At 43.8% G+C, this 72089-nt stretch overlaps 3 protein-coding genes across 8 annotated transcripts; 1 reads left to right on the forward strand and 2 right to left on the reverse strand.

The window, feature by feature from the left end:
• Positions 1–2943: 2943 nt before the first annotated feature.
• Positions 2944–35288, reverse strand: deaf1 (DEAF1 transcription factor). 4 transcript variants are annotated; one of them, XM_064989933.1, is made up of 14 exons: positions 35244–35288; positions 34849–35066; positions 33839–33927; positions 32953–33079; positions 32152–32298; positions 31618–31757; positions 31013–31078; positions 30726–30770; positions 27497–27626; positions 26033–26170; positions 12336–12604; positions 8090–8188; positions 7524–7613; positions 2944–7172 (listed from the first exon to the last, which is right to left on the reverse strand). In XM_064989933.1, the coding sequence occupies exons 2-14, from the start codon at positions 35054–35056 to the stop codon at positions 7068–7070; spliced, it is 1653 nt and encodes a 550-aa protein (XP_064846005.1). In that variant the 5' UTR covers positions 35057–35066; positions 35244–35288; the 3' UTR covers positions 2944–7067. The 4 variants fall into 4 exon arrangements, with proteins under 4 accessions (XP_064846005.1, XP_064846006.1, XP_064846007.1 ...); XM_064989934.1 differs by having other exon boundaries at positions 2944–3676; positions 7065–7172; positions 34849–35270; XM_064989935.1 differs by having other exon boundaries at positions 26042–26170; positions 34849–35270.
• Positions 35289–42015: 6727 nt separating this feature from the next.
• On the reverse strand, positions 42016–43754 carry bet1l (Bet1 golgi vesicular membrane trafficking protein-like). Its single transcript, XM_064989940.1, has 4 exons — positions 43628–43754; positions 43294–43379; positions 43074–43130; positions 42016–42931 (listed from the first exon to the last, which is right to left on the reverse strand). The coding sequence occupies exons 1-4, from the start codon at positions 43752–43754 to the stop codon at positions 42764–42766; spliced, it is 438 nt and encodes a 145-aa protein (XP_064846012.1). The 3' UTR covers positions 42016–42763.
• Positions 43664–48178, forward strand: ticam1 (TIR domain containing adaptor molecule 1). Of its 3 annotated transcripts, none has more exons than XM_064989938.1 (2): positions 43664–43748; positions 45573–48178. In XM_064989938.1, exon 2 carries the CDS (start codon positions 45714–45716, stop codon positions 47712–47714), a length of 2001 nt encoding a protein of 666 aa, XP_064846010.1. In that variant the 5' UTR covers positions 43664–43748; positions 45573–45713; the 3' UTR covers positions 47715–48178. The 3 variants fall into 3 exon arrangements, with proteins under 3 accessions (XP_064846010.1, XP_064846011.1, XP_064846009.1); XM_064989939.1 differs by having other exon boundaries at positions 43706–43792; XM_064989937.1 differs by lacking the exon at positions 43664–43748 and adding an exon at positions 44672–45100.
• The last annotated feature ends 23911 nt before the right edge of the window (positions 48179–72089 follow it).

The raw sequence follows: 72089 nt of genomic DNA on the forward strand, positions 1-72089 counted from the left end.
GCTGGAGTGTTCCTACAAGAGGAAGGCATTGATGCTATGTACTGGCCCACCCGTTCCCTAGACCTGAATCCAATTGAGCACATCTGGGACATCATGTCTCGCTCCATCCACCAACGCCACATTGCACCACAGACTGTCCAGGAGTTAGCGGATGCTTTAGTCCAGGTCTGGGAGGAGATCACTCAGGAGACCATCCGCCACCTCATCAGGAGCATGCCCAGGCGTTGTAGGGAGGTCATACATGTACGTGGAGGCCACACACACTACGGAGCCTCATTTTGACTTGTTTTAAGGACATTACATCAAAGTTGGATCAGCCTGTAGTGTGGTTTTCCACTTTAAATTTTGAGTGACTCCAAATCCAGACCTCAATGGGTTGATAAATTTAATTTCCATTGATAATTTGTGTGATTTTGTTGTCAGCACATTCAACTATGTAAAGAAAAAAAGTATTTAACAAGAATATTTCATTCATTCAGATCTAGGATGTGTTATTTTAGTGTTCCCTTTATTTTTTGGAGCAGTGTATAAACTCCAGTCATACTTTATCAAAAGCCTTTTCAAAATCAGCTATGAAAACCAGGCCTGGTGTCCCCGATATTTCATACTATTCTATTGTTTCCAGTACTTGTCTTATATTATCTCCAATGTATCATCCATGTAAAAAACCTGATTAGGATGAATAATATCTGACAATACTTCTTAAATTCTATGTGCCAAGCATTTTGCTAGGATTTTTGCATCACAACACTGAAGTGTAAGAGGTCTCCAATTTTTTTAATGGACTGGATCTTTATATACACCACTTGAGTCCTGTTTCAGTAATAATGAGATCAGACCTTCTTGTTGCGTGTAATCTACTATTTATATAGTAGTGGTTAATGGTCCTTTGAGTATATCAAATACGTTTTGTATACTTCCACTGGTATGCCATCCAGCCCTGGAGTTTTCCCATCCTCAAAAGCCCCAATTGCCTCAAGCAGTTCCTCTGTAATTTGGCCTTCACATGAGTCTTTCTGTACAGATGTTAATTTTACATTATTATTAGGGGAAAATCCATACAATTAGCTTCAGTTAGTGGAGATGGAGGAGACAAACAAAAACATTCTTAAAGTACTTTACTTTCTCTTTCAAAATATAATTTGGTAAATCATGCGTGACTCCATTTGCAACAAGTTTTAATACATTTTATTTGGTAGCATTTCTATATTGAAGATTGAAAAAGAATTTGGTACATTTTTCCCCATATTCCATCCAGTTAGCTTTATTTTTTACAATATATTACACGGAGGAACTTATTCAAGAAAGATCCTATTTCTTTTTGTTTTTCCTCTAACTTATTCTGTGCCTCTATGGTACCATTTTTATTGCTATCTAACTGTACTGTTAGTCCTTCAATTTCCTTTATTAATATGGACTCTTGATCTAAATTGCTTTTGTTATATAGAGTAGTGCTGAATTGCATGGCCTCTAAAAGGCACACTTAAGTGTCCCATACAATATGGGGATCTGTTGTACCTATGTTATGTCTGGAAAAAGTCAGTTATAAATTCTTGTTTAGTTCTAAACAATTTATCATCTAGTAGGCTTTGATAAAATGTCCAATATCTTCGCCCACGTGGAAATTCTGTAAGAGTAATATATATGCCAATTATGTCCGACCGCATTCTGTCCCCTATCAACACTTTTTAAACGTTTGGTGCCAGAGAGAATGGCATAAGAAAGTAGTCAAGACGACTAGCTTGATTAAGCCTCCGCCATGTATATCTCACTAGGTCAGGATATTTAAATCTCCATATATCCACTAATTCAAATATATCCATGACATTCATGATTTCCTTAAGTGCCTGAGGGTGATAGTTTGTAGTGTGATTTCCTTTCCGGTCCATAGAGGTATTTAAAACTGTATTAAAATCTCCCACCATAAAAATAGAGTCTAGTGTTGCTTGTAGAGTTAATAAATTATTATATATATTTTCAAAGAAGCTTGGATCATTATTCGGACCATATAGGTTAATAAGCCATATCTGTTTATTGTCCAATAACATATTTAAAATAATCCATCTACCTTGAGGATCTGTTTGAACAATTTGCACATTTGGACCAAAAGTATTGTTAATTAAAACCATCACCCCTTTTGAATCTCTTTGCCCCTGGGAGAAATATATCACCCCCCCCCCCCCACCCCAGTTATTTTTCCACAAAACCTCATCTAAAATTGTTGAATGGGTTTCCTGTAAACAATAGAGATTATATTCCTTTAGCCAGGTAAATACTGATCGTCTTTTCTTATTATCTGCTAGGCCATTACAATTGTAACTGGCTATACTTATTTCACCACTTACCATAATGAGACAACTTTCAATTATTTTTTATCAAAATCTGTTTGTAAACGTACCATTAAAAAGTAACATGATGATTGAGTGTCTATATAGCTGTACCATGATATTTGCATTGCTACTAAGTAAACCTCCAATTGGTCCCTACTATTCCACCCGCTAAAAGCCCTCCTCATCCCGAGTTGGGTTGTCATCCCAATGCCCGGCAGACCACCCTCGACCCCCTGTATCCCATAGTCCTGAACCGACTGGGATCCATCCTTTGAAAAGAGCAGTGCCATTTACCAAATTGAAGTAGATCAACTGCCAAATGCATTTCCATTGCCCTCACCTCGATTTGTATTATATATAGCTGTGGATCATCCTCTACTGTCCCTAACATCTTTTACTCCTACGCAACAGTTGTGGGATACACACATACAACTCTTTCCTCCCACACAACCATAAGCTCACATTCTCAACAAATGCACCATCCCAGAGCCCACCTCAAGAAAGGTCTCGATTTACAAATGCACTTGATTTACAAATGCACAGTTGCACGAGAAGGCCTGCAAGACCACGCAAAAAAAGGGCAGAAATTGAGATTTTATTAACCATTGTCACATTCTAGATGGAGGTCAAATGTACACCTTTTCCCTGAAACACCCACAATACGGTCCCCCGTATTGACCATATTCCCAAGCATCTCCATGCAGTCAGACTTCGATTTTGTGCCACCAAGGTCACAATAATATACCCCCTCTCTGAATGTCTGAGTGTGACCCCCTCCCCATGGGTTACTGCAGCTAGTGTTGCCAGCACTGCCACATTCAGATTTGACCTGTAACCCCCATCCACCCAACCCCAAGAAATTGACAAATGCAAATAAACAATGATTTTTTTTCTTCTTTTAAAGATAGGTGTTGATCAGAGGCATACAAGAGAATCATTACATGACAGAGGGAATTCATAGGAGCTCCTAGATCTAGAAAATTGACAAATAACCCCCAACCAGAACCTGGAAAAAAGGGAAAACATTGTAGAGGGCTTACACATCCTCCATGGAGGTGGAAAGTAGAGAGGGGTAGAGGGAATTTGTCTCACCACATCCATATGGGCCCATCTGCAAATTTCCTCCCCCTTTCTCCTCCACCTTCACCCTCTCCCCTTCCTTGCAGCTGAAGTACTTGTCAAATATACCAAATGGGACAAACTCAACAGAGTGGCTCTCAGTCCAGGGCATCAGATTAGAACCACAGTTAATTTCCTTCCACTCTCCCTCCCTGTGCGGTGGACACAGGCTCAGCCCAGTGGTGGTTGGGCAGCCACGGTGCGGTACAGCAGCAGTCATTTCATGCCTGATACAGAGAGTGACGCGTTAGTTTGACAGATGCAGGGGATTACAACACCAGACAAGACAAGGCTGTGTGCTCAGTGTTGGAGAGTTGAGGCCGGGGTCATTGTGCAGTGCTCCATTGCATAAGGAACATTTTTCTTCCATGAGTCATTCTATTTGGTTAGTTCTCTAATCTAACTAAACAAGGAACAGAAGGGGAGAGTGAGAGAACTCATTGGTGACAACAGCATGTCGAGGTGACCTCACAAGAGAACATGACTGACCTCTGTATCTGAAACATTGAAACGGACATACCTGTCAAATTAATATACTGGATAAGGTTAACCTTTCATTCCCAAAATCTGGTTGTTGGGCTTACTGTGATTACTGCCTCCAGAGGCCACAGGAAGTCAGGAGGCCTCCTGCAGAACGTTGGGTAGGTCATTGTGGGTCTCAACTCTTCCAATCCTTGAACAGCAGTCTTAATTTATCAATGTAATGCACCCTCTTTTGGACGGGTAGCTGTTGCTCAAATTGACCCTCGTTTTTCATACTAGTTCTCCGGTGAGTAGTGATGTTGTTGGTCTTCACAGAAAGATAGCGGGTCGTACTGTATGCAGCACACACATCCTCCCCTCCTCCAGTCACCTGACAGCTTTAATCCATTGGATTAATCCACATCAGTGCAGCTGTGTGGCAGTTGACAGCTATCACTGAGAAAAACGCAGATAATCTCAATCATGTCCACCATCCATTAAATAATAACCATGGCAGTAACACACTTAACGATGATGTCCACAGAGACAGTGGGTGGGTGGATGGCAGTTGCCTATGTGTCAGACAACTCTTGCCCTGCATGAACTCCTGACTCAGGGCAAAGTTCAATCACCATCTCAAGTCAATATCCTTGTGGAAATGTACAAATGAAAAATGTGTTGAAAATGCATTGACTGTATTGCTGTGTTGCAATGTAATCAAAACATATTTTCACCCAGTCAAACTCAAAGCAAGCTGGTTTGAAAAGCAGTTTGCAGGTTTGTTGCAAGTTACATAGAAAATATGTTAAAATGACAAGCCGTGTGAAATTCTCAGTAGAGTCATTACATATCAATGTGACTTTGCAGAATTATTTAGGTCATTACATCCCATAATCTCTCACAGCAGGCAGTCATTGGGAACAAGCAAAAGGACAATCAACAAGGTCATTTATTTGTCATTGTGTGTTTTATATACACGCCTCAAAAAAAATAAAGGGAACACTAAAATAACACATCCTAGATCTGAATGAATTAAATATTCTTATTAAATACTTTTTTCTTTACATTGTTGAATGTGCTGACAATAAAATCACAAAAAATTATCAATGGAAATCAAATTTATCAACCCATGGAGGTCTGGATTTGGAGTCACACTCAAAATTAAAGTGGAAAACCACACTACAGGCTGATCCAACTTTGATGTCATGTCCTTAAAACAAGTCAAAATGAGGCTCAGTATTGTGTGTGGCCTCCACGTGCCTGTATGACCCTCCAACAACGCCTGGGCATGCTCCTGATGAGGTGGCGGATGGTCTCCTGAGGGATCTCCTCCCAGACCCGGACTAAAGCATCCGCTAACTCCTGGACAGTCTGTGGTGCAACGTGGCGTTGGTGGATGGAGCGAGACATGATGTCCCAGATGTGCTCAATTGGATTCAGGTCTGGGGAACGGGCGGGCCAGTCCATAGCATCAATGCCTTCCTCTTGCAGGAACTGCTGACACACTCCAGCCACATGAGGTCTAGCATGGTCCTGCGGAGGAACCCAGGGCCAACCGCACCAGCATATGGTCTCATAAGGGTTCTGAGGATCTCATCTCGGTACCTAATGGCAGTCAGGCTACCTCTGGCGAGCACATGGAGGGCTGTGCGGTTCCCCAAAGAAATGCCACCCCACACCATGACTGACCCACCGCCAAACCGGTCATGCTGGAGGATGTTGCAGGCAGCAGAACGTTCTCCACGGCGTCTCCAGACTGTCACATGTGCTCAGTGTGAACCTGCTTTCATCTGTGAAGGGCACAGGGCACCAGTGGCCAATGCTAATCTTGGTGTTCTCTGGCAAATGCCAAACGTCCTGCATGGTGTTGGGCTGTAAGCACAACCCCCAACTGTGGACGTCGGGCCCTCATACCACCTTCATGGAGTCTGTTTCTGACCGTTTGAGCAGACACATGCACATTTGTGGCCTGCTGGAGGTCATTTTGCAGGGCTCTGGCAGTGCTCCTCCTGCTCCTCCTTGCACAAAGGCGGAGGTAGCGGTCCTACTGCTGGGTTGTTGCCCTCCTACGGCCTCCTCCACATCTCCTGATGTACTGGCCTGTCTCCTGGTAGTACCTCCATGCTCTGGAAACTACGCTGACAGACACAGCAAACCTTCTTTCCACAGCTCGCATTGATGTGCCATCCTGAATGAGCTACACTACTTGAGCCAGTTGTGTGGGTTGTAGACTCATGCTACCACTAGAGTGAAAGCACCGCCAGCATTCAAAAGTGACCAAAACATCAGCCAGGAAGCATAGGAACTGAGAAGTGGTCTGTGGTCTCCACCTGCAGAACCACTCCTTTATTGGGGGTGTCTTGCTAATTGCCTATAATCTCCACCTGTTGTCTATTCCATTTGCACAACAGCATGTGAAATGTATTATCAATCAGTGTTGCTTCCTAAGTGGACAGTTTGATTTCACAGAAGTGTGATTGACTTGGAGTTACATTGTGTTGTTTAAGTGTTCCCTTTATTTTTTTGAGCAGTGTATAACCTACTGTTGTTTACCAGCCTGTCCTGCTCCATTCAACGTAGGACAGAGCCAATGTAATACATAAAACATGTTAAATAAAATAAATGTATTGTTAGAGCAAGTCTTTTTTCGGCAACAGACATTCTGGGTTTTTAAACCCTGGTAGTGGACTACATTTGAAACGTACAGTCATTCAGTAATTGATACATTTACAAATCTAACTAGACACCAGTGTGGGTTGAGGGAAGCAATCACTGCTCTTCAAATACTTGATAATCTGAAGCACACAGGCCTCGGAGCTGCATTTGTTAGAGGAAACACATTGACAGAGGTCCCGGGGTGTAATGTTGTGTTTTCAGGAGTCAAAATCTTCACATTTATTTTTTCAGACAGGAGACAATGTAATAGCATACTGCAAAACCTCTGTTTGGTGTAAAATAAATCCCAGCTATTATCAAATGCATGCTCTAGGGACATGACAAAGTCTAGCAACTATCTTTGATGTATTCAAAAGAGCAGCAGCAGCACTTAAATTCCAGCTGGCTGAGTTCTGAATGAGAGGCCATGCTCGAGTCTCCAAGGTATTGAAAGGAGGACTTTGCTGTTTTTACAGAATCTGTTTTCAGTGTCTATACCTGCTAGACCTTGACTTTGTCCATGTCTATGGTTGACATGGGCACCTCCTCCTGGACAGCCACAGCCCCACTGGTCTGGCAGCAGTTGTGCTGGTGCTCCTTCCAGTCCTGCAATAAGAATAAGGCAGACAAAAGGAGTGAGACAAGTGTTCAGTGGTGGGTGAGTTGAGGGGGCGATTCAATCTCGACACAATTTCAGGAAGTAATGTTTTTCCCTTATTTTGCCTGTTTTTGGTTCCTAAGAGTAGGCTGTTTGATTGAATCACACCCCCACCACTGACAAGGGATCAGTAGTGGGGAGGGTGGTGGGCTGTGATCCAATCAACAGACTTGATGACATGTTCATGGGTCCTAAGAGACCTTTTATGCCCTGCAGAACGCTTAGCGAAATGAAGCCGAGCTGACACGACCCCTGACAACTTAGTTCAGTGACACGGTCTGTAGAGGGTTAAGTCTTACCTTTCTCTGACAGAAGGTGGAGCAGTAGTTGACCTTGTGGCATCCCGTGCATTGGCTCATGGCCTCCCGTCCACAGTTCACGCACATTTGCTGTGGGAGAGAAAGTCACAGAATGGAATCGAATTAGAATCTAAAAAAAGGGATAGAATTGATTTGAAAATGAACTGGAAATCAGATAACGCAGGTCATACTCAGCATGATAGAAGAGGTTTGCTTCTCCAGGGGAACCAAGAGGCACAAAATGTCACCGCTGGCTATTTTGTTGATATGATACCAGGGTTACATTTCCCTTTCCCCAATTCTATCTAACAAATGCTCTCAGGTGGGATAAGTCATGTGGCTTCAAGGTTCTTTGTTTCTCTCGTATCTATATTGTTTATGTGTGTGAAGTAGCACGCATGATATTTCAACCAGCTCTGACAGTTTTATCCTCCAAGGGGAGACCTGGATAAGAGTATTTTTCTCTTTAATGGACTGAATGGAATACAGCCAAGAGAAAAAGAAAGAGAGAAAGAGAGAGAGAAAGGGAAAATGAGAGAAAGAGAGTAAGAGGTCTCTCCATGTACCTTGATGATGATCTCTGTAATTTCTGAGCCTCTCTTCCCCTCTGGGTCGTCTGGGTGCTGGAATGATATCTGACTCTGGAAGGGCTGGGTGAGTGTACACTGCAGGAGGGAAGACCGCAAATAGAAGTCAAACTAAAATTATTATTATTATTATTTTTTTTAAACACCTCAAGACACCCAGCATTTCCCCATGGTCATGTTCACTTCCGGTTCTGGGTTGGAGCGAGCGGTCGCATCTACACTTCGGGCCGCAGGTAGTATAACTTTTCTTTACATTTTCATTATAGTACAACGGTTTGATTTGTCTAATCTTAGCAATTTCTTCTTAGCTAGCTACATAGCCGTCTTTGTATCAAAGATAATTGCGTAATTATCGTATGTCGTCGTCCTAACGTAGTCTACACTGCTATCTGCCCAGCAGCTAGCTAACGTCCACCGTCTACCAGCACTGTAGAAACTATTACACTCAACTGAACGACTCGATTAGTGTAGTGTTAGCTAGCTACATAGTTGTCTTTGCTGTCTTCGTATCCAAGATAATTGTGTAGTTTAGAGTGTGTAGACTTAGAGTGATTATCTTAATTTACCGAGGTTAGCTAGAAAGCTATTTGTCGTCCTTAACGTAGGAGATACTGCTAGCTAGCTAGCCAACAGCTAGCCAACGTCTACCGAATAGAACTTCAACAACCCGGTCAACATTCCGCTTCGCTCCACAGGTAGTATCACATTTTCATTTCACTTCATTACAGTACAACTGTTTGATTTGTTTGATCGTAGCTAGCTAGCTAGCTACATAGCCGTCTTTGTATCTAAGACAATTGTGTAGTCTAGAGCGATTTTCTAGGTTAGCTAGCCAGCTATTGTCGTTCTTTTAACGTAACGTAACGTAATCAACACTGCTAGCTAGCCAGCTAGCCCCCGAATAGCAGCACTGTAGAAACTATTACACTCGACGGAACGACTTGATTAGTGTAGTGTCAACAACGCAGCCACTGCCAGCTAGCCTACAAAGTCAACAACGCAGCCACTGCCAGCTAGCCTACTCCAGCAGTACTGTATCATTTCAATCATTTTAGTCAATAAGATTCTTGCTACGTAAGCTTAACTTTCTGAACATTCGAGACGTGTAGTCCACTTGTCATTCCAATCTCCTTTGCATTAGCGTAGCCTCTTCTGTAGCCTGTCAACTATGTGTCTATCTATCCCTGTTCTCTCCTCTCTGCACAGACCATACAAACGCTCCACACCGCGTGGCCCGCGGCCACCCTAATCTGGTGGTCCCAGCGCGCACGACCCACGTGGAGTTCCAGGTCTCCGGTAGCCTCTGGAACTGCCGATCTGCGGCCAACAAGGCAGAGTTCATCTCAGCCTATGCCTCCCTCCAGTCCCTCGACTTCTTGGCACTGACGGAAACATGGATCACCACAGATAACACTGCTACTCCTACTGCTCTCTCTTCGTCCGCCCACGTGTTCTCGCACACCCCGAGAGCTTCTGGTCAGCGGGGTGGTGGCACCGGGATCCTCATCTCTCCCAAGTGGTCATTCTCTCTTTCTCCCCTTACCCATCTGTCTATCGCCTCCTTTGAATTCCATGCTGTCACAGTTACCAGCCCTTTCAAGCTTAACATCCTTATCATTTATCGCCCTCCAGGTTCCCTCGGAGAGTTCATCAATGAGCTTGATGCCTTGATAAGCTCCTTTCCTGAGGACGGCTCACCTCTCACAGTCCTGGGCGACTTTAACCTCGCCACGTCTACCTTTGACTCATTCCTCTCTGCCTCCTTCTTTCCACTCCTCTCCTCTTTTGACCTCACCCTCTCACCTTCCCCCTACTCACAAGGCAGGCAATACGCTCGACCTCATCTTTACTAGATGCTGTTCTTCCACTAACCTCATTGCAACTCCCCTCCAAGTCTCCGACCACTACCTTGTATCCTTTTCCCTCTCGCTCTCATCCAACACTTCCCACACTGCCCCTACTCGGATGGTATCGCGCCGTCCCAACCTTCGCTCTCTCTCCCCCGCTACTCTCTCCTCTTCCATCCTATCATCTCTTCCCTCTGCTCAAACCTTCTCCAACCTATCTCCTGATTCTGCCTCCTCAACCCTCCTCTCTTCCCTTTCTGCATCCTTTGACTCTCTATGTCCCCTATCCTCCAGGCCGGCTCGGTCCTCCCCTCCCGCTCCGTGGCTCGACGACTCATTGCGAGCTCACAGAACAGGGCTCCGGGCAGCCGAGCGGAAATGGAGGAAAACTCGCCTCCCTGCGGACCTGGCATCCTTTCACTCCCTCCTCTCTACATTTTCCTCCTCTGTCTCTGCTGCTAAAGCCACTTTCTACCACTCTAAATTCCAAGCATCTGCCTCTAACCCTAGGAAGCTCTTTGCCACCTTCTCCTCCCTCCTGAACCCTCCTCCCCCTCCCCCCCCTGCAGATGACTTCGTCAACCATTTTGAAAAGAAGGTCGACGACATCCGATCCTCGTTTTGCTAAGTCAAACGACACCGCTGGTTCTGCTCACACTGCCCTACCCTGTGCTCTGACCTCTTTCTCCCCTCTCTCTCCAGATGAAATCTCGCTTCTTGTTGACGGCCGGCCGCCCAACAACCTGCCCGCTTGACCCTATCCCCTCCTCTCTTCTCCAGACCATTTCCGGAGACCTTCTCCCTTACCTCACCTCGCTCATCAACTCATCCCTGACCGCTGGCTACGCCCCTTCCGTCTTCAAGAGAGCGAGAGTTGCACCCCTTCTGAAAAAACCTACACTCGATCCCTCCGATGTCAACAACTACAGACCAGTATCCCTTCTTTCTTTTCTCTCCAAAACTCTTGAACGTGCCGTCCTTGGCCAGCTCTCCCGCTATCTCTCTCAGAATGACCTTCTTGATCCAAATCAGTCAGGTTTCAAGACTAGTCATTCAACTGAGACTGCTCTTCTCTGTATCACGGAGGCGCTCCGCACTGCTAAAGCTAACTCTCTCTCCTCTGCTCTCATCCTTCTAGACCTATCGGCTGCCTTCGATACTGTGAACCATCAGATCCTCCTCTCCACCCTCTCCGAGTTGGGCATCTCCGGCGCGGCCCACGCTTGGATTGCGTCCTACCTGACAGGTCGCTCCTACCAGGTGGCATGGCGAGAATCTGTCTCCTCGCCACGCGCTCTCACCACTGGTGTCCCCCAGGGCTCTGTTCTAGGCCCTCTCCTATTCTCGCTATACACCAAGTCACTTGGCTCTGTCATAACCTCACATGGTCTCTCCTATCATTGCTATGCAGACGACACACAATTAATCTTCTCCTTTCCCCCTTCTGATGACCAGGTGGCGAATCGCATCTCTGCATGTCTGGCAGACATATCAGTGTGGATGACGGATCACCACCTCAAGCTGAACCTCGGCAAGACGGAGCTGCTCTTCCTCCCGGGGAAGGACTGCCCGTTCCATGATCTCGCCATCACGGTTGACAACTCCATTGTGTCCTCCTCCCAGAGCTCTAAGAACCTTGGCGTGATCCTGGACAACACCCTGTCGTTCTCAACTAACATCAAGGCGGTGGCCCGTTCCTGTAGGTTCATGCTCTACAACATCCGCAGAGTACGACCCTGCCTCACACAGGAAGCGGCGCAGGTCCTAATCCAGGCACGTCACCCCGCTCCTCCGCTCTCTCCACTGGCTTCCAGTTGAAGCTCGCATCCGCTACAAGACCATGGTGCTTGCCTACGGAGCTGTGAGGGGAACGGCACCGCAGTACCTCCAGGCTCTGATCAGGCCCTACACCCAAACAAGGGCACTGCGTTCATCCACCTCTGGCCTGCTCGCCTCCCTACCACTGAGGAAGTACAGTTCCCGCTCAGCCCAGTCAAAACTGTTCGCTGCTCTGGCCCCCCAATGGTGGAACAAACTCCCTCATGACGCCAGGACAGCGGAGTCAATCACCACCTTCCGGAGACACCTGAAACCCCACCTCTTTAAGGAATACCTAGGATAGGATAAAGTAATCCTTCTCACCCCCTTAAATGATTTAGATGCACTATTGTAAAGTGGCTGTTCCACTGGATGTCATAAGGTGAATTCACCAATTTGTAAGTCGCTCTGGATAAGAGCGTCTGCCAAATGACTTAAATGTAAATGTTCAATAGGCACAAAACAGAAGAAAATGCTACAGTGCGAAAACTTTTCACTACATTGTGCCATAATGACCATGACCTTGGACTGACCACCAGGGTCTCCTCCAGTCCCCTCACCTCCTTCCTGCTGCCGTGGATCTTGTCCTGGCTGAAGGCATCATGGCCTGCCTGGCAGTGGCAGGCCTGCTTGGCCTGGTCGATCAGTGCCTTGAGCTGCTGCACCGTGCTCAGCAGGCTGTTGGCCGTCTCCTCCAGGTAAAGCCATGTCCTCTGGCCCTCCCTGACCCCAGACACCTCCAGTCCCCCGTTCACCAGCCCCGGGGATGAGGATGGAGACTCCACCTTGGCCTGGGGGGCCATGGCCAGTGCCGGTAGCGCTGTCAACACTGCAGGGAGGGAGGGAGGGGTTAGATTAAACCTTTCCATTCCAAACATACAATGAGAGTATTCAATAATCATTTCTTACTTATTTGAGGCAAGGAATGTAGAATATGGATTATGAACCAATATACTTTGGTATGCATACAAACAATCAATACATTGTTTGACAGAAAACAAATATATGCATTTAAATGTGTATTTACTGATAATAGCGATTGATAAGAATGTTAGGCCCGTCCAATTAATATGTAAGCCAGATCTGTCTGTGGCAGTGGCGGTCAGTGTCTTATAAGATGAGGACAAAAAAAATATTCATGAGCATGTCCTTATTTCTATTACAGCATATTGGTTGACTGTCATTCATATTCCATTCACCCAGTTCAATGTAACAGCGACAGGTTTAGACTACTTCATGAAACTCAAATTTACCCTATACTCATCATGAGGTTGCTACAACCTAGCATATGAATGAACATTTACAACGTAGGTGCAGACAGGTCGGGAGACAAGTACAACAGTGGCAAAGTTTCTGTTGGATAAATTCAGGTACGTTCATCCCTGTTTTGATCCCTTTGCTTCCGTTTAACAAAAGTTTTTCAACAGAATTGGCAGAATGATTACATCCCTGTTCACACTTAAACACAGTTCACTTTCATAGCAGCCACGTTGAATTCCTTCTCGCATCTATGCGCTTTCCTCCTCTCACCTCTTCCCTTCTGGACTTAAGTGCACAACACATCAGCTGTATGTGACCAGGCGAAAAAACCTTTCCAAGAAAACCGCTAACAATAGCCTACATCGTTCCCACCATATTAGCTAAAGTAACATCATAGTTAGCATAGCTAATAGAACTAACGCTGAGCCACTCGGGGCTCCCAAGTGCTTGAGGTATCACTTCAGACACCCTGGTTTGAATCCAGGCTGTATCACATCCGGCCGTGATTGGGATTCCCATAGGTCGGCGCACAATTGGCCCAGCGTCATCCGGGTTTGGTCGGTGTAGGCTGTCAATGTAAATAAGAATTTGTTCTTAACTGACTTACCTAGTTAAATAAAGGATACATTTAAAAAAAAACATGTTAGTAAACCCAATAGAATCAAGCAGTAAGGTTACAGTGAAGAGTCAGTAAGAGTTACACCGGCAGGCCCCGGTGGCAATACATTTGTAAAACCAAAAGCTTACCTTGACTGTTCCAGTGTTGTGTTGGAAAAATATAGCCAGCTAGCTAACATAGCATCCCTCTCTTTGAGCAGGGTGTTTCAGTAGGCTAAACTAGCTAGCTGCTTTTACTAGCTAAGTAAGTGACCCTGAAAAAAACAAACTATTGAGTCTCTTTCATTTTGGAATAAATTAATCTGTTAAAAACTATTGTCTCTCTCTTTGAGTCAACTACTGACCACATTTTATGCAATGCAGTGCTATCTAGCTGTAGTTTATGCTTTTAGTACTCAATTAATTATCTGATCCTGTGATTGGGTGGACAAAATGTCAGTTCATGCTGCAAGAGCTCTGATAGGTTTGAGGACGTCCTCCAGAAGTTGTCATAATTACTATGGAAGGTGGCGAGAACCATGAGCCTCCTAGGTTTTGAATTGAAGTCAATGTACCCAGAGGAGAATGGAAGCTAGATGTCCTCCGGCTACACCATGTGCTACCCTAAAGAGTGCTTTTGAGGCAACTGTAGACCTTCTTTGCAAAATAACAAGTATTTGGTGACATGATTATATTTAGTTTAGTTTTATCTAAAAAATGTTAACTTGAATGTTACCATTTTTAATGAAATTCACTGAGGAGGATAGCCCTCCCCTTCCTCCTCTGAGGAGCCTCCACTGGTCTGTGGCTGTGGCTCAGGGAAAGGTTTAATAATCATAGGGTTCCACCAAGCAGCACACCGTTGGAGAGATAAATCACTAGTTGGCTTTCATCTTCCTCCAACTGTACCAGAGAGCACAGCAGAACAGACAAAGAGCAACAACAGTCTAAACAAAGAAGCCCCATCTACTCCGGTGGGAGAGAGGGAGATGGAAGGACAGAGTGCGACAAGCGTCATCACATACATCACAGGAGCCCTAACACACACACACACACAGCATGAGATGAGGCTCAAGACACAAACACGCACCCTGCATGCAGTCATACGCTCCCCATCCAACCTGAAAGAGCTCAAGAGGATCTGCAGAGAAGAATGAGAGAAACTCCCTAAATACAGGTGTGCGAAGCTTGTAGCGTTATACCCAAGAAGACTCAAGGCTGTAATCCCTGTCAAAGATGCTTCAACAAAGTACTGAGTAAAGTCTGAATACTTATGTAAATGTGATTTTTTATTTTATTTATACATTTGCAAAATGTCTAAAACCCTGTTGTTCCTTTGTCATTTTGGAGTATTGTGTGTAGATTGATGAGGGGGGAAAACTATTTAATCCATTTTACAATACGGCTGTAATGTAACAAAATGTGGAAAAAGTCAAGGGGTCTGAATTCTTTCTGAATGCACTTTGTGCGTCACTATGCAGTGTAGTCTCCCAGTCCCTGCCGCTGAAAAACATCCCCACCGCATGATGCTGCCACCACCATGCTTCACCGTAGGAATAGTGCCAGGTTTCCTCCAGATGTGACGCTTGGCATTCAGGCCAAATAGTTCAATCTTGGTTTCATCAGACTCGATAATCTTGTTTGTCTGAGAGTCTTTCAACTCCAAGCAGGCAGTCATGCCTTTTACTGAGGAGTGGCTTCCATTTGGCCACTCTACAATAAAGGCCTGATTGGTGGAGTGCTGCAGAGATGGCTGACCTTCTAGAGCTCTGTCATAGTGACCATCGGGTTCTAGGTCACCTCCCTGACCAAGGCCCTTCTCCTCAGATTGCTCAATTTGGCGGGGCGGCCAGCTATAGGAAGAGTCTTGGTGGATCCAAACTACTTCCATTCAAGAACAACTGTGTTCTTGGAGATCGTCAACGCTGCAGACATTTTTTGGTACCCTTCCCCAGATCTGTGCCTCAACACAATCCTGTCTCTGAGATCTACGGACAATTCCTTCAACCTCATGGCTTGGTTTTTGCTCTGACATGCACTGTCAACTGTTGGACCTTATATAGACAGGTGTGTGCCTTTCCAAATTATGTCCAATCAATTGAATTTATCACAGGTGGACTCCAAGTTGTAGAAAATCAAGGATGATCAATGGAAACAGGATGCACCGGAGCTCAATTTCGAGTCTCAAAGCAAAGGGTCTGAATTCATCTGTAAATAAGGTATCCGTTTAATAAACGTGCAAACATTTCTAAAAAACTTTTCGCTTTGTCATTATGAGGTATTGTGTGTTGATTGATGAGGAAAACATTTAATTTAAACCATTTTAGAATAAGGCTGTAATGTAACAAAATGTGGGAAAAGTCAAGGGGTCTGAATACTTGCCGAATACACTCTATATACAATGCATGGGGTGGAAAAGAGGACATTCATTTGAGCAAGGAAATATAATCAACAATGACCAGTCCCATCATATCACATCACCAGGTGTGATGCAAGCTTGTGATTGTTCATTCAAAACAAGGTTTTCCCCCTTCAAACAGCTAACATCTTCCACCTATCAAACAAGGTGTGTGTGTGTGTCAGTGGAGGCTCCTAAGAGGAGGAAGGGGAGGACCATCCTCCTCAGTGAATTTCATTTATTTTTCAAAGCCAAACATTTAAAAAGTTATCATTTTTAGATAAAACTATACTAAATATATTCACTTCTACAAATAATTCAAACAAATTGTTTAGCCATGAAGGTCTACAGTAGACTCAGCAGCACTCTGTAGAGTAGCACCATGGTGTTGCTGGAGGACAGCTAACTTCCGTTCTCCTCCGAGTACATTGACTTCAATATAAAGCCTAGGAGGCTCCGTTTTCAACCCTTTCCATAGACTTAAACAGTAATTATGACTACTTCCAGAGGACATCCTCCAATCTATTAGAGCTCTTGCAGCATGAACTGACATGTACCTAGTACTGAAAGCATATGCTACAGCTAACAAATTAATTTCTTCAAAAATGAAGGTGGAGAAAGAGATATTTCAGAATCGTTTCTCTTCTCACTTATCTAGCAAATGCAGCTATCTAGTTTAGCCTACTCAAACATCTGGCTCAAACAGAGGGATGCTATGGTAGCTAGCTGGCTATGATTATCAAAACACTGGAACTCTTTCAAGTCAAGGTAAGCTTTTGGTTTTACTAAATTATTGCCACCAGAGCCGCAGGTGTATCTGTTAAACTGCTTACTGACTGTACTGCATGATTGTAACAGGTTTACTAACGTGTTAGTTCTATTAGCTATGTTGACTATGATGTTACTTTAGCTAATATGGTGACAACGATGTAGGGTGTGTGTAGCAGTTATGATATGAAGGTATGGATTGGAAAGATCTGGGCCTGGTCACAAAAAGCTGATGTGTTGTGCAGGAAAAGGTGAGAGGAGGAGAGCGTGTAGATGCGAGAAGGAATACAACGAGCTGTTTGTATGTTTCTATATAAGTGTACTGCTTGCATATGATTAGGGGTGTATTCATTCCGCCAACTCTGTTGAAAAACTTTTCTTAAGCAGAAGCAAACAGAACAAAGCGGGTATAAACATACCTGAATTTGTTCAATAGAAACGCTTGCAACTGTTGGACTAATGATTACACCCTAGATCAGCTAGATGCAGGCAAGAGTGTGCAAGGCGATATTGAATGTGTCACTGTCTGTCCATGTGTCACTGTCACCTCAAATTTTTATCTTGACCTGTGTGCACCTACTGTGTAAACTTTCATTTATAGGCTGTAGCAACCTCATGATGAGTATTGGGAAAATTAAATAGCCTTAACCTGTCACATTGAACTGGGTGAATGGAAAATGAATGAAAGTAATCCAATATGCTGCAATAGAAATAAGACCTTGCTCATATTACTTTAAAAAAAATATATACACACACACACACACACACACACATGCACACATAAATAAATAGACCGCATCTTAAAAGGCACCGACCGCCACTGGTGTGTGTAGACATGCATGCGGGTGTGTGTGTACGCTTGAGTAAAAGAGATCTGCAGGGAGTACATCAATGCACTTGCACACAGCACGGCTACAGACAAAAGGCTATATTTGCAAACAGACTGATTGTATGCAGTTTCCAGAGCACTGAGACAATCACTCCGGCTGTGTTGATGGACGGCCTGTTTGTGTTGGGGCATCGTAATACAGAATTATATAAGGATGCTGAGAGAAAGAAAGTGAGAGAGAGAGAGAGCGCAAACAAGAGAGCGAGATAAAAAATCGGAAAGTGAGCTATAAAAAGTTGGGGATGAGACGAGATAAATATTTGGAAGAGAAAGAAAGGAAACAGAGAGAGAAATGTGGAAGTCAGAGAAAAAGATACAGAATGAGAGCAAAGAGAAAGCGAGACAGAGAGAGTGAGAGGAAGAGAAGGAGAGAAAGTGTGAGAGGAAGAGGAGAGAGAGTGTGAGAGGAAGAGGAGAGAGAAGGTGAGAGATAGCGAGTGTGCGAGAACTCAAGAGCTAAAGAGAAAAAGAGAGGGACGGCTAGAGAGAGACTCCTGAGAAGAGTGACACCCGTGATCTCCACCTGTAAAGCCTTGATTAGAGGATCAATGTCCTGGAGGTGCACAACGCCCCATAACATCCACTGCAGAGGGAATAAAAGTCAAAAACACTCTCCTAGGAGAGGAGAGAAATAATTCCATCAACAAACTTAGTTCCTCATTGTTCACTTGAAAAGACTGAGATGCATCAGGGGTTGAGGACAGTACAGAGCAATCCTAACTAGTTGGCCAAAGAGAACAACAAAGAAAACAAGAAGACAGCATGCCAGGCAGACAGAGAGTGCATCAGTCCATACCAGGGTTCTCCAACTCTGTTCCTGGAGATTCATTCCAAGCCTAATCTAGTACACCTGATTCTAATAATTAGCTGGTTGATCAACTGAATCAGGTTAGTTCCAGCTGGGGTTGGATTGAAAACCTACTGGAGGGTATCTCTCCAGGAACAGGGTTGGAGAGCCCTGGTATATCCACTAAACAAAGACATCAGGCAGGCAGAGTGCTTTGGTCTAAACACGTTTGGCTTCTCACAGTACTAAACGAAGGTGTACTATTGCTGAGCTTTTTGGAGGTCTCGCTTATTGAAAAAAGAATACGTTTTCAATTAAGATTTTTATTTTATTTTTATTCTTTACATTAAATGCATAATGAAATAATTATTTTAGAGAGTTTATTAATTGAACTTGCAAAGTAAAAAAATAGTGAAAATTAAATTGCCAAAACCAAATATTCCATCATCTCCGTCAGGTCCACATTGGGTAGACAAAGGAAAAATAGTAAATTACGATGAATATAATAATATTTCCGTCCTGTACTTAGATTTTATTTGAGGACATTATTATTTTTCATTCATTAAAGTCATCTTCTCATCCAGGCAGTAACAGTCAGCCAGCCAGCCAGCCAGCCAGCCAGCCCATCTAACGTTATCCATCTTTAGTCATCCTATTCAGCGAGGCTAGCCTGCTGCAGAGATGCCTGATGTGTTGTGTACATTCCTCTCTCATGCAAGCTGTGTAAAAGTGTATCAAATAACAGATGCAATGGATTACGGTCATTGTAGTTAAATACCTTGTTTCTGTGCTGAACTAGGTTGAAAATGTGCTTAATGGAAACTACAACTCCCTGCAGCCCAGTGTCCCACATAGTTCCTGACTTGATTTCTGTCTTGAATTATTAAAAATTAGTTCTAGAGTAACAGTGCGTTGGGCTCAAAAAACAAAAAAAGTACAATGGAATTCAAGTAATTGAAGCAACGGGCAATTAGTTCAAATCAAACCTTATTAGTCACATGCAACGAATATAACAGGTGTAGACCTTACAGCGAAATGCTTACTTACGAGCCCTTAACAATGCAGTTAAAATATATATATATATATATATATATATATATAAGAGATAAAACAAGTAATTAAAGAGCAGCAGTAATATAACAATAGCGAGACTATATACAGGGGGTACCGATACAGAGTAAATGTGCGGGGGCACCGGTTAGTGAAGGTAGTACGTACAAGTAGGTAGAGTTATTAAAAGTGACTATGCATAGATGACAACCGAGAGTAGCAGTGATGTAAAGAGGGGGGGCAATGAAAATAGTCTGGGTAGCCATTTGACTGGATGTTCAGGAGTCTTATGGCTGGGGGGGTAAAAGCGGTTTGGAAGCCTTTTGGAACTAGACTTGGCGCTCCGGTACTAATTGGCGTTCCGGTACTGCTTGCCGTGTGGTAGCTGAGAGAACAGTCTATGACTAGGGTGGCTGGAGTCTTTGACAATTTTCTGGGCCTTCCTCTGACACCGCCTGGTATAGAGGTCCTGGATGGCAGGACCTGGGCAGTTCGCACTACCCTCTGTAGTGCCTTGCGGTCGGAAGTCGAGCAGTTGCCATACCAGGCAGCGATGCAACCAGTCAGGATGCTCTCCATGGTGCAGCTGTAGAACCTTCTGAGGATCTGAGGACCCATGCCAAATATTTTCATTTTCTCCTGAGGAGGAATAGGTTTTGTCGTACCCTATTCACGACTGCCTTGGTGTGCTTGGACCATGTTAGTTTATTGGTGATATGGACACCAAGGAACTTGAAGCTCTCAACCTGATGATGGTGTTGATTTGAGCCATAACCAGACTTTTAAAGCACTTCATGGCTAGACGTGAGTTCTACGGGTCGGTAGTCATTTAGGCAGGTTACCTTAGTGTTCTTGGGCACAAGCACTATGGTGGTCTGCTTGAAACATAGTTGGTATTACAGTCTTGGACAGGGAAAAGCTGAACATGTCAGTGAAGACACTTGCCAGTTGGTCAGCACATGCTCGCAGTACACGTCCTGGAAGTCCGCCTGGCCCTGCGGCCTTGTGAATGTTGACCTGTTTTTAAGGTCTTACTCACATCGACTGCAGAGGGCGAGTGCTCTCATGCATGTTTCAGTGTTATTTGCCTCGAAGCGAGCATAGAAGTAGTTTAGCTCGTCTGGTATGCTCGTGTCATTAAGCAGCTCTCGGCTGTGCTTCCCTTCCTCGTCTGTAATAGTTTTCAAGCCCTGCCACATCCGACGAGCCGGTGTAGTACGATTCGATCTTAGACCTGTATTGACGGTTTGCCTGTTGGATGGATCGCCGGAGGGCATAGCGGGATTTCTTATAAGCTTCCGGATTAATGCCATTTGAGGAATCCCGGAACATATTCCAGTCTGTTCTAGCAAAACAGTCCTGTAGTTTAGCATCTGCTTCATCTGACCACTTTTTTATAGACCGAGTCACTGGTGCTTCCTGTTTTAATTTTTGCTTGTAAGCAGGAATCAGGAGGATATACTTATGGCCAGATTTGCCAAATGGAGGGCGAGGGAGAGATTTGTATGCTTCTCTGTGTGTGGAGTAAAGGTGGTCCAGAGTTGTTTCCCCTCTGGTTTTATTCTCCAAAGACTGCACGTTTGCTAGCAGAATGTAAGGAAGTGGATGTTTATTAAATCGCCTATGAATTCTCAGAAGGCAGCACGCCCTCTGGCCCTTTTTTTGTCTCCTCCTCACACAAATCCCAGGGATCTGGGCCTGTTCCCGAGAGAGAAGAAAATCATTTGTGACGGGCTCGTCAGATGCGCTAAAGGAAAAAAGGATTCTGCCAGTCCGTAGTGAGTAGTTGTTTAATAACAGGGGGGAAAACAAACACTAAATCCCAGAAACAGCCTGGTGCACTATCAACTATTGGTGCACTATCAACCACCAACTATGGTGAGGGGCTACCTTTCTCTTCACTAGGCAGCTCCTAAAATAATTAGGCATCCATCTTTGCCGAGGTTTTAATTGTGTGAATGTTTCTAGGGGAGTGAGAGAGAGAGAGATGGGAAGAGAGGGAGAGAGCGAGCGACCGACGGGAAGAGAGGGAGAGAGCGAGCGACCGACGGGAAGAGAGAGAGAGAGCGAGCGAGCGACCGACGGGAAGAGAGAGAGAGAGCGAGCGAGCGACCGACCGACGGGAAGAGGGAGAGAGCGAGCGACCGACGGGAAGAGGGAGAGAGCGAGCGACCGACGGGAAGAGGGAGAGAGCGAGCGACCGACGGGAAGAGGGAGAGAGCGAGCGACCGACGGGAAGAGGGAGAGAGCGAGCGACCGACGGGAAGAGGGCGAGAGAGAGAGAGCGAGCGACCGACGGGAAGAGGGAGAGAGAGAGAGCGACCGACGGGAACAGAGAGAGAGAGAGAGAGAGAGAGCGACCGACGGGAACAGAGAGAGAGAGAGAGAGAGCGACCGACGGGAACAGAGAGAGAGAGAGAGAGACCGACGGGAACAGAGAGAGAGAGAGCGACCGACGGGAACAGAGAGAGAGAGAGCGACCGACGGGAACAGAGAGAGAGAGAGAGAGACCGACGGGAACAGAGAGAGAGAGAGAGCGACCGACGGGAACAGAGAGAGAGAGAGAGAGCGACCGACGGGAACAGAGAGAGAGAGAGAGCGACCGACGGGAACAGAGAGAGAGAGAGAGAGAGAGAGCGACCGACGGGAACAGAGAGAGAGAGAGAGAGAGAGAGAGCGACCGACGGGAACAGAGAGAGAGAGAGAGAGAGAGCGACCGACGGGAACAGAGAGAGAGAGAGAGAGAGACCGACGGGAACAGAGAGAGAGAGAGAGAGCGACCGACGGGAACAGAGAGAGAGAGAGAGAGCGACCGACGGGAACAGAGAGAGAGAGAGAGAGCGACCGACGGGAACAGAGAGAGAGAGAGAGCGACCGACGGGAACAGAGAGAGAGAGAGAGCGACCGACGGGAACAGAGAGAGAGAGAGAGCGACCGACGGGAACAGAGAGAGAGAGCGAGCGAGCGACCGACCGACGGGAAGAGGGAGAGAGCGACCGACCGACGGGAAGAGGGAGAGAGCGAGCGACCGACGGGAAGAGGGAGAGAGCGAGCGACCGACGGGAAGAGGGAGAGAGCGAGCGACCGACGGGAAGAGGGCGAGAGAGAGAGAGCGAGCGACCGACGGGAAGAGGGAGAGAGAGAGAGCGACCGACGGGAACAGAGAGAGAGAGAGAGAGCGACCGACGGGAACAGAGAGAGAGAGAGCGACCGACGGGAACAGAGAGAGAGAGAGAGCGACCGACGGGAACAGAGAGAGAGAGAGAGCGACCGACGGGAACAGAGAGAGAGAGAGAGCGACCGACGGGAACAGAGAGAGAGAGCGAGCGACCGACGGGAACAGAGAGAGCGAGCGACCGACGGGAACAGAGAGAGCGAGCGACCGACGGGAACAGAGAGAGCGAGCGACCGACGGGAACAGAGAGAGCGAGCGACCGACGGGAACAGAGAGAGCGAGCGACCGACGGGAACAGAGAGAGCGAGCGACCGACGGGAACAGAGAGAGCGAGCGACCGACGGGAAAAGAGAGAGCGAGCGACGGGAACAGAGAGAGCGAGCGAACGACGGGAACAGAGAGAGCGAGCGACCGACGGGAACAGAGAGAGCGAGCAACCGACGGGAACAGAGAGAGCGACCGACCGACGGGAACAGAGAGAGCGAGCGACCGACGGGAACAGAGAGAGCGAGCGACCGACGGGAACAGAGAGAGCGAGCGACCGACGGGAACAGAGAGAGCGAGCGACCGACGGGAACAGAGAGAGCGAGCGACCGACGGGAACAGAGAGAGCGAGCGACCGACGGGAACAGAGAGAGCAAGCGACCGACGGGAACAGAGAGAGAGAGCGACCGACGGGAACAGAGAGAGAGAGCGACCGACGGGAACAGAGAGAGAGAGCGACCGACGGGAACAGAGAGAGAGAGCGACCGACGGGAACAGAGAGAGAGAGCGACCGACGGGAACAGAGAGAGAGAGCGACCGACAGGAACAGAGAGAGAGCGATGGGAAGAGAGTGTGATGAGAGGTGTGTGTGTGTGTGAGCCTATGTAGAGAGAAAGGGGATCATGACAGTACGTCAGAGCAGCACTCTAAATTAGGATGGGGCATCGGTCGGAGGCAGATTCTGCTGACAACTGTCATCCTCGGGCGACCAGAATCTGCACGATGCAGGGAGGAAGAAAGGCTTCTGGAGGACGCATGAGCAGGTAGGAGATGGAGGAGAGTGTTAAGAAACTGGGACTACAACTCAAGGTTAAAACAAAGTACTTTTAAATATATTTCCATACAAGTCTCCTCCCCTCCTGGCCAATGATCTCATTCTGAAAGTACCACATAGGGAGTAGCGGTATGACCTACTGGATAAGTTCACTACCAAAAGAAGGAACAAAGTACAGGAGGGATGTTAGAGAGACTTGGGACATGGACTCAACACAGCACAGCAGGATCACCATCACAAATCTATACAATAATATCAAAACAGAGAAACGTCATCCACCTCCATCTTTTGAGACGTCTGCGTTCACAACCACATCTTCCACCATCCTCATAGAGCAGCGTGTCGTTTAGTGGCTGCCAGGCAGCTATCAAGGACATAACAGCATTACCATTCAATGCTTCGCATTAGTCGCTTTACAAGAGGGCCTACTCTCGCTCAACATTAGCAGCAGTCACACAGAGGGTGCGGCTCACACCATTACGGCTGGCTGAGTACTCTGTTGGATACCTGTCTGGCTCACAGGGAGGGTGGATGAGTGCGTGGGTCAGTCCCTCTTCTTAATGTAGAGTGACTGAGCAGCAAACGCCAGCCAATCTGCACAAAATGGTTTAAAATCCAGTATAAACCACGGAGAGCAAACTGCAGTTCTTTAAGAGAGGAAAGAACAGTGCAAGCCTGAAAGACACAAAGGGATGCAAATAAATAGGAGAATATCAATGGGGGAGAGGAAATAAGGGGGAGGTTAAAATGGTAATTGTGGCCATTTTTCACACGGGGAGCGGAGCGCGTCGGTCGGACGGGTATCCCTGACAGAGACGCTTCATTAATATGGAGGCGTCCCCCGGGAGCTCGTTAGCTAGACAGAGGAACGGAACGCACGTCGCTCACACTCAAACCAATCAGGACACATACATGGCCCGGGCATCCCTGGGTTCTGATAGGATGATTAATAGGGGGTGTATACAGACTGCTGTCTGCCGGGCACAGACAGGCAGCCAGAGCCCAGTCTAGTAGGGATTCCACCACTCACAGGTCACATGACCCTGTCCCCCCCTCACTGTCTGTCAGACACACAGAGCAGAGGACTCAAGGACCATTGGTCAGCTTTCTTAGGGCAATATGTTAAATGTCACGCTGGAAACCAGGTAAATACATCTATAGAGTCCACTTTGCTTGTGGAAATAGTTAGCTATGCATTTTGGATCCAGCTGTTGATTCAAAACCACTTTTGGTGGGACTCTGAGGGACTCTGTGATATATCCTCTCAACTGAAGACCTTCGAGAATTGGATGCCTGACTATGGTGGTGTGGTAACCTACTGTAGGTACCTTCTGTGTGATGGTGGTGTGGTAACCTACTGTAGGTACCGTCTGTGTGATGGTGGTGTGGTAACCTACTGTAGGTACCGTCTGTGTGATGGTGGTGTGGTAACCTACTGTAGGTACCGTCTGTGTGATGGTGGTGTGGTAACCTACTGTAGGTACCGTCTGTGTGATGGTGGTGTGGTAACCTACTGTAGGTACCGTCTGTGTGATGGTGGTGTGGTAACCTACTGTAGGTACCGTCTGTGTGATGGTGGTGTGGTAACCTACTGTAGGTACCGTCTGTGTGATGGTGGTGTGGTAACCTACTGTAGGTACCGTCTGTGTGATGGTGGTGTGGTAACCTACTGTAGGTACCGTCTGTGTGATGGTGGTGTGGTAACCTACTGTAGGTACCGTCTGTGTGATGGTGGTGTGGTAACCTACTGTAGGTACCGTCTGTGTGATGGTGGTGTGGTAACCTACTGTAGGTACCGTCTGTGTGATGGTGGTGTGGTAACCTACTGTAGGTACCGTCTGTGTGATGGTGGTGTGGTAACCTACTGTAGGTACCGTCTGTGTGATGGTGGTGTGGTAACCTACTGTAGGTACCGTCTGTGTGATGGTGGTGTGGTAACCTACTGTAGGTACCGTCTGTGTGATGGTGGTGTGGTAACCTACTGTAGGTACCGTCTGTGTGATGGTGGTGTGGTAACCTACTGTAGGTACCGTCTGTGTGATGGTGGTGTGGTAACCTACTGTAGGTACCGTCTGTGTGATGGTGGTGTGGTAACCTACTGTAGGTACCGTCTGTGTGATGGTGGTGTGGTAACCTACTGTAGGTACCGTCTGTGTGATGGTGGTGTGGTAACCTACTGTAGGTACCGTCTGTGTGATGGTGGTGTGGTAACCTACTGTAGGTACCGTCTGTGTGATGGTGGTGTGGTAACCTACTGTAGGTACCGTCTGTGTGATGGTGGTGTGGTAACCTACTGTAGGTACCTTCTGTGCTGGTGAAGACCTCGCCATGTGCCGTGCCCTCAGAGAGAAGTGCTGTGGCGTCCCCGGGAGACGTCCGGTCGAAGGTCAGGGTCCCTGACGTGGTGATCTGGCCTGATGGAGACACTGTGACTGGAGTGCAGAAAGAAGACAAAGACAACGCATTGATTGATTTCAGAATAAAAACATTTGAGTGCTTTATATTGTCCCCAACTACAGGGTCAGTGGGACTTGGGAACAACTTTTTATAAGACAAGATACATTGTGTCATGTCATACACATATACCTTTTTTTTAACCTTTATTTAACTAGGCAAGTCAGTTAAGAACAAATTCTTATTTACAATTACGGACAGGGGACAGTGGGTTAACTGCCTTGTTCAGAGGCAGAACGACAGTTTTATTTTTACCTTGTCAGCTCGGGGATTCGATCAAGCAACCTTTCGGTTACTGGCCCAACGCTTTAACCACTAGGCTATACGGCCAATAGAGCTGTGAATCATCTAAAATAAAAACTGGTCTCAGAACATTGACAGCCAAAAACAATGCAATGTCATAAAGATATGGTCCAATATGCAGTAGATCTAAAACAAATGTGGAAACTATTATATTGGTAATAAAACAATTGAAAAGACGTACGAGTCTGTTTTGGTAGAGAGAAGGATAGAAATCAATTGCCTCAACACAGCAACTGAAGATAAACAAAAGGAAACAGACTCACTATTACCATGGTAAGTGATAAGAAAATATGGAGCTGGATTGAGGCACAAACAAGCTTGATTTCCCCTGGGACAATGTTGCTCTCAATGGCGAGCTCAGTAGTAGTCCAACTTGTTCAGCGGGGACACCAGTTTTTCACCAGACCTCATTTTTGGGCCAGAAATTCTGGAAACCCCACCCCAAATCTAATGCCAGCATTAAAGTCTGTACATTTTCATTTTCATGTCAACAAATAACATTCCATTCATTGTATTTTAACCAATAATCTATTTTCTAAATGATCTTTCTCAAAAACATTTGTATATTGTCTTGTAAAATCTGCACTCTCAATTCCCCCACCACCCCGACTTTGAATACTACTGTGCTAGCTACTAGCAGAGAACCTCTATGGGGGGGGTTTACAAAACGGTGCCGACAGCTACCCCGTGGTCCCATTTTGACAAGGTAATCACAGATGATGACCGAGCAGGATTTACTTTGTCTTCTGTCCTGTGCTTTAACTCGTCTGTAACACATATTTAAGGACTTCCCTCTGAATGATGGGTCCCATGTATGTCATTCAAGAGGTTACGGGGAGGACGTCAGAATGTCTGTGGTATCTGAAGAGTGTGTGCGTTTAAAGTTCTATTAGTCATATACTTCTTCTGTCCTAGTAGACTCATTTAGCTGTGTATTTCTGTGTGTGTGTGTGTGTGTGTGTGTGTGTGTGTGTGTGTGTGTGTGTGTGTGTGTGACTCACATGTTGCCCCCGGTGCCAGTGTGATGTTCTTGGGCGATGGGAGGGGGAGGTCCTTCTTCTCTGGAGTGGTCGGCTGCTCGTTCTCCTTCTTGCGTCTCTTGTAAGGAACAAACAGTCTGACCGGGCCAGTCTGGACCAGAAGGAAAGGGGAAAGTAGATCACAGACAACAGGGGAAACCAAAGTCTGAAGCATCCGTTTAGAAATTCCACTCACCACCAAGTATGGTGGCGGTGATGAGAGAAAGTCTAGCGGCGGGGATGAGAGAAAGTCTAGCGGCGGGGATGAGAGAAAGTCTAGCGGCGGGGATGAGAGAAAGTCTAGCGGCGGGGATGAGAGAAAGTCTAGCGGCGGGGATGAGAGAAAGTCTAGCGGCGGGGATGAGAGAAAGTCTAGCGGCGGGGATGAGAGAAAGTCTAGCGGCGGGGATGAGAGAAAGTCTAGCGGCGGGGATGAGAGACAGTCTAGCGGCGGGGATGAGAGACAGTCTAGCGGCGGAGATGAGAGACAGTCTAGCGGCGGAGATGAGAGACAGTCTAGCGGCGGAGATGAGAGACAGTCTAGCGGCGGTGATGAGAGACAGTCTAGCGGCGGTGATGAGAGACAGTCTAGCGGCGGTGATGAGAGACAGTCTAGCGGCGGTGATGAGAGACAGTCTAGCGGCGGTGATGAGAGACAGTCTAGCGGCGGTGATGAGAGACAGTCTAGCGGCGGTGATGAGAGACAGTCTAGCGGCGGTGATGAGAGACAGTCTAGCGGCGGTGATGAGAGACAGTCTAGCGGCGGTGATGAGAGACAGTCTAGCGGCGGTGATGAGAGACAGTCTAGCGGCGGTGATGAGAGACAGTCTAGCGGCGGTGATGAGAGACAGTCTAGCGGCGGTGATGAGAGACAGTCTAGCGGCGGTGATGAGAGACAGTCTAGCGGCGGTGATGAGAGACAGTCTAGCGGCGGTGATGAGAGACAGTCTAGCGGCGGTGATGAGAGACAGTCTAGCGGCGGTGATGAGAGACAGTCTAGCGGCGGTGATGAGAGACAGTCTAGCGGCGGTGATGAGAGACAGTCTAGCGGCGGTGATGAGAGACAGTCTAGCGGCGGTGATGAGAGACAGTCTAGCGGCGGTGATGAGAGACAGTCTAGCGGCGGTGATGAGAGACAGTCTAGCGGCGGTGATGAGAGACAGTCTAGCGGCGGTGATGAGAGACAGTCTAGCGGCGGTGATGAGAGACAGTCTAGCGGCGGTGATGAGAGACAGTCTAGCGGCGGTGATGAGAGACAGTCTAGCGGCGGTGATGAGAGACAGTCTAGCGGCGGTGATGAGAGACAGTCTAGCGGCGGTGATGAGAGACAGTCTAGCGGCGGTGATGAGAGACAGTCTAGCGGCGGTGATGAGAGACAGTCTAGCGGCGGTGATGAGAGACAGTCTAGCGGCGGTGATGAGAGACAGTCTAGCGGCGGTGATGAGAGACAGTCTAGCGGCGGTGATGAGAGACAGTCTAGCGGCGGTGATGAGAGACAGTCTAGCGGCGGTGATGAGAGACAGTCTAGCGGCGGTGATGAGAGACAGTCTAGCGGCGGTGATGAGAGACAGTCTAGCGGCGGTGATGAGAGACAGTCTAGCGGCGGGGATGAGAGACAGTCTAGTGGCGGGGATGAGAGAAAGTCTAGTGGCGGTGATGAGAGAAAGTCTAGTGGTGGAAAGTAGGAGAAGATGGAGCCCGATGAAACCGTGCCTACATTCTGCTAATTTTCTCATCAATTAAACATTCAATCTCAATACAGTTTTCTGTTACCAAAATTAGAATATTTTACAAACAGAGTGCACTAACTTTTATAGACTTCACCCTTTGCAAAGGTTTCAAGAAATTGCGTAGTTTAGGAGTGCAAGGGCGAATTGAGTTATAGAGTACCACAGTATGTGTCATAATATCCATAAAACCTAGCGGTTAAACAAGGAAAGGGTTCCAATCGTTTTACAACAAGTACATTTATCCCACAGGCGATTTTAGATACACTTAAAATAAGGTCTGTTTCATGTAAGCTTACCCTGGAGTTTCATTTTGATAATCGTGTAAATCTCTCTGAACAAGGTGACTTAAATCAATATATTCACCTGTATTTACCCCCCCAAAATGAAATGCTAATTAGCTGCTAATGTGGCTATCATAAAGAACTACAAATGCCATGATGAGCTGGATGAGACTCCCGAATCTAGGCAAAGGGAAGAATCTCTGGATTAACCATCTAATGTTAGCTAAATGTAGTAATGAATACATTCAAAATAAATGTACAATTCTGTGAACTGTCAGCAAAGGTGTCAGCTAGAGATGATGTGCAGGAGCTTGCAGGGATTTTAAGTCTTACATGACGTCTACTTTGATGCTAATTTGCATTTTCAGATCTGAGCGTCAATAGAGATGAATACATTGATAAAAGTCAACTTGTCCGAAAGAGATTTAAATGGTTATCAAAACACAGCCCATATTTTCAGTGTTTCTAAAATTCCTTATGGGAAAAATGAATGGTGGACAAACGATTGGAACCATTTCCCTGTTTCACTGCTAGGTTTTATGGGCATTATGACACTTCCACTGTAGGGCTCTATTGCACACGCGCACTTCAGAGTGAGCGTTCCCTAACAGAAATATGCAAATACATGCTAAAACACACCAATAGAATCTTGCGGGCTTTGCTCTGCCCACCTCCTTGCTTCTTCTGCCCACTGCTTAATTTGCTCCCATTGGAAAAGACACCAATGACAAATCTTGGATTAGTTACCAGTATCTTTGGTATAATGATTAGTCAGCAATAGTCTTGGTGGAAATAATATGTGATCAGTTTTTCCCACACCTTCGAGAGCTGTTGGTCAGCTTAATTAGTTTCAGTAACAATAAGTAAAAAACAGTTAGCAGTTCTATAACAGGCAGCTTACAGGCAGCTGAATGTTATGTTTTATGTGATCAACAAAGTTATGAAAGATTGCATTTGATGCAGATGGCAAAAGCAGCTGTGAAACAAAGTATATGTTGTGATGTAGGAAACAATTTCTCCCCTTATCTTGCAAACAATAAACCAGTCCCCCAGAGTCTATCCTTTATGTCTGCCAGCCCAGGGACCCGCTATAGTCAGGTTCAGAGGAACAACTATCACACACTTAGCAGAGACACAAGAATGGCTCATTGTTGTTTATATTATGGCTGGCAATGCATGTCATAAATAAGTGGTACATACCATATTAATGTTCTCCCCTGCGTAAGATGGACTATCCTTGGTACACTAGGGGAAAATATAAGACAAAGAGAATGTGATTGGACAAAACGTAAAATGAGAATTTCACAACCAGGCCTTTAGAAGTGATGACCAATGTCTACATGTCATGCAAACCGCAGAGAGCCTGTACTGAGCCGTTCTGTTTGTTACACCTATACCCTTGTGGCGTCCTATCCCTAGAGCTACCGGCATGTTCAAAAGACATTCATTCACCGACATCTTTGTCTCTGTAAAGTCAATTAACTCACCAACGAGAGGTCGTCACAGCAGGCCGCACAAGTACAGGACGCGGCATGGGGGTTGAGGATGCGCTCCTGAGAAACCAATCATATGGCTGGTTACTAAACAATTATATATATATATATATATATATATATATATATATATATATATATATATATATGCACAATTGGTGGCTGACTAAATACTTTTTTGCCCCACTGTGTATATATATATATATATATATATATACAGTGGGGCAAAAAAGTATTTAGTCAGCCACCAATTGTGCAAGTTCTCCCACTTAAAAAGATGAGAGGCCTGTAATTTTCATCATAGGTACACTTCAACTATGACAGACAAAATGAGAAAAAAAATCCAGAAAATCACAGTGTACGATTTTTTATGAATTTATTTGCAAATTATGGTGGAAAATAAGTATTTGGTCAATAAGTTAATCTCAATACTTTGTTATATACCCTGGCAATAACAGAGGTCAAACGTTTTCTGTAAGTCTTCACACACTGCGCCACTGTATATACACCCTTAATTGTCTTCTGACCGCAGGTGGCACAGTTCCATCAGAGCCGGTCACGGCTGACAGACTGTGGCCTGAGTGGACTGGCTTGCTCACCTGGATTAGGCACTGCAGGGGACGGCCTGCATAGCGGATGCTTCTCTTCCAGTCCTTGCTGCTCGCCCGGCCAGACATGCCCTCAAACTCAGTGGGCGTGTACCAGTGGTTGCTGTGCTTGATGCAGCGTCCCTTTCCACCTGGTTGTCAGTCGATTGGACAGGCGGCAGAGACAAGACAAAACGGCCGCAATTATTTACATGGAGATGGACATGTATAGTTCATTAGACTATCCTAGCCCCTTCATTCACCATAACCCATGTATTCTCAAGTTGAGGGAAGAAAATCTGTAATCTGTAAAATATGGCTTCTTTCAAACAACTTTTAGCAGCTGGATTTGTTAAAAAAAATCAACTCCAGAGAACCACCCCTATTCCACCACTCCTCAACTTTGTCAACAAGTTCACACATTTATTTCTCCAGTCTTGATACTTCAATTACAGGCCATCAGGGTGGCTGCGGTTTCCAGCCAGGGCTGAGGAAAGCGGTCATCTTCAAACCAAGAGCTCCACCTTGTGGCCCAACGAGCCCTACCTGAGCCCAGTCTGTTCTTGTACAACATGCCACTGGTGTTCCTGCAGCGCACTGGCAGCTCGTTGTTGTACACAGATGGATCCCAGTTGTACTTGGAGCCATCTTTCTCCTGCCCTGGATTCATTGGGGTGGGGGGAGTCTGGGGGGCTGGGGACAACACACAACAATAAAGTTACAGAGACACCTGAAATGTATTTCACTAAATTCTTCCGCTGTTCTGTCATTCACTACATACTTTAGTCTGAGACTGCCATTATTGAAGTCATTTGTAGTGAGGTGGAGCATGAGGGGCGTTGTACAAAACAAAGTCAACAGCAATCGGATCGTCTCTAACCAATCAGAATATTAAAGCCAATGACACATTTTCAAACCGCTGTTTTACCAACGTGTTTTCTGACTCTGGCCCAACCCATTAGTTTCTGGACCAATCAGACGGCCCTAAATGTGTTCGCATTCAGTGAAGGGTTGGGAAGGTACTCAGATAGATTCATTGGGGAGAAGAAAGTAACGTCTTGGGCGTGGCGTAGCACTTCGCCAGAACAAGGAGTCTGGTGGCCAGGCAATATTTTAGCGGCCATATACAGATTTAAACATTTAATTTATCCTGTCTTGGTTAGGCATCTCTGGAATATAAGTACACAGGTCAAAGCAGATGCTGCTATCTACTGGCTACAAGTCCATCACAACAACTTTCCCAGCACAGTAATGATAGGTGATTGTAGGAATTTTATACAATACTTTCTATGAAAAGTATCATACAAAATACAGGTCAAGAGCACATTGAGATTCCCTGGTGCATACCAGAGGACATGGCGGCTGCAGCGTTCTTCAGTCCTGTTGCGTCCACTATTCCTTCAGTGTGAACCACTATCAGAGTGGCCTTCTGGGGATTGAGACCGTCGCCAATCTGTAGGGTGGTCCTGCCAGTCTGTCATGTGATGGAGGATCAGAGAGAAACATCACATTGCACAGTCTGTGCTGCTGGGTAGGTGATGTGACATATGAGTCTAGTTTTCCACAGTCTGTTTCTTTTCAGATTAGTTGTTGGAAAATCTGACACAAATGTGTTCCTATAGTCTAGACGATATACGCCTAGTGAGTGGTCCTATAGTCTAGACGATATACACCTAGTGAGTGGTCCTGTAATCTAGACGATATACGCCTAGTGAGTGGTCCTATAGTCTAGACGATATACGCCTAGTGAGTGGTCCTATAGTCTAGACGATAGACGCCTAGTGAGTGGTCCTATAGTCTAGACGATAGACGCCTAGTGAGTGGTCCTATAGTCTAGACGATATACGCCTAGTGAGTGGTCCTATAGTCTAGACGATATATACGCCTAGTGAGTGGTCCTATAGTCTAGACGATATATACGCCTAGTGAGTGGTCCTATAGTCTAGATTATATACGTTTTGACTAGATATGTTAAATACTCATGTTGGGCTCTAGTGTGGCAGCTGTCAACATCAACATTTGAGTCATTTAGAAAACGCTCTTATCCAGAGTGACTTACAGTAGTGAGTGCACACATTTTCGTACTGGTCCCCCGTGGGAATCGAACCCAAAACCTTTGCATTACAAGTGTCATGCTCTACCAACTGAGCTACGCAGAAACAATACAAATCCCAATAGTAGGCCGAGACCACAAGATATTCAGATCCAAAATGACCACCATGTGAGAACTTACAAGAACATGCTCTGGTATGGAGGCTGAGGTGGCAGTGAACACATTGTCCTCGGTTGCTTGGACATCCCCCACAGTGACTGTTGTGACTTCTGTTGTGAGAGATCACATGTTGAAATAGTCAAGTGCACTCTACCTACATGACTGGCTTGTCTCTCTTTGTAGTAGATCTCACTATGTGAATCACATTAGTTTTGATGCATTTATTTTTTATTTAAGGTGGCCATGATGGTATGAGGGCCAGATTGGGAATTTAGCCAGGACCCCGGGGTTAACACCCCTATTCTCACAATAAGTGCCATGGGATCTTTAGTGACCACAGAGTCAGGACACCCATTTAACATCCTACCTGAAAGACTGCACCCTATAAAGGGCAATCACTGCCCTGCAGCATTGGGATATTTATTTTTAGGGACCAAAGGAAAGAGTGTCTCCTACTGGCCCTCCAACACCACTTCCAGCAGTATCTGGTCTCCCATCCAGGGCTACCAGGACCAACCCTACTTAGAATCAGAGGTAAGCCAGCAGTGGGATGCAGGGTGGTATGCTGATAGTTGATTTGATAGGGAAACAAAAACAAGGACTGTGCCCAAATATTTGAATACCAAATATTATGTAAAAAACTGGAAACATGGGCGTCTTGCAATATTACCTGTATTTTACCTAACGTTAAATACAAATATCTACGGAAAATAACATGTTTGGAGGTACATGTAAGCGGCTATGCTGATAATCAAATGTATAAGTTAGCTAGTTCATGCATTTCAAAATGGGTAACGGAACTATAGCTAATGCAGCTGAATTAGGTTAGACTGGTTGATTTAGCTAGCTAGCTAACCTGTTTGTGTTTGCCTATGCGTCTAGTATTGTAACTAACAGTACTAGCACAGATGAAAGGAAGTTAGCTTGGAAACATAATGTGGTACTTGCTAACGAGCGAAAACAGGTGTAGCTGGCATTTAGCTAGCTTGACGAGTATCAGTAACGTTAGCTGGCTGCATTCTCAAACTTGCCTGCAAAAGCTGTCTCGGCATCGTCAGAGTTCGGCAAGGACTCGGTCCCAATCTCGATGTTCCCCGGTTCTCCCATTACTGTCATCGTGGTGACTTCGGCCTCCGACTCAGTATCCGAATCCACCCCCTCCTCCACCGGCTCTCCGGCAGCGTCTATGGACTCCTCGTCCAACACTAGTCCCTTCGTTGCCGAGTCCGTCTCGTCCATGTTCCTATGTCTAACGATTTACGCCGAATTTGACCGAAAAAGAATCGGAGAATATGGCACCGACCTGATTATATTGTGTTGAGCATAAACCGCTCATGCACTGGAATAAAATAATAATAATTTGTGCCGTCGATTCAATTATTATTTCAAACCAAATGTATTAAAACGGTGAGAAATGGCGTCTTACCTTCGTTGTCTTTACGCTTTTCGGTCAAATCTCACAGGAAGGAGATGCAGCGGAAATTACCGAAACAAAACGACGTCACACGAATCGACGCTCAAATCTCGTTTCAGTTTTACACCACAAGGTGGCAATATACACATGAGAATAGAAATTGTAAAACGTTTATTGAACCTTTTTTTAATTAGGCAAGCCAGTTAAGAACTAATTCAGGTTCTACAATGACAGCCTACCCTGGCCAAACCCTCCCCTAACCCGGAAGATGCTGTGCCAATCAACAAATTGGATGCAGTCCATCACAGTGCCATCTGTTTTGTCACCAAAGCCCCATATACTGCCCACCACTGCGACCTGTATGCTCTCGTTGGCTGGCCCTCTCTTCACTCTCGTTGCCAAACCCACTGGCTCCAGGTCACCTACAAGTCTCTGCTAGGTAAAGCCCCACCTTATCTCAGCTCACTGGTCACCATAGCAGCACCCACTCGTGGCACACGCTCCAGCAGGTATATCTTACTGGTCACCCCCCAAGCCAATTCTTACTTTGGCTGCCTTTCCTTCCAATTCTCTGCTGCCAATGACTGGAACACACTACAAAAAACACTGAAGCTGGTGACTCATACCTCCCTCACTAGCTTTAAGCACCAGCTGTCAGAGCAGCTCACAGATCACTGCACCTGTACATAGCCAATCTGTAAACAGCCCATCCAACTACCTCATCCCCATACTGTATTTATTTATTTATCTTGGTCCTTTGCACCCCAGTATCTCTACTTGCATATTCATCTTTTGTACATCTACCATTCCAGTGTTTAATTGCTATATTGTAATTACTTCGCCACCATGGCCTATTTATTGCCTTAACTCCCTTATCTTACCTTATTTGCACTCACTGTATATGGACTTTTTGTTTTATTTTTTTCTACTGTATTATTGACTGTATGTTTGTTTATTCCATGGTAACTCTGTGTTGTTATATGTGTCGAACTGCTATGCTTCATCTTGGCCAGGTCGCAGTTGCAAATGAGAACTTGTTCTCAACTAGCCTACCTGGTTAAATAAAGGGTAAATAAATACAATAAAATACCGCCCTATGTCTAATAATGTCTAATAATGAACAATTGTTCATCATTAGACCAACAGTAGATTAAGTCCATGAGCCAGGCGCAGGGTTTCCCAAACTAAGTCCTGGGGCCCACCCTGAGTACATGTTTTGGTTTTTGCCCTAGCACTACACAGCTGATTCAAATAACCAACTCATCATCAAGCTTAGATTATTTTAATTAACTGTTTAGTGCTAGGGCAAAAAACTAAATATGCACTCAGGATGGGGCCCCAGGACCGAGTTTGGGATACCCTGAGCCAGGGGGGTGGTCGGTCGGCTTCACTTGGGCCAACGACGTCTCATAGTGACTTTTTTCAAGGTCTATGACGTCCTTAGAGTTGGAAAATGTGGATATTGGCGGAACTGGAAAACGGTGTCGTACAGGCTGATCCAGAGCATCCCAAACATGCTCAAAGGGTGACATATCTGGCGAGTTTGCAGGCCATGGAAGAACTGGGACATTTTCAGCTTCCAGGAATTGTGTACAGATCCTTGTGACATGGGGCAGTGCATTATCATGCTGAAACCTGATGAATGGCACAACAATGGGCCTCAGGATCTCGTCATGGTATCTCTGTGCATTCAAATTGCCATCAATAAAGTGCAATTGTGTTCGTTGTCCGTAGCTTATGCCTGCCCATATCATAACCCCACCGTCACCTTAGGGCACTCTGTTTACAATGTTAACATCAGCAAACCGCTCGCCCACATGATGCCACACACGTAGTCTGCGGTTGCGATGCCAGTTGGACATAGTGACAAATTCTCGAAAACGACGTTGGAAGCGGCTTATGGTAGAGAAATGAACATAAAATACTCTGGCAACAGCTCTGGTGGAGAACTCCGTAGTCAGCATTCCAATTGCACGCTCCCTAAAAACGTGAGACATCTGTGGAATTGTGTTGTGTGACAAAACTGCACATTTTAGAGAGGCCTTTTATTGTCCCCAGCGCAAGATGCACCTGTGTAATGATTATGCTGTTTAATCAACTTCTTAATATGCAACACATCTACCACACTGATCCTCAACACTGGAGCTCCCCAGGGGTGCATGCTCAGTACCCTCCTGCACTCCCTGTTCACCCACGACTTCATGGCCAGGCATGTACCATCAATAAGTTTGCAGACAACACAACTGTGGTAAGCCTGATCACCGACAACGACGAGACAGCCTATAGGGAGGAGGTCAGAGATCTGGCCAGGTGGTGCCAGAATAACAACCGATCCCTCAACCTAACCAAGATAATTGTGGACTACAGGAAAAGGAGGACCGAGCACACCCCCATTCTCATCAATGGGGCTGTAGTGGAGCAGGTTGAGAGCTTCAAGTTCCTTGGTGTTCACATTAACTATAAACTAGAATGGTCCAAACACACCAAGACAGTCGTGAAGAGGGCACGACAAAGCCTATTTCCCCTTAGGAAACTAAAACGTTTTGGCATGGGTTCTGAGATCCTCAAAAGGTTCTACAGCTACAACATTGAGAGTATCCTGACTGGTTGCATCACTGCCTGGTACGGCAATTGCTCGGCCTCCGACCACAAGGCACTAGAGGGTAGTGAGTACAGCCCAGTACATCACTGGGGTTATGCTGCCTGCCATCCAGGACCTCTACACCAGGCGGTGTCAGAGGAAGGCCCTAAAAATTGTCAGACCCCGGCCACCCCAGTTATAGACTGTTCTCTCTGCAACCGTACCGGAGTACCGGAGTGCCAAGTCTAGGACAAAAATGCTTCTCAACAGTTTTTAGCCCCAAGACTCATGAAATGGCTACCCGGACTATTTGCATTTGCATTGTGTGCAAAAAAAAAAGATTTGCAGATACAGGGCCATCAGAGAATCCCTGCATTAACCCCACAAAGGCTTTTTCCAATATTTTTCCGCCAAACAACTCAATGGGCTCTTATTGGACAATTTCGCATGACCATACCTGTATAAAATATAATTGTAGTATGCCCGAAAATATCTTAACATGTTCATAGCGATGTAGAATATACAACCACATGAGCCATTGGTAATCCTGTTGGTAACCTGTTTATAATAGCAATAAGGCATCTCAGGGGTTTGTGGTATATGGCCAATATACTATGGCTAAGGGCTTTGCTGATGACACTGTCAGTGATTTATTTAGAATTCAAGGAACACTTAACCAGCATGACTACTACAGCATTCTGCAGCGATACCTCATCCAATCTGGTTTGCGCTTAGTGGGACAATCTTTTGTTTTTAAACAGGACAATGACCCAACACACCTCCAGGCTGTGTAAGAGCTATTTGACCAAGAAGGAGAGTGCTGTAGCAGATGACATGGCCTCCACGATCACCCAACCTCAACCCAATTGAGATGGTTTGAGATGAGTTGGACCGCAGAGTGAAGAAAAAGCAGCCAACAAGTGCTCAGCATATGTGGGAACTCCTTCAAGACTGTTCGAAAAGCATTCCATGTGAAGCTGGTTGAGAGAATGCCAAGAGTGTGCAAAGCTGTCAAGGGCAAAGGGATGGCTACTTTGAAGAATATACAATATATTTTGATTCGTTTAACACTTTTTTGGTTACTACATGATTCCATATGTGTTATTTCATAGTTTTGGTGACTTATAGAAAATAGTAAAAATAAAGAAAAACCCTTGAATGAGTAGGTGTGTCCAAACTTTTGACTGGTACTGTATAGTATGTAAAATTATTGATAGAAATGTGATAAGAATCTTCCCAAAACGCTGATTTCTGAATATGTTATGATCAATAATTGCAGTATTGCTAATATTCAATCATGTTAAATGGATATGTACAGTACATGTGAATAGTCACGGATGTGAGCTGATTAAAATGAAATACCACATTATCCTAGTAGCTGTTTTCATTATGAGGACTTTAGGCTGTACCATACATTCCATTACAGTAGGTTTCCATCCAATTTGCGACAGATTTTCATGCGAATATTCAAAAATCTGCATAAAACAATATGCTAATTTTCCCACCAGAGATGTTTGGTGCAGCGGTCCAAGGCACTACATCTCAGTGCAAGAGGCGTTACTACAGTCCCTGGATTGAATCCAGGCTGAATCACTTCCGTGATTGAGGGTCCCATAGGGCGGCGCAGAATTGGCCCAGCGTTGGCCGGAGTAGGCGGTTATTAACTGATTTGACTAGTTAAATAAAAATAAAAATTTGGGGGGGGGGAAAGGTGAACATAAAAATTAATGTCACCGTGAAATTCCCATGTACCGAATGAAAAATACAAGTTAAATGGGGTTCCATCTCATTTTCAACTCAACTGATGGTTTTGTCACAAAAACTGTTGCATTATATACCGAATGTGCCCACTCTGGTCTTGGCACATGCACTCTAGCCAACAGCTCCCAGATTAGGGGTAGGCTAACTACATTATGGGACTAATATAGATAAGAGTACAATTATTTGTATTTGTCAAAGGGCAGTCAAGCATCTGTCACCAGAATAAGACCCTCGATATTTATTGGAAAGGAGCATCAAGCTCATCACCTTGCACAACATTCACCACCCTTTTACGTTCATCATGACTTCATCTGTAGCCTAATAAACTGCATGCTTTCCCTAGTCGTAGCCGGAGGACCACAACATATCGTCGTGTGACTATCAAGTTTACTTCGATATGATGGTTATATCAATATTTGCGCATAAAAAAAGGCGTTTCCACCGCCATTTTTCGCATAATTAATTTCACCGACACAATCATATCCCACCAACAAATTGTCGGCATTTATACAATTCTACCGGCATTTATAGAATGTATAATATCAGCACTTTCGTGATTTTTTTCATGCATCAGGTAATTCATTCGCATGAAATGGTTGGATGGAAACGTGGTTAGTGTAGTAAAATCCGATGTTGGGCCTGTTCAGGCCAATTACATTCATATTCTAGTAACAGTCCAATGCATCTTCATGTAGATTAACTAAGTGTAATGATTTTCTGCTCTCACCATTAGGTTAAAACGTATGGGCATTCCTATGGAATTTACATTGTAATGCATGCGGCAAATGTCTAGTCCTCTGCTTTATGAAAACATAAAAGGATAACATTGTAATATCATTTTAATCAGCTCATATCCATGACTATTTTTTAAATTTAAAATTTTCCCTTTATTTTACTAGGCAAGTCAGTTAAGAACAAATTCTTATTTTCAATGACAGCCTAGGAACAGTGGGTTAACTGCCTGTTCAGGGGCAGAACGACAGATTTGTACCTTGTCAGCTCGGGGATTCGACCAGAGCATGGATATTCACATGTACATATCCATTTTACATGTTTGAAGATGAAATGTTGCAACTATTGACCATCATTTCTTCTGAAAACAGCGATTCAGACAGCTTTTTGGGCACATTTTTCACACAATTCTGTGAATAATTTAACATCTTCATATCTGGCACACCTGGCTGATGTGGTTTTGTATTCTACACACGATGAATATTTTAATATTATATCAATATAATGAATTTGTCAGCATACTACAATAATACTGTATTTCAAACAGGTATGGTCCAATAAGACCTAATTGAGATGTAATGGTGGTCATATTGGAAAAAGGCTTCTGTGGGGTTAATGTGTAAATTATGTGCTGGCCCTGTATCTACAAATCTTTTAAAACTGTTCTAGCTGTGTGTGCGCAATTTGGTGCCTATCAAAGTTAGAATCTATAAATATAGCTGCCCTATTACATGGAATTTTATGGCTAAGCTTCCAAAATGGGTGATTTTTAAACAATATTTGGAGCTGGTGCTTTCAAAGTTAGTTATATCATTATTTGAAAGGTACATTACATTTACATTTAAGTCATTTAGCAGACGCTCTTATCCAGAGCGACTTACAAATTACTTTTATAACCTTTCTGAACCACTTGTCAAACAAATGTTAAAATGTATCAGTGTTTCCTTTTTAAAGCCATTAACACAGGTCATTCTGATATGTACCCTAGAGGTCAAAGTTTGTCTGTCCTGATCATTTCCAAAAATGTGTGTCTGATGGATAGTTGTGAATCTAAGCGTTCCAATGATACATAATTAAAACCAATAACTCTGTATATTTAACCAGTGTAAAATGGCAAGCTAGTTAGCAATGTGTGCTAGTAGCGTTTCAATCAGTGACGTTTCTCGCTCTGAAACCTAGTTATTTACCTTGCTCTGCAACGGTTGCGGCTTTTGTGGCGCGATAGGTAACGATGATTTGAGGGTGACTTGTGGATGTATGCAAAGGGCCCCTGGTTCAAGCACAGGTTGAGGGCGAGGAGAGGGACGGAAGCGAAACTGTTATACACATTGTTTATTGTAGGGCAAAATCCCTAAGGGAAAAATGGAGGGATGAAAGAGTGATACACAGAAACCTACCATTGCTGCACTGGTATCACACATTTCCCACCTCTCGGTACATAAATCACTAAAGACACATATTTGGTGGTCTGGCTCATGGACTAATTGGATCACTCAGATCTGGATAGTGGTAGATTGAGCAAATAATTACTTGCAACAGATTTTTGCAAAATCTAATTTAATATCCTTAAAATCTAAATGTCTTGCCATCTCCTGATAAGTGAAATGGCTCCATTGGTTCAGGACTGCATTAACTACACGAACCACTGGAGCAGATATTCAGAGCAAGAAAAATTGAATTTGGACCTGTGGAGTTCACACTTATCCGGAGTAGTATCAAAAATGTTTATTACACATACATTACAAGGATTCACTGGAAAAAATGATCGTAGGATCATGTTATGTAGTTGTTTAGGAAATGCAATAACAGCCTTTATTTAACCAGGCAAGTCAGTTAAGAACAAATTCTTATTTTCAATGACGGCCTAGGAACAGTGGGTTAACTGCCTGTTCAGGGGCAGAACGACAGATTTGTACCTTGTCAGCTCAGGGGTTTGAACTCTCAACCTTCCGGTTACTAGTCCAACGCTCTAACCACTAGGCTACACTGCCGGACAATCTCTTATTGTACCTATGGTCAGTACTGCCTGTCTTGGCTCAGTAATGTGAAAAGGGCACTGGGACATTCTTTGACACACTGCCAATCTCTAGGGCTATTTATCAATGTAAATAAAGGACTATCCTGCTTTCAACTGCATCCTGGTAAGGATGAGTTGTTTTTCTGTGTGTGTGGGGGGGGGGGGGGGCAAACATTCAGTTTTACATGACTGGGGTCTTAGATAATGTATATACAATACAAGTTCTCATATAACTGAGACAAATTATATACAGATTTGCACATACTGTATTTCTCATTTCGAGCAGAAGACATTATTTCGAGAATTGGAGCGGGGGTGATGGGTGAGATGATTTCCAATCCAAAATCTTTACAATAAAAGTTTATATTTGGTCTTTCTTGGTATAACTGAGAGGAAAGTAGCCAGCCACACTGTAAAAAGTTCCATTCTTGTTAAAGCTCTTCAGTTCTGGACCCTGTAGATGAGATAGTAGAGCAGGAAGAAGACAAAGACCAGTCCTACTGAGACATAGCAGAGGATTTTGCGATTGTCTCTTCCAGATCGCACCATGCCAGAGAACCTCTTCACACTGCCAGTCAACAGTCCTGTAGCACTCAGAAAATTGGAATCCTAAAAACAGAAAAGTTAGAGTGGATTGATGAACTTGCTACTACATACATCAGGAAACTCATTTGATGCACAACTAGACAGCCACTTGCTACAAACAGCTACATTCAGATTACCCTTCCCCCACTCCCCACTCAAGACTTACCATGCCATCCAAATAGGAATTTTGGTCTTCAGCTTCTTTGTCAATGTCGTAGGCAAGCTTTAAAAATAACAAATTATTTTATTTTATTTACTTTTTAAATTAAGTTAACATTAGCAGCTAACTTGTACAACAATACTAGCTATGCCTGCTACTTTATTTGAAAGCTGTTGGTAGCACATCGCCGGTAAATTAGATGTAATTTGTCAGTGGTCATACATACCGATTTCAATCTGGAAACTTTGGACGCCAAATTGTCAGCCATAAGCTTGTTTTCCGCGTCCAACATATCGTCAACAGCACCTTGTCCTATCATGACAAGCACAGGGAGTGAATAATATGATATTTACATACGAGCAAGATATCACGTAAAAAAAATAACGTAATACTTAATATATAACTACGACCAGAGACAGCTAACATTAGCTCGACAATCTACACTTCACACATAAAAAGCAATCTACATATAATTCTTTCAGAATTAGTCCGTAAAAATGTTAGATTAAGAACATTGGTCAACAATGTTCATTACGAAGACGTGTCACTTATCAAATTACCTCGATTCCAGTCCGCCATCTTGGCTGTTGAAGTATCAGCAAATTTACGGAAGCCCGTTGAAACCACTGCGCTGTTTGGATGCAATGACTGTGGGGGAAAGATTATGGCTATACAGACAAGGTACATGTCTCTTCGCTCTAACAATGGGAATCTTTGTCCACAAGGTAGCCCAGCTGACTATCTAGTTACCGCCTTTATTTGGATTGGTGGATACATTTCATTCCTGTAATCTCTTTGAATATTTGATTAGGGTTTTGGACGTCAACCGCATGCATTCAATGACGAGCGATGTATGCTACTAGCCTCATGGCATGAATATGCATAGCCATCTCGAGACAACTCCGATATGAAGTGTTTTTTCTCAAAATTGCTGGGATGTCACGTGTCCTATATTTTTATTTAACTAGGCAAGTCAGTTAGGAACAAATTCTTATTTACAATGACAGCCTACCCCGGCCAAACCCGAATGACACTGGGCCAATTGTGCGCTGCCCTATGGGACTCCCAATGACGGCCGGTTGTGATACAGCCTGGAATCGAACCAGGGTCTATAGAGACGCCTCTAGCACGGAGATGCAGTGCCTTAGACCGTTGAGCCCAAAAATATCAATATTATATCAGTACACTCGTAACAACTTAAGGATTACGAAACGTATATTTGATCAAATAAACCTCACGTAGCAAATAAACCATTCATTATTTTGTTGACCAAATTTGACAATCTCATTGTCCTCTATGGGCTCCCGAATGGCGCAGTGGTGTAAGGCACTGCATCTCACGGCCGGTGTAGGCCGTTTTTGTAATTAATCATTTGTTCTTAACGGACTTGCCTAGCTAAATAGAGGTTAAAATAAAAACACAACAACTTCTTGCATGGTGGGCGAAAAAACGCAATTTGCTGGAGGGAGCCAGATTTTCCGCAGAGTTGGGCCTCTCTTTTCCTCTTCTTGCTGTAGGTTGGTTGAGACCAGGGGTGTATTCATTACGGAAACCGTTAACCGTTCAAGAACCAAACGGAAGCCACAAAGACAACTGAACAAAACGGGGAGGGACATACCTGCATTTGTCCAATATAAATTGTCCGTTTGCGTTTTCCGCTTGGAGTAAAAGTAGACGAAACATTTTGCAAAGGAATCAGCACAAGGAATAGCTACACCCCAGAAATAAAAATCGTTTCCTTGGTTCGCGGCGTGTAGACAGAATGTGTTCTCGATACTCGAACGAGGCTAAATTCTGAATGCTGTCGTGCCAAGATGGGATGCAACTTTTGTCAAATTGATGTCTAAAGTTATTTTTTGTTTTGCATTTTAGTTCACCCTAACCATAACTTAATTTGATAAGTAAATTTTGACAAAAGCTCTATATTTTCTAGACAAAACCACAGGAAGTAATATAAATTCCGAGAATGTAAACGCGATTTATATCACATAATATGTGACCTGGTGGATTTGTTGTTACTCTTTTACTCATCGGTAAGTTTTACTGTCAGTTTTACCCGTTTTAATGAATGACTGTTATCGCAGGGTTTACTACTACTTCAACATGGATTATATGATGGTGGTGTAGGCCTATAATTAGGCCACTTTCGTGATTTATATATATCGATCGCTGACATTGCAATTTCTTAAAGGACTAAATTGATGTACCCAGGTATGCGGCCTAGTAGTAGGCCTACATTTACCGCACCACCTAGGATTATGCAAACTTCAAATAATAAGCAGTGTTGCTGCTTTGTCTTATTTAGTGTGAGTAGAATCAATATTGATGCTCTTGGGGACTTTCATTCTAAATAAACATATTCTAAATAAACCTATTGCATTAAAAAAGCATTGCAGAAGTATCTAGTTACAAAGCACAATGTTTTTGTCATTTGATATATCAGGATTTGTATGATGTATTTTGAAATGTTTCCAGTTTACTCACATGTTTGTCTCCACATTTCAGTTTACCTGTCAGTGCTTATGTGGAATAAAGTTGATGAATCAAAGATATGATGCCGTCTACACACCATAAGGGATGAAGTAACTGGCAAAACAATGTTGATCTGATTTCAAATACATTAGTTAAGGATATCATCAGAAAGGGATGTTAGAGATGGACAGGGAAGCTCATGCAGAAGATGAGCCCAGAGGAGGGACTGGGTTAGTGGATGCCTTTAAGATCCTCTCTAAGGTCCCATACGAGAGACAGCTAAGCCTGACTTTCAAGTTGGGTGATAGCCTGGCTGAGGAGCTGGTACATGCCATGTCTCTCATCTGCCTCGGGAAGAGGTCAGAGGCACTGAACAAGCTCCAGGCTTTGGGGGACAACAACATCATTGCTAACCATCTGGCTGAAAAGGTGAGAATGTGTGGAGTCAAGTTGGAGGACTTAACAGTGAGCATTGTTCCTTTCCAAGAGTGTACCGTGGGCACCTTAGCAGACCTAGCGAGGATTTTCAAGGTGTTGGCTGAAGAGAGGTTGTGTGACTCATCTCTGAGGGATTTGGCTTATCAGACAGCTCTAGCCACATTCAAGAACAAGAACAGTGGTGAAGAGAGTTCCGAATCAGAATACATACAGATGCAGCTGAGAGAAGAAACCAACAGGGTCTGTGGGCCTCAGATTGAGGACACAGTTGGGGGGATGTGTTTCCCTAAGGACTCCTCATCAGGCCTTTGCTCCATCCCGACGCTGGACCAAGGGAGCACAGCTTTACAAAAAACAGGCTTTCCTAATCAGACAGGAAGTGGTCACAGTCCACCGTCCTCCCTACGGGATGACACCTCCATATGTTCCTACCCTTCTCACTTGGAGATCAGTGTATCCGAAACAGTTGGCTTTAAAACAAGCAACACCCCAGCCTCCTCCAATGAGGAGCCATCCCAGCCTCCTCCAATGAATTTGGAGCCCGTACAATCACCTGTTACACATTATGGTACAAATACAGGAGATGAAGGTGCATTTAAATACTTTTCCAGGGTTACGTCTCGGGATATACCACCCACACAACATGTGCCTAAGCCTGTTAAAGGAGAAATGGACAGAGTTACAAGTGTTGCAGTGTCTTGTGAACACAAAACAGGGTCAGAGGTGAGAGTTTCACCCCTTTCTCCTGTCACTTTCACTCCAGTTCAGACTAAGTTCGATAACCCTGAGAGTCCAAACGCACATTCCAAACCATGCCCAAAAAATAACCTTGTGCCTCCCTCAAACAACAATAGGCCAACTTCTCATCCAACTACCACTGAACCAGTGTCAGCAAGTGTTCCATTGAAAACCCCAAATCAGGAGGAGGAGGAGGAGGAAGTGTTTTTCTCCTTTGTCATCCTGCATGCAGCAGAGGATGTGGATATGGCTGAGAAGTTTAAAGAGGAACTAGAGTCTATAGTTGGTGGTGAAGGAGCAACCTTCTCTCAGGACTTTGCCATCCCAGGCAGGAACACCCTCATGTGTGTGGAGGATGCCATCAACAATTCAGCCTTCACTATCCTGATGCTTACTCGCAACTTCAACACCCGTCTGCTGGAGGTAGAAACCAGTTCTGTGCTCATGAATGCCATTGAGAACCTGCACAAGTACAACACTGTCATCCCTTTTCTGCCACAGGAGAACCGTATGCCCCGAGAGAACATGCCCAAAGTTCTGAGGATCTTTATTCCGTTAGAGGAAGGTAATGCCTTTGAGAGAAAGGCAAAAAGGGCCATGGCTCCAGCAAGGATTGCTAAACAGAGGAGGTTGTGGTTGAGCGAGCAGGCAGTGAGGGCGCAGGTTAGGAGACAGGAGAGACTACGACTAGAGGAAAGGCTTCAAATGGATTTAATTCGTGGTCAGGAGATGGAAAGAATGCAGAGATATTTGTTGCAACAACAACTTTCCAATCAACCCTCGACTCCCACAATGCCTCACTTTACTACTGATCCATTTTTAGGAAGTACACCTAGAAATGTGTCCAATATGTCAGTGACACCACCGCAACATGGGTGGAGTCACCCACCAGGAAACATCCACATCCAGAATGCTCGCTATATCATGTTTGGGAATGACTCTAAAATGACTGTCGGACAAGGAGGGGACAGCAGTGGGGATGAAGAGGACAGGTTCTAAATTGAATATGATGTAATAAAGAAGAGGGTTAAATGTGGTCTTGTGAAAGCTAGTTATTCTGGAGTAATCATTTAGGAGTATATTACACTTTTGGGACAGATATCCTGTTTATTTTCTTCTTGATGGCCATTTTGTCTATTGATGGTGTTTTTGTATTGAGTATGATCATAGTTCAATGTTACATTAGTTGATTACTTAAACAAATAATTTCTGATGCCCTGTTCCATTTAAGTGAAAGTTCTCATTTTGAATCAACTGTCATCGCTTGCAAAAGCTGTCATTTTAAATCTGGAGACAAACGTGCAGTCTCAGGTACACTGAGAATGAGGGGATTGGTGCAAACTGGTGAATAGGTAATAAGATACGTTTGTTGTGGTTTAATATAATTGTTTCTCTTTTAAAATTGTGTTTTTTTTTCATTGTGTTCAATTACTTCTGATATGCAATAAATACATAAGGCTCCAGTTCCTCTTTTCACCTGAACCTATTTGTTGATACTGTGTTTAACTAACAAGGCCAATTATGTTTGGATCACCAATAGAGCAGCATAAAGGAATTCAAGCATGATTACATTTTATTCAATCAATAGTCTAGAGGTTCATAACATTTTATATAAAATACAAACAACAAAGATTTAGATGAATGCAGAGTTTGTAGAAATGTCAGTGAATGTGCATGAGTAAAACATGTAGTGTATGAGAGAGCAAAAGAAACAAGAAGTTTAATGTAGTCAGACATGCATCTGTATTTTCCCCCATATCAGGTTTTCTGATTGTAATAACCTTTACAACTGGTTGGTAAAATACATTTATTTTAAAATACTGGCGAAGTGAATATAATGTGCTTGAAGATAGGGGACCTCCATTGGCAGCCCGGCAGGGAGTAGAGCGGATGCAGGCTCACTAACACACTGTTACATGACTCCTTTTCCCCAGTCATGCACACATGATTTGGGCCATGTTTGTCCCAGCTATGCAGTCTCCATGTGGGTTTCATGGGCCAATCATAGCACCATCTCTCCGGTCGCATAGTTCTGTCATAAGAGTCCAGGAACCTCTCGATTGGGTAATAAGTTCCCAGAGATCCCACTCCACCTCCATGGAGCCTCTGTGAGTGATAGAAAGGCAAAGTCCAGTCCACAAACGCAGTAGTGTCATAATAACCTCTAGGTTCCTGTGGAGGGTACTGTGGCTTCATCCAGCCCCAGGATCCATGCAGCCCACTTCTACCCCCACAGAGCCTCTCCCGATGGCTACAGCCTAGCTCGGTCCAGGACCAGCCCAGAGAGCCAGCTGTACTGTACCCGTCCTCCAGCTCCTTCTGGTGCCTGCTCCTCCTGGCCTTCCTGTGCTGCCTGAAGTCCCCCAACAGGAAGTTTCCCAGGTGGGCTGGGTGGATGCCCCAATGGTGGCCCTTCCCGTCCTCGCAGCGGCCCACCTTGATTTATAGTTTGATACAATTTTGACTATATATATTCTCTTAAATACATAGGCTATACAGCCAATACCGAGTTTAACTATCAAGGATAAAACAATTACTTATTTCCAATTATGGTCCTTTTATACAGAACAAAAATACAAATGCAACATGTAAAGTTTTGGTCCTATGTTTCATGAGCTGAAATAAAAGATCCCAGAAATGTTCTATACACAGAAACATTATTTATGTCAAATTTTGTGCACAAATTTGTTTACATCCGTTAGTGAGCATTTTTCTTTGCCAAGATAATCCATCCACCCGACAGATGTGGCATATCAAGATGCTGATAAAACAGCATGATCAACACACAGGTCCCCTTGTGCTGGGGACAATAAAAGGTCACTCTAAAATGTGCAGTTTTGTCACACAACACAATGCCACAGATGTCTCAAGTTTTGTGGGAGCATACAATTGGCACTCTGACTGCAGGAACGTCCACCAGAGCTGTTTCCAGATAATTTAATGTTAATTTCTCTACCATAAGCAGGCGCCAACGTCATTTTAGAGAAGTTTGCAGTACGTCCAATTGGCCTCACAATCACAGAACATGTGTAACCAGGCCAGCCCAGGACCTAGACATCTGCCTTCTTCACCTGCGGGATCGTCTGAGACCAGCCACCCAGACAGCTGATGAAACAGGAGTATTTCTATCTGTAATAAAGCCCGTTTGTTGGGAAAAACTCATTCTGATTGGCTGAGCCTGGCTCCCCAATGGGTGGTCCTAGCTCCCAAATTGGTTGGCCTTTGCCCTCCCATGCCCACCCATGGCTGCGCCCTGGCCCAGTCATGAACTCCATAGATTAGGACCTAATGAATGTATTTCAATTGACTGATTTCCTTATATGAACTGAAATTGTTGCATGTTGCATTTATATTTTTGTTCAGTATACTTTACCTTCACAAAGCACTCGTTTAAGGACAGGTTGTGCCTCACGCTGTTCCTCCAGCCTTGGCCCTGAGCCCCCGACCCCCGGGCCTTGAAGTAGGGGAAACGCTCCTCCATGGCACTGTAGATAGAGGCTAGGTTGAGCTTCAGAGAGGAGGAGGAGAGGATGACTTTGGCGATCAGGGCGACATAGGAGAGTGAGGGCTTTGTAGAGGGATCTGGATCTCCATGTATTGTGTCCTCTCCCTCACAAGTTTTGTTTCTGTCTGAGGGCTCGGACTGAATGTCACCCGGCAGACTGGCTGTTTCTGTGGGGATGTCCTCGCAAACAGTGCTGAGGTCTGTCTTGAGGACCTCACTTTTTACTGGAACAGTGTCAAGGTCTCTGACTGACCCTGACCACAGCTCTTCCATCTCTGTCGCCTTGGAAATGACTCCACCTACCTTTACCTCTCTGAACATCCCTTCTACTGGCTGTAATTCTAACATCTCTTTCTCTGTGTCCATATCTGTTTGTTTGTCGTGAATTTCAGTTGTCAGCTTTGCAGTACAAGAGTGTCTTTAGAGAGTATTCCTACATGCTGTCTGGTATTAGTAGAAAGGCATTTCTGCTTTTGGCTACCTGTGTTTCTTGTGATGGTTTGATCGGTTTGAGTCTTTTATAGCTACTTTCTTCTTAACCACATTCAGTCCCTGCATGATTTGGGTTGGGCCACATTCTCACAGATAAAAGCTACTCTGATGAAACATTCATCATCAAAAAGGAAACTGTACATAGTGAATTCTGATAAGATGCTAGTTGGTCATTGTTTGCCATTTTGAGTTGCACAATGGGGTTAACCCTTAAAGAATTATTTCTGATAAGGCAAAGTATGTTATGTTCTGCAGAGTGCAGAGTTTTGGACATTATGATAGAAAAAAAGGCTTTAAATATTTGAAACATTTTGGGCCGTGTTGGCAGTTAACCTGAAGTGTCTATAAGGAGTATCATCTTCAAATCCAACATGTTTTATCCAGTATTTATTACACGATTAACCCTTCAACCATTATTAGGAGAAGTTGAAGATCATTACTTTCCACATAGGAGACAACAAACTATCATAGAAAACGTTGTTTTGGTTCGAATATAGTCTTTTGTGACAGCGCACACATGAGATCTGGTTCTCGGACTCGAGATTAGTTGGAATCAAATAGGGAAGTTAGTTGAAATCAGCCTATAATTCCAATGTATTACTATGTATATCATTGTTGCAAAATAGTGTCTCAAAGAAGAGGCATTGAGATGATGTGTTCTCAGTATTCTCCTGAGCCCACACTGCATAGTTGAAGTCCCTTCTGACCTATTTATAGTGCTGGCCCTTGCTACAATGTCATCTGTAACTCGAATCCATCTGTTTAGTCACAGCATGTTGAATGTCAGTTGCCAGAGAAAAGCAGAGAACTCAGCTCTGCGATTCCCCTTCACTCTGTCACTAGACAGCCCAATGGAGCCTTCTGCAGTCGAACCAATACCCACCGCGGTCAGCAGCCTCCTGGGTGTCCCAGGGCTTATCACCTGGGATGGGGATGAGGCGAACGATGCGGAGGTGATCGGTGGCATCAGGCCCAAGTCCTCTCCTCTCCCACGGAGAAGGAGCGCCAGTGATTTAAAGGACTGTGAGCTCGAGCTCACCCCATCCAGCTCTCGGAGAGTGTCCTTTGCGGACGCCCTCGGCCTAAACCTGGTGAAAGTGAAAGAGTTTGACTCGTGGGACATAACAATCCTGCTGAACTTCAATGCCATGGAGGGAGAGAAAGAGGTAGAGGAATACTACTTGTCCTCATTATACACTCCTCCACCATCCCAAGAAGCCATGGTCCTGACAGTTCAGGAGCAGAAGCTAGAGCTGGAGAGCATTGAGTTACTCTACCAGACTACAATACTAAGGGGGGTGGTCCGCGTTCTCAATGTCTCCTTTGATAAAATGGTGTACATCCGCACTTCGCTGGATGCCTGGGCCACGCACTTTGACCTGCTGGCAGAGTACATACCAGGGTCCAGCGATGGAGACACTGACTGCTTCTCATTCAAGCTCACCCTGGTGCCCCCCTTTGGGGAAAATGGGGCCAGAGTGGACTTCTGTCTCCGGTACGAGACCCCTGTTGGGACTTTCTGGGCCAACAATAGTGACCAGAACTATGTGATGTTTTGTCACCAGAAAATCAAGGAGTCGAAAGAGAAACCACAAAAAGACAAAAGCGGGTGCAGGAAGAGCATCCTGAAAGCCATCAGGTGAGGATGGTCAGATTAATCAACAGGTTTGTTTTGAGTGTCGATTGATGGAATGATTAGGGGTTATGTGTGGTCCAGTAAAGTGACAGCTCCACAATATTTTCATATTGATATTGCCTCACCTTAACATACACCCTTTTTACTTCCTAAAGATAAATAAACTGACAGTTTATTATAAAATGATGATATTACAGTAAATGTTGGACAATTGTTGTTGGGGTCTTTTTGCCTGAGCTTTCATTTCATTTATTTACAGTCATGACTTTCCCTGTGATGAAAACAACTGGTCATCAACCAATGCTGAATCTTCAGGTAATCGTTCATTGTACTAAAACATTCAAAAGTCAAATGACACAGATGTACAGCGGATAAAATCAATTAGATGAAGTCATTAACTAAAACCAATTACAATAAATCCTGAACTAATGTCAATTATTCCTCTCTAGACGTACACAACCGTGGAGGGAAGATGGCTCGTGTGAACACATCTGAGTCTCAGTCAGGAGCACTCCAAGATGATCGTCAGAAATTAATGGTGAGTAATACCTGTGGAATTTGGATTTCAGAACATCTAATGATGTCATTTATCTAGTGTTTTCTTACAACATAAGCCTTGTGATACATAGATTTACATAACCTTTACGTAACTTTTTCAAATGGACCTTTGCAGGGCTTGTAAAGGACACTGGGTCTCGATGAGATTCCTTATTAAAATAAAGGTCTGATTAAAACACACACACACACACACACACACACACACACACACACATATATATATATATATATATATATATATATATATATATATATATATATATATATATATATATACATATATATACATATACATACATATACATACATATACATATACATATACATATACATATATACATATATATACATATATATATATATATATATATATATACATATACATATACATATACATATACACATATACACATATACACATACATACATACATACATACATACATACATACATACATACATACATACATACATACATACATATATATACACATATATACATATATATATATATACACAGTACCAGTCAAACATTTGGACACACCTACTCATTCAAGGGTTTTTCTTTATTTTTACTATTTTCTACATTGTAGAGTAATAGTGAAGACATCAATACTATGAAATAACACATATGGAATCATGTATTAATCATGTAGCCAATCAGTTGTGTTGTGACAAGGTATGGGTGGTATACAGGAGATAGCCTTATTTGGTAAAATACCAAGTCCATATTATGGCAAAACAGCTCAAATAAGCAAATAGAAACAACAGTCCATTACTTTAAGACATGAAGCTCAGTCAATCCGGAAAATTTCACGAACTTTGAACGTTTATTCAAGTGCAGTCACCAAAACCATCAAGCGCTATGATCAAACTGTCTCTCATGAGGACCGCCACAGGAAAGGAAGACCCAGAGGACTTCTGCAGAGGTCTGCTGCAGAGGATAAGTTTATTAGAGTTACCAGCCTCAGACATTGCAGCCCACATAAATGCTTCACAGATTTCAAGTAACAGACATCTCAACATCAACTGTTCAGAGGAGACTGCGTGAATCAGGCCTTCATGGTCATACTGCTGCAAAGAAACCACTACTAAAGGACACCAATAAGAAGAAGAGATTTGCGCGGGCCAAGAAACACGAGCAATGGATCATAGACTAGTGGAAATCTGTCCTTTGGTCTGATGAGTCCAAATTTGAGATTTTTGGTTCCAAATGCCGTGTCTTTGTGAGATGCAGAATAGGTGAACGGAAGATCTCTGCATGTGTGTTTCCCACCGTGAAAAATGAAGGTGATGTGGGGGTGCCTTGCTGGTGACAATGTTGGTAATTTATTTAGAATTCAAGGCACACTTAACTAGCATGACTACTACAGCATTCTGCAGCGATACGCCATCCCATCTGGTTTGGCCTTAGTGGGACTATTATTTGTTTTTCAACAGGATATTGACAACACACCTCCAGGCTGTCTAAGGTCTATTTTACCAAGAAGGAGAGTGGTGGAGTGCTGCATCAGATGACCCGGCCTCCACAATCACCCAACCTCAACCCAATTGAGATGGTTTGGGATGAGTTGGACCACAGAGTGAAGGAAAAGCAGCCAACAAGTGCACAGCATATGTGGGAACCCCTTCAAGACTGTTGGAAAAGCATTCCAGGTGAAGCTGGTTGAGAGAATGCCAAGAGTGTGCAAAGTTGTCATTAAGGTAAAGGGTGGCAACTTTGAAGAATCTCACATTTTAAATCTATTTTGATTTGTTTTCACACTTTTTTTGGTTACTACATGATTCCATGTGTGTTATTTCATAGTACTGATGTCTTCACTATTATTATACAATGTAGAAAATAGTACAAATAAAGAAAAACCCTTGAATGAGTAGGTGTGTCCAAACGTTTGACTGGTACTGTATGGATATAAAAAAAACAAGAATAGTGATTTTCTTGTTATTGTGGCATTCAAGGAGGGTTTAATTTAGTTTAATTAATGGTTTAAAGAGGGTTTAATTTAGTTGCTATTTACTGTATATTTAAAAAGTATGGTAAAATGCTATGATTAGCTTTAAACATTTTGGGGTGACCTCTGAAACAAGATAGAGCAACAGGGTTCACACTTTCTCAATATGACATGTGATCACTGCTGTCTGAGCACTTAGGGTCATTACTTTAACATTCTGTCCTAGTTGCATCTTTGACACTTGAGGACATACAGGTTGTGTCCCCCTGAAAGAGTTAAATGCCAAGTATTTATAAATGTTGCTTTACAGGAGCTAAGAGGGGTCTTACATGGTCACATGAGTGACTAAGCTATACATTGCATTGGTAACACGCTCTCTTTTAAATGTATGTTAGTCTCTCGTGAGTCGAGACAAACAAACACATTATAATGTTACTGGCCAGAGGCCAGTGCTCATGTGAGATTTTGTTCAGGGGCCAAGATTAAAATGTATATAAATATGTTTTGGCTTAATCATGAGCAATATTTAATCTGAACGTGCCTCTCTAGTTAACATCCTCACCAAACAAGCCTAACCATTGAGGAGGCATTGTGTGGAAAAGATTAACTGAATCTATCCTTCTTGTTGTTTGACAGGTTGAGAGCAACTGGAACTCCAGCAGAAGAAACCGACGAAAGGCAGCACGATTGGCAAAGGTGCGGGACTACTTCACCCAGAGAGAGGATGAGACCCAAGAGAAAGAGAAGGGAGTAGTTGAACCATCACCGATCCCACAGGAAAGCACATTCCCACAGGAAAAGCTTTCAAATAGGCCTGAGGTACAACCACTGCCACCACAGGGCAGGAAAGGGTTTGGGCTGCAGGCAACAGATTCTCTGTCTACGTGTAAACTGTCTCCTGGTATCCCAGACAGCACGTCTTGGCAGGAGTCAGTGAAACCTGAGAAAATAGACCCAACGTTCCGTTCAGCCCCATCAGAGCTGAGAGGGAAACAGGCCTCACTGATCCCCAGCAGCAAGTCAGATTCAACTGATCAACCTGCTGCTGTGAGCCAAAATGGTGATACGTCTGTTTTCAGTGTGGAGGGAAGTGCTCTGATGCAGATGGAAACAGAGAAGGGTGGATCTGCCATCAGCACAGACATAACACATTCAGATAACATTGTCAGGTTGGAGAACAGCACAGCAGGCTCAGTCCCAGGCAGCCAGACCAATAGCTTTATGTTTGTTAATGTTGTGGCCCCACCATACTGTCAGGGGTTTGGTAGAGTGGAGAGTGGGAGTCCAAGCTTCACCCATAGAGGGAATCGAACAAGTGGTCAATTGCATGAATGGGATTCAACAGCCTACACAGCCCAGAGTTACCCATCCACAGAGGAAGTAGAAACTCACTCCTGTGTTTCAGCTGATACTCGTGGAACACCTGATGACAAGCCTGTAGATCAACAGGGGTCTCTTAAATCAAACCCAGAACACTTCAGCTCTGGATTAAGTACAGATAGAGAGTCTGAACCTAAACTTCTGTCAGAAGAGGCAGGAGGTCTTCTCAGGACTCACACTGCCCTGAACACTGCTGCTGCTCTCAGAGCACAAATCCTCAATGTGAACTCAGGCTTCCAGGGGTCTGAGGAGAACATTCTGCCTCCTCAGACCCAGATGCACCAGGACAGTAAGCTTTCACAAACACAAACCCCATTACCAAACACAACACCTTCACAAACTCCAGTAGACACAGCACTTTCACAAACACAAACTCTGATAGACGCGTCACAAGGCAGTTTCTTAAAGTCACAAACTGAAATGGGGTCAAAGCATGTCTCTGCTGAGATGACTCTGCAGGGGGCCAGTTGTGGATATGAGAGACCTGATGAGTCAGATGAAATGGAGAACCCTCTCACAGATGAATGGTCAACAAGCCAATTCACAGAAATAGTAGACACACCTATAGCCATGCTAGAGCCTGTGGATGCTGACCTGAAAGTTCACACTTCAGAGACAGAGGAAAAGATCACCACTGAGCACCAAAACTTTGCTGTGCCCCGTACGGACACACTGGAGGAAGAAACCAGTGGGACAGCATTGAAAGATGCTTCCATTGTCATTAAGGAATGGACATCATTGGAGAAATTAATGATGAGGAAACAAACAGATCAAGTGAAGGATGAACTATCATTTGAAGTGTCAAACATTTTATGCAATGAAGAAAACCGGCATTCTATTGACCACGAGGATTATGATGATGTAGATGGAGAGATGTCAAACTATGTGAGGTATGATTATGATAAAGACACTGACAAGGGCTCAAAGTTCAAAGAAGAAGATATTCATAAGGAAGTTGAACTGGTCATGATGAACAGTAAGAAGTATTTAGTTCCTACAAAGAAGGAGATAGACACAAGTAATGGACAACCATTTCTAAAGAAAGATCTAATAGTAAAAGACTGGGAGGGGACTGTGGAAGAGGAAGACACAATGGGGGAATATGTGGAGGGGGACGAATGGGAAATAGAAGAAGATGAGATAGTTGTGGAAGAGGAGATGGTGGTTGGGACAAAGGAGTTGGAGGAGACAGGGGAGGTGGAGGAAACAGAGGAGGAAGTGGAAAAGGAGAAAGAAGAAATTATGATACAGGAAAAGATAGAAGGAATGGTGAAGGAAGGAGCGAAGGTGGTGAAGGGAGAGGGGGAAATGGAGAAAGAAATGGAGAAGGTGGTAGTTGAAGAAGAGATGGAGGATTTAGAGGAGGAGGATGTTAAGTGGATAGAGTGGGAGGAAGAGGAGATTGTAGAGGAAGAGAAGGAGGAGGAAGAGATTGTAGAGGAAGAAACTGCAGATGTAGAAGTAAAGGAAATTGTAGTAGATGATCAAAATGAGTTGGTAGACGAGTTTAGCATGAACATGGACAATATGAATGAGGGTGAGGGTGGTAAGAGCACAAATGTAAAGGTCACAGAAAAATCTAGCCCAGTAGATAATACATTAATGACAAATGAAGTGTCAAATCCTTGCCACAAAGAAACTATCAATGACGTAAGGCTGGACACCAAGCATCTTCGAGATGAAGAAAGGGAATCTATCAATGGAGAAGGAGAGACCTGCATTCAATCGGATAAATCTGTCAGTGGGAAAGAGGGTGAAGGGGAGGGCGATGAGGACCATGCTTCCACAGAGTCTCTGTCAGAGGATGAGATAGAGCTGTACATGTGCAGTCTAAGGGCAGTGCAGAAGCTAGGAAACAAGGACTTAGCCTTGAGTCTTGGGAAACGGCCCTCCATAAGCAGAAGAGGCAGCAAACCGTCCATGACGTCCATCAGTGAGTCTGTGGATGAGGAGCACCCGAGCAACCAGGAAGATCAGCCAGAGACAGAGACAGTGGAGCATCAGCCTACAAGTACACTGCCCCTAGTGGAGGGAGGGCAGGATAGCACCAGGAGCAATATAATGTGGGGGAGAGAATCATTTTCTTGGCATAATCCCTCAAAAACACTGTTATACACCATCCTGTTTGTAGTGTTCTTTTTTGCTGCATACCATTAGGACTTTCTGGTCTGTTTTAGACAGGCTGGTTTGTCAGGGGGAGAAACAGTCAATGATAATAAATAATACAATAGGTTGAGACCTGTGAAAATATATTTCAGTGTCTATAAAGTTCACGACAATTAAGTTTCATTATTTGTCATTATGCCTCATCTCTAAATATAGCCTCTAAATAGATGTTAAACAATATAATTTAAGAAGCATGTGCAGTGGCTGATAGAGAAAACAGATCTGGCAATAAGAATAGGCTATACATAGTCTTGACCATTTGGGACCCGTTGGCAATTTTGCTCAGGACAGGTTATAGCCAAGACTTTATATTTTGTTTTGTCTTATTTATTGATATGGATATAGCCTCTACGTGATGGGATTGGGCAACATAAATGGTTTTAACAAGCCTTCTTACAGAGCGGAATTCATGAATACAACAGTCAAAATGCCTAATATAAGGCCTACAGTCTGTGCTCCCAAATACAGGAAAAAGTGTGATTCATTAGTTTACATGATCACTACATTAGCCCCACGCGGCTATACAAATGTATTATGCAATAATATGGTCATTAAATAACACACAACAGCAAGGCATATTCAGATAGTGGAATAAGCCTAAATCATGTTTACTTTCTATTTTGCAGCTCAGGCGGGTTTTCTAGACAAGGCTCTTCTGTGTCTTCATAGTATCATTCTCAAACAAGTCATTTTCTGAAGCCCAAGCCTATAGTATGCCATCTACTGATATAACGTCATTATCGAATTCCGTTCTAAAACAAGCTCTAGACATTTATTTTGGAAATGAAACCGGAAGCTGCATAGCATCTCTAACGTCTGGGCTAGAGTTCCTTGATTGACTAGTTAACTTTGACTAGCTGCGTTTGGTTCATGTCCTTTGCAGATGCCACATTCCAGACACAGTTTTGTACAGATAAAAAATATCTGTAACCGAGTAAAGGGAGACGTAATGTAAGAATTGATAGAATTCATTGTCGTAACTTAGGGTATGTACATTTACAGATCTAATTTAACAGTTACGTTCCATGTGAAAATATATTTCAGTGTCTAAAGTGCTCCACAATTAAGTCTCATTATTTGTCATTATGCCTCATCTGAGACTACATGTAGATGACACAAATGACAAAAGGTAACCATTTTTGGTAAAATGATGTGGGTAAAAAGTAGAATATAAATGTTGACACCAAATAAAAGACTTTGAATTCAGTATATTCCTCGTTCTATCCAGATTTGATCAAAATAAATTTATATATCTTTTAACATTCTTATTAAAATTATATTAACAGGTGAGTGTGTTTTATAATTAACTTATGAGGGTCAGTTATTTTAAGGCAGACCCTTCAATAGAGCACACAATATTATTTATCCAATAATGTTTTGTGACGTTTCTACATATTGGCCATACCACGGTTGCATCTTGTACAGTATGCAGTTTGTTTGAGCACAAATTAGTTCAAAGCCCTGTGTTCAAATAACTGTTCTTGTCTATTAATGTTCTATATTATGTCATGTTTCACGTGGACCCCAGGAAGAGTAATGGGGATCCTTATAAAGTACAGAATACCCAGTTACAAGGCTGTGGACCATTGCTTGGTGTGGTTACTGTGAACTTTTATTGCATTATTTTATTTGGTGGAAATGAAGCTGATTTTAGATGTATTTTGTACCAATTCCTCCAGATTCATAATAGCCATGTACAGTATGTTAAATATGGTTAACAAAAATTGTCTATGAATCTCTTTTTCTGATAATATACTACAGTCAAACGGTCATTTCCTACGTACAGGACACTTGAGACACAGGGTAACCTAGTGGTTAGAGCGTTGGACTAGTGACCGGAAGGTTGCAAGTTCAAATCCCCGAGCTGACAAGGTACAAATCTGTCGTTCTGCCCCTGAACAGGCTGTTAACCCACTGTTCTTAGGCCGTCATTGAAAATAAGAATTTGTTCTTAACTGACTTGACTAGTTAAATAAAGGTCAAATAAAAAAATAAAAAATGGAGAACACATCTGAACATTTCCCACAATGTGACTTATACTGTATGCAGAACTGTTATGATGAAGCAGGGGCAGACTGGGACCATAAATCGGCCCAGGTATTTCTGACACTGTCCCACCAGGGTCACATGGGCTGGTCCACTAAACTATTTGAAGCCGGTGCATGTGAAATGGGACAGCAGCCCCTGAGCCAAATAATGATCATTCTGCACCAGTGGAGGCTGTCAAGGACTACAAACTGGTTGAATCAACGTTGTTTCCACGAGATTTCAATGAAATGACATTGGACCATTGTGGAATATTCTTTGAATTGACATCTGTGCCCAGTGGGTAGTGAGTGGCGTTGTTTTAAGCAGAAATTTAAGTCTCTAATATCCCAGTGGTGATTTGCTCTCATCCAGGCTTTGTAATGACACACATCTTTCCTGTACTCTGGTACCTTCTTTAAATACTGTATTGGGCCTACTAAAATCTGTCAATCTGCCATTGAGCAAGACAAGCAAAACCTAATTGAACCAGGGTCACCGTCAATAACGGCTGATTCCTGGCCGTGGCCCCACTCTCCAAGGGTGTCTCCAAGGGTGTCTCCAGGGGAGTGGGATATGCAAAAATCACATTTTCATTTCACACCACACACACACGCTTGTACAGGTTACAGACTTGTACGTGTGTGAAAAATGACAAATATAAGCACACTTATTTGACCTTTAGAGGCCCCCAACTCCCCTGTGTGAGGTTTACTCTTGGTAAATATACAGATTGGTATGGTTAAACATTTGAGAAGTTATGAAAGGGGTGTATACCTCACAGTAAGATTACAACGCTATCATGTGTCAATGTTAATGAACGGTTGATAGGAGAACGTCTTAAAACCGTAGTCCACTCCTTACTCCCATCAGCTTTAGACAGCATTGTCTTGAGATTCAAACTGTGTATATATGTCAATACATGTATGTGTCAATATGTCTGTCTTGGCTGTGGTCGGATAAGATATAGACTCAGGTGCCTGGTTCTTATCTGTTGAATTGTTTGTCCTTCCCTTTAACAATATGAATAAATTGACAGCAAAAAAAAAAAACATCTTTCACACTGTTCACCCCTTTGTGGTTTCTGATTGCATTCACATAATCAATATTTTGTCACTGAACTAACAGTAACATACACTGACTGTACAAAACATGCTCTTTCCATGACAGACTGACCAGATGAATCCAGGTGAAAGCTATGATCCCTTATTGATTTCACTTGTTAAATCCACTTCAATCAGTGTAGATGAAGAGGAGTAGATAGGTTAAAGAATAGTGTTTAAGCCTTGAGACATGGATTGTGTGCATTCAGAGGGTGAATGGGTAAGACAAAAGATTTAAGTGCCTTTGAACGGGGTATGGTAGTAGGTGCTAGGCACATCAGTTTGAGTGTGTCAAGAACTGCAACGCTGCTGGGTTTCTCCACTCTAAACAGTTTCCGTTGTTTATCAAGAATGGTCCACTACCCAAAGGACATCCAGCCAACTTAACACAACTGTGGGGGTGTTTTCACATATAGTCCTCTTTGAAATAATCAATCTCAGTCCTCTTTAAAGTGGACTCTGGGGTAAAAATAAAGCTAAAGAACTCGGTTGTCTTTGTATTCACACTAACCTTGCCTTGGAATGAGGACTCAACTCTTTTGGCAGTTCACTTCACATTTTTTGAAATCTGAGACCTCTTTGCATTCACATTGCTATGTTTATAAAGGAACCAAGAATTGTTCTAACATTCACTCAATGCACTCTGGGTAAAAGTACAGGACAAGCCCTTCCATCAGAATGTGTTAATCGGAAAGTTAGATATATCCATGTACATTTTGGAAGCTAATAGATTGCATTTAGGTAAAAGATTAGACATAATAATTGTAATCAGAAGATAATATTAAAATGTAAATATTATTGGTAACAGATTAAATACCAGTAGAATAAATGCAGGATAATAATAAACGCTGTAGGCCAATTGAAAATGTTCACCCAATCTAGGCTAATGACCCTTTAAGAGCTCGAATGGATTTTGTACCCTATGTTGTGATTTTCATCAAATATGTTGTCTTCTCACACTATTCACCCACACAATCGAATAAACAGTTTGATGCTCTCAGCATATAGATCAACATATTGCAAACATATAATATGAACATTGAGTCAGTAAAAAACACATATTTTGGAATGCCTGTACATTCTGACAATCGCTAATCAATATCCAAAAATTGCAAGGTTTTTTCTGCAAACCTGCACATCATCATCATCTCATCTCCAATGTGAAGGGGATTTAGGGCAGGGGAAACAGCATTGCAATAGTCTAGTTTGTGGTGAGGGGAAAATAACAAGTGAACCTGGGAAGCTTTGTGTTCACATTGCCCTTAAAAAGGGAACCGGACCACAGAATTCAAGCAAACCGAACACAGACCACCTCTCGAGAAGCGAACCGCACTGAGTTTACAAAATTTGGTTGAAAGCGACCAAGTGTGAAAACTATGGAGCCAGATAGATACTTTCAACCTTCTGGTAGCTATCATTTGTGTTTTCTTACGATCCTTAGATAAATTGTTAGGATCATAAGAAAAGCCATGTGTTAAACATGGAACGTAACTGTTAAATTAGATCTGTAAATGTGCATACCCTAAGTTACGACAATGAATTCTATCAATTCTTACATTACGTCTCCCTTTACTCGGTTACAGATATTTTTTATCTGTACAAAACTGTGTCTGGAATGTGGCATCTGCAAAGGACATGAACCAAACGCAGCTAGTCAAAGTTAACTAGTCAATCAAGGAACTCTTGCCCAGACGTTAGAGATGCTATGCAGCTTCCGGTTTCATTTCCAAAATAAAAGTCTAGAACTTGTTTAGAACGCAATTCGATACTGAACGTTATATCAGTAGATGGCATACTATAGGCTTGGGCTTCAGAAAATTACTTGTTTGAGAATGATACTATGAAGACACAGAAGAGCCTTGTCTAGAAAACCCGCCTGAGCTGCAAAATAGAAAGTAAACATGATTTAGGCTTATTCCACTATCTGAATATGCCATGAACTATGAGAGTGATAGGCTAAAGACTGACTGAACGAAGGATGAATTAAATGTTCAAATATGTTGGAATGATGAGTTGCACGCGTCATGCATGCTTTAATCTTCATTTGGCTAGTAGGTAAATAGGCCTACATTAGGGGATAATGACTAAGGCTGAAGGGGATCTTCTGAGGCCGAGGGGTGCTTTTCCAAAGGCGCATGTTGCTGTATGGAGATCACAAGCTCTTTAACTTGGCAGCAGTGTCGCGATGGCAGGAATAGCCTATACGGAGACTACCTAAGACCACCGCAACAGAGTTATTGTAAAGTGCCAGACTTAGCCTACGTTTAACCTCTCCATTGTTAATTTTAAAGTCCATATGTTCATGACCTGATTCATATAAATCATGTCAAATTATTTTAAGTTCATATGATTTATTTATTATATTTAACCAGGTAGGCTAGTTCTCATTTGCAACTGCGACATGGCCAAGATAAAGCAAAGCAGTTCGACACATACAACAGAGTTACACATTGAATAAACAAAACATACAGTCAATAATACAGTAGAAAAAGTCTATATACAGCATGTGCAAACGAGGTGAGATAAGAGAGGTAAGGCAATAAACAGGCCATAGTGGCGAAGTACTTACAATATAGCAATTAAACACTGGAATGGTAGATGTGCAGAAGATGAATGTGCAAGTAGAGATACTGGGGTGCAAAGGAGCAAGATAAATAAATACAGTATGGGGATGAGGTAGTTGGATGGGCTATTTACAGATGGGCTACGTACAGGTGCAGTGATCTGTGAGCTGCTCTGACAACTGGTGCTTAAAGCTAGTGAGGGAGATATGAGTCACCAGCTTCAGTGATTTTTGTAGTTTGTTCCAGTCATTGGCAGCAGAGAACTGGAAGGAAAGGCGGCCAAAGGATAAATTGGCTTTGGGGGTGACCAGTAAGATATACCTGCTGGAGCGTGTGCTACGAGTGGGTGCTGCTATGGTGACCAGTGAGCTGAGATAAGGCGGGGCTTTACCTAGCAGAGACTCGTAGATGACCTGGAGCCAGTGGGTTTGGCGATGAGTAGGAAGCGAGGACCAGCCAACGAGAGCATACAAGTCGCAGTGGTGGGTAGTATATGGGATGGCACTGTGATAGACTGCATTCAATTTGTTGAGTAGAGTGTTGGTGGCTATTTTGTAAAAGACATCATAAAGTCGAGGATTGGTAGGATGCTTTGGTGCAAAATAGGAAGCCAATTCTAGATTTAATTTTGGATTGGAGATGCTTAATGTGAGTCGTGAAGGAGAGTTTACAGTCCAATCAGACACCTAGGTATTTGTAGTTGTCCACATATTCTATGTCGGAACCGTGCAGAGTAGTGATGCTGGATGGGTGGGTAGGTGTGGGCAGTGATCGGTTGAAGAGCATACATTTAGTTTTACTTGCATTTAAAAGCAGTTGGAGGTCGCGGAAGGAGAGTTGTAAGGCATTGAAGCTTGTCTGGAGGTTCTGCAGAAGATTTGAAGGGGAATTTACAGTTTCATCTCACATTTAGGTAGCTAATGTAATGGATTTCTTTGCCAGCGCAAGTCTAGATAGCACTATGTTATGCCTACAACAGTAAAGTTTCAGTTCTGCTCTTCATGAGCAAGCTCTGTACTGGTGGTGCCCCGATCCCACAGCTGAATCAACTTTAGGACATTAAAGTGATCTTAATTTATTTTGTCAAATGCACACAAGGTCTAACCAAAAACTTCCACTTTAATCCCAATTTTTTCGAAAGAACCACATACAGACGTGGCCAAAAGTTGAGAATGACACAAATATTAATTTTCAAAGTCTGCTGCCTAAGTTTGTATGATGGCAATTTGCATATACTCCAGAATGTTATGAAGAGTGATCAGATGAATTGCAAAGTCCCTCTTGCCATGCAAATGTACTGAATCCTCCCCAAAACATTCACTGCATTTCAGCCCTGCCACAAAAGGACCACCTGACATCATGTCAGTGATTATCTCGTTAACACAGGTGTGAGTGTTGACGAGGACCAGGCTGGAGATCACTCAGTCATGCTGATTGAGTTCGAATAACAAACTGGAAGCGTCAAAAGGAGGTTGGTGCTTGGAATAATTGTTCTTCCTGTCAACCATGGTTATCTGCAAGGAAACACGTGCAGTCATCATTGCGTCGCACAAAAAGGGCTTCACAGGCAAGGATATTGCTGCCAGTAAGATTGCACCTAAATCAACCATTTATTGGACCATCAAGAACTTCAAGGAGAGAGGTTCAATTGCTGTGAAGAAGGCTTCAGGGCGCCCAAGAAAGTCCAGCAAGCAGCAGGACCGTGTCCTAAAGTTGATTCAGCTGTGGGATCGGGGCACCACCAGTACAGAGCTTGCTCAGGAATGGCAGCAGGTAGGTGTGAGTGCATCTGCACGCACAGTGAGGCGAAGACCTTTGGAGGACGGCCTGGTGTCAAGAAGAGCAGCAAAGAAGCCACTTCTCTCCAGGAAAAACATCAGGGACAGACTAATATTCTGCTAAAGGTACAGGGATTGGACTGCTGAGAACTGGGGTAAAGTCATTTTCTCTGATGAATCCCCTTTCCAATTGTTTGGGGCATCCGGAAAAAGCTTGTCTGGAGAAGACAAAGTGAGCGCTACCATCAGTCCTGTGTCATGCCAACAGTAAAGCATCCTGTGACCATTCGTGTGGGGTTGCTTCTCAACCAAGAGAGTGGGCTCACTCACAATTTTGCCTAAGAACACAGCCATGAATAAAGAATGGTACCAACACATCCTCCAAGAGCAACTTCTCCCAACCATCCAGGAACAGTTTGGTGACGAACAATGCTTTTTCCAGCATGATGAAGCACCTTGCCATAAGGTGGCTTGGGGAACAAAACATCAATATTTTAGGTCCATGGCCAGGTTACTCCCCAGACCTTAATCCCATTGAGAACTTGTGGTCAATCCTCACGAGGTGGGTGGACAAACAAAAACCCACAAATTCTGACAAACTCCAAGCAATGATTATACAAGAATGGGCTGCCATCAGTCAGGATGTGGCCCAGAAGTTAGACAGCATACCAGGGTGGATTGCAGAGGTCTTGAAAAAGAAGGGTCAACACTGCAAATATTGACTCTTTGCATCAACTTCATGTAATTGTCAAGAAGTAGTTGACACTTATGAAATGCTTGTAATTATACTTCAGTATTCCATAGTAACATCTACCAAAAATATATAAAGACACTGAAGCAGCAAACTTTGTGGAAATTAATGTCATTCTCAAAACTTTTGGCCATGACTGTACATATACAAATTGGAGAGGTTGGAGCACGGGGCTGCCACACTGGGCTCCCTGTGGACCAGTTGTCGTTCCTTGCTCAAGGGCACAACGGCAGGCAATGGCATCTACTATGATTTCATACCAGCAACCCTCCGTTTGCCAGCTCTATACCAGATTTTTCCCACCAGACCCAGAATTGTGGAATTGTTAAGATATTACTGCCATATCAGAACTAGAAGCACAAGTCTTTTGCTACACTCACATTAACATCTGCTAACCATGTGTGTGACCAATACAATTTGATTTGACTGGCAATCCACCAGCTGCTGGCTAACTTCTAACAATTAGGATACGGCCTTCCCTTTTTTCACCTGGCCTGGGGCTTGAACCAGAGGTACCACAGAACAATGAAACAGATATTTCACCAGATGTATAAATGTGAAAATCCGCTTGGTGTTTCCCCTCACTACCAAATATAGTAGTGAGAGGAAGCCCAGTGGCTGGTAGTGGGAAAACATGGAAGGAGATGGTTTTTAACTTCTGGAAATTCTCATCAATTAAACATTTAATCTCAGTACAGTTTTCTGTTCCCAAAACTACAATCGGTTATGAACAGAGTAAACTACTTTTTGTAGACTTTAACCTTTGCAACAGTTGTAAAAAAATGTGGTGTTGTTTAGAAGGGATGGAAAGGCGAATTGCGTTATTGCACACGTGAACTTCAAAGAGTTCGCGGAAATATGCAGATGTAGCTAGAACGGGCTAATTGGATCTCGCTAGCTCGTGCATGGCTCTGCCCACCTCCTTGCTTGTTCTGCCCACTATGAGTAATTTGTCCCCATTGGAAACGACAGGCTGTGGTCTATATTGGCTTGGTTATACAAATATTTGGAGGTACTAACCGGTAACCAGTTCAGGCTACCGCACGTCTACTGAATCTTCCTTCATACGTTGGTACATTATATAGGGACCGAGCGCTAAAAACCTCAAGGCGCCCACAACTGGCTCATGTGAAATACAATCCCGACGTCAATAATCATCGCTTGCGATACGGCTTTCGTAACACATGGCCTTTATCGCTCATCAACGAAAAAGATAAAATATATTAACTTAATGCATCTGTTTTGAGTGTCATGATCAAGGGCTACTAAAGGCTAGCCTTACTATTGAGTACTACTACAAAACGATACATCCACATTTACACATATTTTGCTATGACCAACCTACATTGAATAAAGCTATCACCACTAAAGTCAAAATCAATATTAGTATTTTCTTTTTAGACATTCATAACATAACACATGAATGTGGACGTCTTCGACGAGGTACATTGATGGCGATTGACATCCAATATTTGTTGCATGACCGCCACCAACCACACTGAAGTATATAAATGTATTATACTTTGTACTCATCTGTTCCTACACCAGGCCAACAGACAGATGGCGCTGCTCAATGACGTGCATAATACGCACAAGAAGGCGTTTCTGTTCTCGGATTGGTCATCGTTCGTGTCCAGAGAACGCAACCGGGCCCCGAGTTGTTGGGTTGTGTACACGTCCTCTCTGAAGTGATTCCTCGTGCGCTTGCCGCCTCCCGCGTGGCCTGAAAGAAATAAACTTCTAGCTAGTTTACCAATCATTCCATAATTTAGCTAGGATTCTTGGAGAAATGTCTAAAATAGAGTTGTTGGGATTGATTTTCAACCAGGGATTTAGAGCGGCTCCTGAGTTATTTAGAGCCGTTGAGAAAGCTATAACAAAGTACCAGGGAAAACGTTCCCTATCGAAAGAGGAGAACGCCCGTCTACAGAAACTGCTTGATATCCTCCTGAAACCGGAGATAAAGTTACATAGAACAGGTTTGTTACGCGTTGCATCGCAACGTTTTTTTGTTGGTGTGTGGTCAACATGGTGAAAGTTGATTGCATTTGTTTTGGAACCGGGCTGGCTCCCGGGCATGACCTACATGAAACTAGCCGCATTCAAAATAAACGTCCCTCGTTGAAAGTATATATTTTTTTAACTAGGCAAATCAAATAGTGAAATCATGGACTATAACGCTAAACAAGGTTGGAATGTAACGAATTCAACTAAATACAATAATTAGTTAATAGAAAATAAATAAATCAGTTAATTGCACTGTGGATGTATTAGACTAACATTTTATTGGGAGCATACTTCTATCACAATACAGCCTTACCTATGGATTGTGGATGCATAAAATGGGTATCATACTACTCAGCGACACCTACTGAACATAACTGTTTAGCGTTTAAACAAATAAACAAAAAAATATCCTCACTGTCATCTGCGGTTTATTTTCAGCAAACTTCACGTAAGTATTTGTACAAACATTAGATTAAACAGACAAATTGAACAAGTTCCACAGACTAGGGGTGGCCCTAGCCCTCACCCTCTGATCCAACAGGTCCCAGACGTGCTCAATGGGGTTGAGATCCAGGCTCTTCGCTGGCCAATGCAGAACACTGACATTCCTGTCATGCAGGAAATTACGCACAGAACGAGCAGCATGGCTGGTGACATTGTCATGTGGAGGGTCATGTCAGGATGAGCCTGCAGGAAGGGTACCACATGAGGGAGAAGGATGTCTTCCCTGTAACGCACAGCGTTGAGATTGCAGGCAATGACAAGCTCAGTCCAATGATGCTGTGACACACCGCCTCAGACTATGACAGACCATCCACCTCCAAATCTATCCTGCTCCAGAGTATAGGCCTCAGTGTAACACTCATTACTTTGATGATAAATGCAAATCTGACCATCACTCCTGGTGAGACAAAACCGCAACTCATCAGTGAAGAGCATTTTTTGCCAGTCCTGTCTGGTCCAGCAACGGCGGGTTTGTGGCCATAGGCGAAGTTGTTGCCGGTGATGTCTGGTGAGGACCTGCCTTACAACAGGCCTACAAGCCCTCAGTCCAGCCTCTCTCAGCCTATTGCGGACAGTCTAAGCACTGATGGAGGGATTGTGCGTTCCTGGTGTAACTCGGGCAGTTGTTGTTGCCACCCCGTACCTGTCCCACAGGTGTGTTGTTCGGATGTACCGATTCTGTGCAGGTGTTACGTGGTCTGCCACTGCGAGGATGATCAGCTGTCCGTCCTGTCTCCCTGTAGCGCTGTCTTAGGCGTCTCACAATACAAACATTGCAATTTATTGCCCTGGCCAGATCTGCAGTCCGCATGCCTCCTTGCAGCATGCCTAAGGCACATTCACACAGATGAGCAGGGACCCTGGTCATCTTTCTTTTTTTCAGAGTCAATAGAAAGGCCTCTTTAGTGTCCTAAGTTTTCATAACTGTGACCTTAAATTGCCTACTGTCTGTAAGCTGTTAGTGTCTTAACGACCGTTCCACAGGTGCATGTTCATTCATTGTTTATGGTTCATTGAACAAGCATGGGAAACGGTGTTTAAACCCTTTACAATGAAGATCTGTGAAGTTATTTGGATTTTTACGAATTATCTTTGAGACAGGGTCCTAAAAATGAGACGGTTCCTTTTTTGCTGAGTTTATCAGCGTCATAGCTCATATTGCAGGACTTTGAAACCACTGAAATTAGCCACATTTAAGCTTACCTGTCAATCTACTATGAGTATTAGACATTCACATTGCACTGTACAGCCTTATGTATAGATGAATTGATTCACAATATTCCAAACATGTCATATTGACTAAATAATACGGGACATGATTCCAATATTTCTATAAATGTATCACTTTCAATTAGTAGCTTATTTTGAAGGCGTACTGCAAATTCCATTATTTTGGCTCATCCCTATTGTGGCTAGCTTCACATAGGTCAGGGCGTGAGCCATGTGCCCTGTTCAAAGCAAAGGGCCAGGGTCTTGGTCTAGGGGCGGCAGGGTAGCCTGGTGGTTAGAGCGTTGGACTAGTAACCGGTAGGTTGCAAGTTCAAACCCCCGAGCTGACAATGTCCTTCTGTCCCTGAACAGGCAGTTCTTTTCTAGGCTGTCACTGTTCCTAGGCAGTCTTTGAAAATAAGAATTTGTTCTTAACTGACTTTCCTAGTTAAATAAAGGTAAATAAAAGAATCACGGTTTCAACTGCTCATACAGATATACTTAGGTACTGCAGCTTATTAACTGACCCAGTCCTAGAAAGACAATTTCCATAGACGGCCATATAGAGAAGTCAAATTTGAAAGTTACTAATAAGCCAGTCATCATTGTACACTAATCATCGTCGCTCAAGCTGGGGTTTTTTCTAAATCCGATATGAACATTTTATATTCATCCAAAGTCTACCATGTTTTTGGATGATATGACGTTGTCGCTGCTCCCTGTGCACACTAACGCTCAGTTTGCATATAATGTTGGTCCATATAAACCATAGAGAATGTGAGAAGACTCTTCTGGCCAAATGGCTATATTAGTATGGGCAGCGCCATTGTAGGCTTCCACCATTTTAATGTCATCAACTGGGTAGGACTTCCAACTTCATAATTGGCTGATCCCTCCAACAGGGTCACAAGGAGGGATCAGCCAATGAAGAAGAAAATGGTTTCAATGGCGCTACCCTTGCTGTCACAGATGCTATAAGGGCACAGGTACAAAGATGAGTCCTCTAGCTCTATGGTATAAACCGAACGCAACCCGGATATAGAAGTCCATGAATAGGCTACGTAAGTAGATTACCTTTAATAGGGTGACCCACCAGGTGCCCAAATTGAAGAGGTATGTTGCGCAGTTGAGTCGATTGGAGACAAATGGATTCAGTTCAGTCCTTGGAAAATAGGGGTTGAGTTGTAGAGAATTGAAAGACCATGAATGTAATGAGAAATCTTAGGTGCAGTATAGTCCCTCCCCCTTAAACGATGGTCAGCCATCTTGTTCTTATACCTCAGTATATACAGTACCTGTTCTCATTATACCTTAGTGGTTAAGGCCACGGCGAAGTCGGCTCAAAACAAATGTTATGCAGTTCAGAGTAATGAGTAAGATTCTGTTTTCATGTGTGAAAGTGATTACTTTGAATAAAAATGACTTGTTTATATGTTGCACCATGCTGCCTTGTTGACAACATAACCAAGCAGCACAGGTTACTGTTCCACTTGAAGGCCACTCCTCTCTCTCCGCTTTTGCGTGTTCACATCACATAGACCGGTGCTCTGCGGCTCAGCATAATCCAATCCACCCCATATCTATCTGCAGTTACTACAATGTACACCCGACAAGAAACGTCCATTAGCATTGCGTCATTACGTGCTACGCCCCTTGCCATTTGAAGCTGCTTGTAAAAGTACTGTGGGTGATAATTATCCACGCTATGTGGAAAGTTTAGCTTCGGCTTCACACACAAGACATTA

This window comes from Oncorhynchus masou, chromosome 15 (genome assembly GCF_036934945.1).
Source record: "Oncorhynchus masou masou isolate Uvic2021 chromosome 15, UVic_Omas_1.1, whole genome shotgun sequence".
NCBI classification, from domain to species: domain Eukaryota; kingdom Metazoa; phylum Chordata; class Actinopteri; order Salmoniformes; family Salmonidae; genus Oncorhynchus; species Oncorhynchus masou.

Coding starts and splice junctions, on each gene's coding strand:
- deaf1 (XM_064989933.1), bottom strand. CDS start 35,056: ATGGACGAGACGGACTCGGCAACGAAGGGACTAGTGTTGGACGAGGAG. Junction 32,299..32,952: donor TGCAGCCGCCATGTCCTCTG/GTATGCACCAGG, acceptor TGTTGTCCCCAG/CCCCCCAGACTCCCCCCACC. Junction 7,173..7,523: donor CCACCTTCTGTCAGAGAAAG/GTAAGACTTAAC, acceptor TTCTTATTGCAG/GACTGGAAGGAGCACCAGCA.
- ticam1 (XM_064989938.1), top strand. CDS start 45,714: ATGTTAGAGATGGACAGGGAAGCTCATGCAGAAGATGAGCCCAGAGGA.
- bet1l (XM_064989940.1), bottom strand. CDS start 43,754: ATGTACCTTGTCTGTATAGCCATAATCTTTCCCCCACAGTCATTGCAT. Junction 43,380..43,627: donor GATGGCGGACTGGAATCGAG/GTAATTTGATAA, acceptor TTGTCATGATAG/GACAAGGTGCTGTTGACGAT. Junction 42,932..43,073: donor ATTCCTATTTGGATGGCATG/GTAAGTCTTGAG, acceptor TTCTGTTTTTAG/GATTCCAATTTTCTGAGTGC.